General features: G+C 43.0%; 3 protein-coding genes across 4 annotated transcripts in view; 1 reads left to right on the top strand and 2 right to left on the bottom strand.

Annotated features, from left to right (window-relative positions):
* Positions 1-4100, top strand: part of ABL1 (ABL proto-oncogene 1, non-receptor tyrosine kinase) — a 72045-nt gene extending 67945 nt beyond the window's left edge. For both annotated transcript variants that reach the window (XM_053472816.1, XM_053472815.1), the window contains exons 10-11: positions 1479-1637; positions 1824-4100. In XM_053472816.1, coding sequence (XP_053328791.1) covers positions 1479-1637; positions 1824-3457 — 1793 coding nt within the window. In that variant the 3' untranslated portion in view covers positions 3458-4100. The remainder of the gene's footprint in view (positions 1-1478; positions 1638-1823) is intronic.
* Positions 4101-11754: 7654 nt separating this feature from the next.
* Positions 11755-14342, bottom strand: QRFP (pyroglutamylated RFamide peptide). The gene is made up of 2 exons (XM_053472842.1): positions 14317-14342; positions 11755-12317 (listed from the first exon to the last, which is right to left on the bottom strand). The coding sequence occupies exon 2, from the start codon at positions 12315-12317 to the stop codon at positions 11901-11903; it is 417 nt and encodes a 138-aa protein (XP_053328817.1). The 5' UTR covers positions 14317-14342; the 3' UTR covers positions 11755-11900.
* Positions 14343-21783: 7441 nt separating this feature from the next.
* FIBCD1 (fibrinogen C domain containing 1) lies at positions 21784-52954 on the bottom strand. Its single transcript, XM_053472826.1, has 8 exons — positions 52838-52954; positions 50537-50611; positions 30381-30848; positions 30097-30256; positions 29881-30017; positions 25852-25948; positions 23791-23970; positions 21784-23571 (listed from the first exon to the last, which is right to left on the bottom strand). The coding sequence occupies exons 2-8, from the start codon at positions 50606-50608 to the stop codon at positions 23312-23314; spliced, it is 1374 nt and encodes a 457-aa protein (XP_053328801.1). The 5' UTR covers positions 50609-50611; positions 52838-52954; the 3' UTR covers positions 21784-23311.
* Between the last annotated feature and the right edge of the window lie 19135 nt (positions 52955-72089).

Here is a 72089-nt window from a genome sequence, read left to right as displayed (position 1 = left end):
GCTCATTTAATGGTTTAGAAAAATCAGAGCAATGAAGAAGACAGTGAAGTTTACAATTTATTTCGGATAAATAATGCATTCCGTGCGTACGGATCTCCGGGGAAAATCGACGATTAATGACGCTGCGTTGAAGACTACAACCGAGGAAAAGGAGCTATTATTTAGAGAGATTTATTGGGAGGCAAATAATGTAACAAAGCAGTGGGGGGGGGGAGCATCCGTCTACTAGGCCACAGAGGTAGAGGCTTTATAAGCCGAAAGAGAGCAGAATTGATAGCGCCGGGTAGGACGGCAACGGAGCCTACAAAGTACGACGTCCACGTCTGCAGACCGTATCTCCAGAAGGACGTTTATGGAGTGGAGACAATTAGATGAGAGGCTGGTAACGCATGCTGTCATCTTAATAAGAACAGGAATAAAAATGAGGGATGCTTCAGAGAAGGCAGAGCTCGGACGAGAAACATATTTCCGCGGAGTTCTTCTCTGCGCCTCGAGGGGGAGAGGAAACCTGTTGATAATGAGATGATTCATTGCGTCACGGAAGCGATAGCGGATAAATGTTACCAGGAAAGTTTACGAGATAAGAGAAATTAAAGAACTTACGCTGAACCAAAATAAAAAGTGCTTGTGATGTTTGCCTCGTGCTTAACAAGCAAGGTAAGCGTTTGGCTAGCGGAAGAGGTAGAAATAAATATGGAGGATTTATACGGTAGCCATGTTTGGCCGTTTCGCCCCCCCCCTCCCCAGGGGTACATCACTCAGCAACAGGGACCGAGCGTCCCGGTAACCTTGAGAAAATGCTAAAAAGCGCTCATCTAGCCCCATTTGTCAAAAAGAGCCAGGTGTGCGTGCAAGCGACTGCCCCGTTTTGCTCTAATTGAGGAGACAGCCATGCATACGAAAGATACGTTGATGATATCTCTGCAGAGTGGGGCTAGCTTACGGAAAATAAGAAGAAGGCTTGTTCCGTAGACTTGACGTTCACAATAGTTCAAAGACTTCTAAGGAAATACGATTATAGAAGACTTTGATCACCGATCACTTTACTCAAGTCTGTCCAATGAATTAGCCATGCCTAGTTTTTGATAAGCGTTGGACCCTGCTGGAGTCCACGGGCATCTCATTCTGACATCATCACTCTTCAGACAAGTTTAATATAATAGATTCTCGTAAATTGTACGTCCGTTCCACAGTCTTTTTTCCACCTTTTTTTGCATTATTTTGTGTTGTGTTTGTGAGAATACTTGACTGCTGGAAACAAAAACACATTTAAACAAATACATAGTCACACGACGAGTAGATATGAAGGGAGTTCTGGAACTTGTCTTGTATCCGTAGAGTTCTTACTAGTTCCCTCGTTGGGTTTCCAGCTGGAGCGGCTTTAATGTGGTATTTAAATTAATTGACTCGATTTGAGACCCCCCGCCGCTCTGTGGCTATATTAATTTGTAATGTGAACGTTTGCCTCTCCAATACAGAGGTAGAAAAAGAGCTTGGAAAGAGAGGTCTCCCAGTGATTGTGAGCAGCCCGCTTCAAGCCCCGGAACTGCCAACAAAGACAAGGGCGTCGAGGAGAGCGACGGAGAGCAAGGAAGAAAACGCTGATGCAACGCACTGCAGAGGGGCCGCGGAGTCTGGTACGTATTGTGATTGCTTGTGGCTTGTTGAATCGTTCCTGGTTTGCCATTAGTGTTCTAGATCTGGTAACCTTCTCCGACGTTCCATATCATGGTTGTCCATCTTCCTTAAATGTCCTAGTGATGAAGGCAGGTGGCCTTTTCCGACGTTTCTGAACATTTCCCCTCCCCAACTGTCTTTCGCAGAAATCCTGGAACCCGAGCCAGCCGTGTCCCCGCTGATAGCCCGCAAGGAGAGGGTCACAGGCGAGAGCGTCCTTCCAGAGGAGGAGCGCCTGCTGCCCAACCACAAGAAGGCCAACCTTTTCAGCACACTGATCAAGAGGAAGAAGAAGACGGCTCCCACCCCACCCAAACGCAGCAGCTCCTTCCGTGAAATTGAAAGAAGGGGCATGGATGGTGAGGGTCGAGAAGCCAGCAACGGAGGAGATATACTTGAATCGTTTAAATTCCCAAGCAACGGAGCGGCGATCACCAACGGATCGATGCAAGGAAGTGCTGGTTTCTTGTCTCCTCACTGGAAGAAATCTAGCACGGTGGCAGGGAAGCAGGCACCACCCGGCGAAGAGGAAGGAACAAGCAACACAAGCAAACGTTTTCTGAGGTCCTGTTCTGCTTCGTGCATGCCTCATGGGTCGAAGGACACGGAGTGGAGATCTGTAACGCTACCCAGGGAAATGCCGTCTTCACGGTGTACTCTGGACACGTCTAAGGCAGAAAAGCCAGCGCTGCCTCGGAAACGATGCAACGAAAGCAAAACAGACTTTACCTCTTTGTCTTCCCGGGGGGCTGTCACACCTCCACCTCGCCTACCCAAAAAGAACGAGGAGTCAACTGACGATGTGTTTAAGGAGACAGATCCCAGCCCTGGGTCCAGTCCACCCAGCGTAACACCCAAACTTCCACGTAGAAAACCAGCTGGCCCTGCCTCTGCGCCTGCTCTGCAAAAGGAGGACACGGCGACTGTAAAACTGGGGTCTGTTACATCAGACCCCGGACTTTCTACCAAGCAGACCTCATGTGCCGGTAAGGCAGAAGCAGACCTTCGTCTCAGGAGACTCAAACCGTCATCGGAAACGACCACAAAAGACAAAATGAAAATACTGAAGGTCAAACCAACTCCACCTCTACCGCTTACCTCTAGCGGCTCAACGGCATCTACCACCACGTTGACTGCGGGAAAATCAAAGCTGCCCACCCAAAGCCATAACCATGACACCAGCCCGAGTGAGCCGAAGCCCAAAACATCAAGTCAGGGCGATGATCAACTGCGAACAAGCCCGACTGCGGGAGACAGCGCGAAGAAGACCATCCTTCTATCCAGCGCCAAGCCCCAGCCGATAGGGAAGACGTCTGGAGTGCTGTCATCCGTCGGAGGGGGTGGAGATCAGCCGCAACAAACGACTTCATCTTCCAGTACGGCCTTCGTTCCTCTTATCTCCACAAGGGTTTCTTTACGCAAGACTCGCCAGCCGCCCGAGAAGCTGCTCAGCGGTACAGTCACAAAAGAGACTGTACTAGACAGTACAGAATGCCTCCGGGCGGCCATCAGCCGCAACTCCGAGCAGATGGCCAGCCACAGTACTGTGCTGGAGGCGGCAAAGAATCTCCATGCTTTCTGCACCAGCTACGTAGACTCCATTCAACAAATGAGGAACAAATTTGCTTTCCGAGAGGCTATCAGCAAGCTAGAGAATAGTCTGAGGGACCTACAAATCTGCCCCACGGCCGCCTCCACAGTTGGAGGGCCGGCCACTGCTCAGGACTTTAGCAAGCTTCTGTCCTCGGTCAAGGAGATCAGTGACGTGGTCCAGAGGTAGCATCTAACGTCCAAGGTTTTGAATTCATGTATGGGGCTCAGAATGGAGGACAGAGGGGCGTAAGTCGGAAATAGGGGTGTCCACACTTCCCGACTCCTTGAGACAGGGGTAGACAAAGCCATTGTGGGTGCTTTTTAAAGCTGTTTAATGCTCAACGTAGTTATTAAGCATCCCGAGCTTGGATCGGTGGGGCCTGAGCACATCTAGTGCCGAGATACAAGGAATCTAAGCCACTAGGTAACGTAACGGCCAAACACGCACATCTCTATTTAAGATCACTCTTCCCTTTATACATTTTCATAGAGACTGCAGTTCTTCTCTCCGACACAGACTTTAACGGTCTACAGGTCTTCAAACCATTCATTGTAGAGTGCTGTATAATTCCGTGTGTTCACGGCGTCTTCTGAGGATGCTGAACCCGCGCAGACGGTTCCGCATCTAAACAGTATTATAAGTGCAGCCTAATGCCTTTAAAACAACACCGCTTCTATGCCAGTGGCCACCTTCCCAGTAGCCTTAGATTGAGTCTTGAAGACACCTGGCCAGGAGGAAAGGTGTTCGGCCCTCATGCAGGAATCTGCCTCTCTTGTGCACATCTATATATATATTTTAATTAAAAAAAATGACTTCTCACCCCCCCACAAAAAAAACCAATAGTCTGCATGCTAGGACGCCTGTCCATCTCTGGGAAGTAGATATACCGTACAGAAAATTGATTTTTTTTATTATATTCCTACCCCAAAACATTCCAGTAAACATTCTATAAAGAATCTAAATAACTCCCGGCATTCCATTCCGCACTTTCCTTGAAATATGGCTGTCGATCGTGGCAGGTTGTTTCCCCCCCCCTTATTTCTACCCCTGTCCCCGACAACTGCCTCCTAATGTTGCGACTCTCAGTCCATGCGTGAAAGCACAGTATGTAAGCGAAAGGACTGTATTCACTTCTTTTCACTACTTTTAAGTGCAATTAACTTTTTTTTCTTTTTTTCTATATTTTTTAAAACCAAAAACTGAAATGGCACCGAGATAAATACTTGTAGTTTTTGGGGGTGGAGGAACATGCGCCTTGGACGCAAAGGGGGGAGCATAGAACCTAAATAAAGCCTTATTGAGCCCCCCAAAGCACTGTGCCCTTGCAGTCGGGTAACAAGGCACCCCCCCTCACCAAGTACCCCTTATTTTATCTATGATTCTTACCCCCCCTAGCCTTCAAAAAATTCCTAGAACGAATTTGTATGATACTGTATTTTGATAATCCTACCTGTGTTCGGTTCTACCCACGTTTATGGCTTTTACAGCAATTTCCAATTTCTCTGTATAGATTTTCCGACTTGATTTTTTTAAATGTTCTTTCACAAGGATATATAAAATGTTTTTGTATGTAAAAAAAAAAAAAAAATTGTAAACACACAGCTGCCTTCAACACCTTCCTCAGAAGAAGGATTTTCTCTGGCAACAAAGAGGTTAAAATGCCGCCATCTTACCGGTCGGAAGCACGGCCTGGACTCGGAGGTCGGAGGCTTTTCCAGCTCTGACTACCTCCTCTGCTATATCGTGTGCCTTTTTAGATGATAGCCGAGGGGGAGCATCATGGGAATTGTAGTCCTTAGCAAGAAGGACAGAATTTGCCCATATCCTAGGATTTAGATTTTTAGGATTTTTATTAATTATATTGTCGTCATAACCCAGTTATAAATGATCAAACATTTAGATCATCAGAAAAAAATTGCTGTTTTGTTTTGTTTTTTTTTACCCTTTTTAACACATTTTAGATCAGTTTTGAAACATGCCGTATTTGTCTTATCGGTACTACAAGGACAGGTGCTAGAAATAAACCAGGTATAAGACCAGCAGCTGAATCAAATTATGGATTTACACCAAAAAGCCAGCGGTTTGTTTTTTTTTTTTTTCTTGTATTTTTTTAATTTTTTTAAATTATTTTCATGTTATTTTATTGAATTCATTTTTTTTTTTTTTAATATATTTTTTTAGAAATTGTGAATAACTTTTTTTCCCTGCCAGAAATGCGTAAGATGCCTTTACGAAATGTATTTTTGGTGAAATTAATTGGTGACGTATAACAAGCAGGGGCTTCACATCTGGAAATCCCACTTGTTGCGTTCGTCTCAATTGCAACTTTTAAGTGGCTCGCTCTTTTAACCTCTTAATTGCCAGAGTCTAATCCCTACATAGCTGTAGCCGGCGATCACGCTCGACGTACTGTTTGGTCGGCGCGATTAGCCCGGCGCGGCGCGGAACGAATATGTGAAATATTGACCTGTCCCCCGAGCATGGAATGGGACAAGAAGGTACGGACTATATGCACCGCCGGTGTGTACAACCCACAGCTAACACGTGTCGCTAGCGTGTCCAAGTTGATTCACTTTCTGTACATAATCTTTCCTTTATATTGCTGTTAAGCCATTGGGGCAATTTTACAACTTTTTGTCAAAATACAAACAATTTAAGTACCCCTGTCTCCTGTGTGTTTGACTCGGCTGATACTTGGAGGGTGAGAGGTTATAGTAGCGGTAAACGCTACATAGATCTGGGGAATGGGGAAATCTTCACCTATGGAACAAGCGGGTAAGAGCTTAAAAGAGGGCTGTAAAGATCTGGAATCCACTACGCACAGGGAATCGGTTTTATGGGAGGTCTGTGTTAATTTAACTGTTCATAGAGGAATTCTCCCCCTTTTTGGTGGAAATTTGTATGTTTTCCTCTTCTCTGGATGACTGTAATTGGGGGCTATATTGGAAATGTTTCACTCAATGGATTTACGCCTCATGTACCCCGTTATGATGTCATCGATAAACAAAGGCAAAGATTTTCAAGTACGTACATTAACGATAGTAAGACATCCCCTGGATTTTCTCTCGTTGAAGTGTTCACATTTCGAAGGAAGCCTATTTCCCAACCTTTTATTACCATTAATTATATATTCCCCGGCACTCTGTGTAGCACAAAAACGACGATCATTCAGGGGGCAACCAGATCAAATACCGGGGCGCAGGATCTCCAGGAACACAGTGTAAAACAAAGCATCGCCTAGAAAGAAGAAAAGCCTGATGTTTCTCAGCGTTAAGAATTTTCAATTAAAATGTTGCAGCTGTTCTCCAGACGTTCGGGATGAATTACTGTCGGTTACAATGCGGCTTAATGAAGTCACGCCTCGGCAGGCAAATGTACAATGGAAGTACGCGGGACCTGCTGTTTGTGTGTGGTAATAGGCATCGGTTGCCCCTGATGAAATGCTCTGTCCTTGCTTAGCCCGTGATCTAACCGCTCCGTACGTATCGATCCGCCGATATATCCCGAGCTTCCGTGTCTCTTCTTATGGATCTAATTCAAGGTCTGGTAACCAATCACAAGCAGCGACAAATCCATTTTGACATGACGGCCACGCTAGCGATGGGTAGATCTGCGAGACGTTCATGCTGTTTGAAGCACACCTGTCACTGCCATTTAAACACGCTTGGTCGGGTGGCAATATTGTTCCCGCAAGTCAGGCGTCTCAAAGCGATTGCCTAGCAGACTACATGCCGAGAAGGTCTTAAAGCGACCGCGGCATATACAGCGATCTCCGTGTATCGATAGCGTTTAATATATACTTTGTTGCCACCTTCCAAACTATTTGACAAACTAATATTTTCGGATTGACGTTTCCCGGGTGTGCATTTTGAGTCGTTTAACTAATATTGCGATGAAAAGGTCCGATCTGGGTTGAGTGGAAGTCTTGCCAGGAATTATGTCCGTGACGTTGGTTTTGAAGAGATTTCCCTTAAAAATAGGACGATACCTCAATTCTTAGACCTCTTCTCCTAAATGATGGTGACCATCCATGGAATGAATATAGGCAAATGAGCCATTTGCATGACATCATGGATCGACATCATTGAGAACTATTGAGTGAAGCTCAGCTCAGAAGCTCGCTGATGGCAGGACACCAGCCGCCCTTTCACCTGCTCTGGACTCTTTGGCTCGTGATTATTTTTGTGTGGTTTTTCCCCATTGGGTTCACCGACGTAAGATCTTGTGGTCGGGCGTCTTAGCCGCTAATTCCGTACTTAAGATGATTGAGGAACCGTATTCTCAACTTTGCTTGAGCAACCTCTTAAATTCAGTGAATTAGTTATCTAAACGTTATCTTGTCTCGGAATTCACTACAATCCTTAATAGACCAAGCGGTGTTTACCCCGCCGATAACAAAATCAAAGGGTTTGGTCAGGAACTTCTTGTTCTTCATGGATAAAGCAGAAGAGGACCACGTTGTCTTCTCTAATTGAGTCCCCGTACCATTTTGTTTGTAGGCACCACCGAACCTTTGATGAGCTTAAATGCATTTGATAGATCTGACGATACCGTCTGCAATTATACATAATGGTTTTACCGCCGGGAAAACAAATGTGTATTTGCTGCCGGATAATCAAACGCATAACACCCACTCGTCCCCGGCAGACCGCATTGCTCTGCTTGCCTTATTGATCCGCGTGGCCGCTGACTTTGGAAGGTAGGTGTGAGGGTACTCGGAATGAGCCACTTACGAAGCGTGCATTCTGCTACGGCTTAATCAGCTCGCAAAATCTATACTTCACCAAGATGTTCAGATGAGGCCGGCAATCTTTGGCATTGCCGGGGGTGGAGGGGAATTGGGGAGAGACAGAAGATAGACGTTTGGTATAATTACATTAACCCTTACATTCTTGAACGCCCTCCCGGGGTCAGTACTTGTCGTTTGGAATCATTGACTCACATCTTTAAAACGTCTTTAGCACATCATCGCTTCTCTCAAGGGTATTGGCAGAGAGATTGAGCGATAAAATGACTTCAAGCTGTTACCAGGTGAAAGGATTTTGCTCAAATGGTTAATGGCGGACCTTTCCGAATCCCAACGCGTTGTCATTTGTTTTATCCAGAGCTTTTCTGCTCAGTTAAAACCGTAACGCAACAATCAATTTGGACCATTCCATAAAATCACTTTATTCAGATACTGGCCAAAAAACGATAGAACTATCTTAACACGTGTCCCGGGTTTTATCGCTGAGTTTTGTATTTGCAAAAAGTTTTTTTTGTGCCGCTCAAATATGTCAAATGATACCTATAAGACATTCAATTACATTTTGTGTATCAAAAAAAAGAATTGAAATCAGTTCATTCAAACACTAACACCATACAGTAACACACATGCTAACATCTTATACTAACAAACACACCATACAGTAACACACACACACTAACATCTTATACTAACAAACACACCATACAGTAACACACACACACTAACATCTTATACTAACAAACACACCATACAGTAACACACGCTAACATCTTATACTAACAAACACTAACACCATACAGTAACACACGCTAACATCTTATACTAACAAACACACCATACAGTAACACACGCTAACATCTTATACTAACAAACACTAACACCATACAGTAACACACGCTAACATCTTATACTAACAAACACACCATACAGTAACACACGCTAACATCTTATACTAACAAACACTAACACCATACAGTAACACACACTAACATCTTATACTAACAAACACACCATACAGTAACACACGCTAACATCTTATACTAACAAACACTAACACCATACAGTAACACACGCTAACATCTTATACTAACAAACACACCATACAGTAACACACGCTAACATCTTATACTAACAAACACACCATACAGTTACACACACACACGCTAACATCTTATACTAACAAACACTAACACCATACAGTAACACACGCTAACATCTTATACTAACAAACACTAACACCATACAGTAACACACGCTAACATCTTATACTAACAAACACACCATACAGTAACACACACACACGCTAACATCTTATACTAACAAACACACCATACAGTAACACACACTAACATCTTATACTAACAAACACACCATACAGTAACACACGCTAACATCTTATACTAACAAACACTAACACCATACAGTAACACACGCTAACATCTTATACTAACAAACACTAACACCATACAGTAACACACGCTAACATCTTATACTAACAAACACTAACACCATACAGTAACACACGCTAACATCTTACACTAACAAACACTAACACCATACAGTAACACACGCTAACATCTTATACTAACAAACACTAACACCATACAGTAACACACGCTAACATCTTATACTAACAAACACTAACACCATACAGTAACACACACACACGCTAACATCTTATACTAACAAACACTAACACCATACAGTAACACACACGCTAACATCTTATACTAACAAACACACCATACAGTAACACACACTAACACCATACAGTAACACACGCTAACACCATACAGTAACACACGCTAACACCATACAGTAACACACACACATTCTATGTAAGAATTAAATGAGGCTACAAGGAGCACCTTTTTCTTATATCGCATTCTTATGGATAAATATAACCTGGCAGATCAGTTAATAAATATAAATGGGTTTTTTTCCCCAGCAAGTCTCAGATGTAACCCCCGGCTGGGGTAAGTTTCCTTTCACATAGTACCCCTACAGATGATTTCCCTCACGGGGCATCACACGTGATTTTAGAGGCAGCGATGAGTTTTCCACATTAAAGAAAAGAATTTAAGGTGCGACAGGATTAATATTGATGGAGCGCGGTCTGTAAATACTGGAGCTTCTGTCCTTCTGCGATGATCTAGCAGGAAATGAAAAGCCCTCCAGATCAGCGCGATATGAAAGCGATGCGGCTTCCTGCAAGGCCTCGGATTTCAATCTGTTTTCATATGCTTTACAAGCTATAAATGATGAGCTTTAGGATTCCGTGCCGCAATGTCTTATTAACGGGTGCCGGTCATACCCACGGTGATGAGCCCGGCCGACTCCATCCGTGATACAATAATATTACGAGCCAGCCCAAGGCGGCAATCGCTTCCCGACACACGGCGGCCATTTTTCTTATCCTTACATATATATATACGGTATATCTATTCTGCTTTTTAATATTCCGGCAGATTGCGGCCTCGCTTAATATTTTAAAGATCTATTTGTTGAATGCACATCAATTAATACCAACGGCCTCTTGCACGAAGAAATTCAGATGATTGCGTCAAAAGTTTTTATTGGATATAAAAGAAATGTTTTATACTTTCCCCCCCCTTCCTTATAACACAGAGACAAAAGAACGTTGGACGAGAAGGAAACTCGCGGCACACGGAAATGTAACACGCGGGACGGAAAGCGGCTGCGAAACGCGCTTTACTAAAATTCACGATATTCACAGGAAAAAAAGAGGCAGAGGCGAGCGGCGCTTATCAGTTCACTCGTGAATGCGGCTATCAGCCTCTCGTAATTAACACTCAATGGGTTTTTGTTCCTCCTGGTTGCGGCCTACCGGGGGTCTGTAGGAATAAGACGTGTGATAATAATTGGTATGCTATTAATGCGTGGGAAATGGTTGTTACGTGTAAGCCGTACTAAAGCATTCGAAGGGTTATGCGAGACGCTGACAGCTTTTTACTTTTTATACAAATGATAGAATAATAATAATAATAATATTAATAATAATAATAAAAGGCAAGGGCGAGGCTTAGGGACAACGGCATTAAACGTAATTTAACCTCTTAAGGACCATGGGTTGTCTTTAAACCCATTAAAAACAATGAATTGTGAGCCCATACTTTGTCATGAAGGGGTTAACAATAGATACTGTATTTGTACTATAAATTCTTTTTAGGTTATATAGCAGGGTCCCACTGGCGATCGTGGGGTGGCCAGCGGCCGGGAGATGGATTTGAGCAGCCGCACTTTTATGCTCACATAGCGCGCGGCCCGGCATAGACACCGGCAACTGCCCCAGTATACCCAGTCCGGACCTGCTATATATATAGCATCCAAAAAAACTATTCTGCAGATATTTAGAATTCTTTTAAGATATATTTCCGGGAAGTTTTAGATGTGTTACATCGCAGCACTAAGAATTGGGTTAAAAGAAACCAAAATAAGAAACTAAAATATTATAATGTGTTGTTTATGACTTCCCAATTTAGTGCCGTTTTCTGTTCTTTTAAATGAAGATAAGCATCGGCCTCTTGGGAAAAGATCAGGGTAGGAAGTTTTGCATAATGATTATAATATGGTTTAAACATTTTTATTTTTTTTAATACATTTTACCAGTTTACATAATAATGCGATCTTGCTTTTGAGTTGAGGAGCATTTTATTGGAGTTCATTCGGGTTTTATATTTGGCATAAACATTAACCGCGTGTTGTCTGTGCGTGAAACGGAGCATCCTTTTTTGCGGCATAAGAGTTATCCAGATGCTCTGCTGATGAGTTAATAATGGTGATTAATAAAACAGGAGACAGAAGATTAATATCACATACTGGATTTCCATGTGGGTTAAGAGTGATCCACCTTGATCTTTTTTATCGTCTTCCAAATCTGAAGTTGAAGCCGCCTTTCTTCCTGTTGTAGCCGTTAAGCTCCTCTGCCAGCGATCCTAGCGGAGAATCCCCTCGCTTTTCCTCTCCTTGAGACTCGAAATCCTCCACTTCGTTCCCATCCTCCCTTCTCCCGAACCTAAACCGGAAACCTGCCCTTTCCTTCCCGAATCCCTGGAGCTCCTTGGCCACGCTGAACAACGAAGCCGGGTCTATGGACTTCTTATCTCTTAAGCCTCCGCCGGGTAGGAGAGATCCTAGACCTTTCTCCTCCGCGTCGGGGAATATGTCCCAGAAGTGAATTTTCTCCCATGGATCTCTCTGTTCTCTACTCTCCTGGAGGCCAAAGCTGTAGCCCAGGGCAATGAGAACCAGGAGGGAAAGTCCGTAGGTTCTGTTCATCTGTAGGTCAAAAAGAGAGGAGAGAAGTCATATTATCATGGATGGTGAGCAGATATGTGTTCACATGGACTTACCCAGGCCATCTACAACATGGCCACTGAGTGGCATCATGACTTGGCACTCCACCACCCAAGGACCCGCGGCACTGGGTACGGTGTCCTATGGGGGCTATACTGGCTAGTCAGGCTTCCATAGTGTACCTTAGCTGGTTGAGGAGATCAGAGATCTCCCTTGTCAATGGCCCATTGGAGCTTGGTCACCCAATGAGATGATCTGCCTCCGGCTTATGGGGCAAAGGGGCTGCCACCCCCTTGGGAGTGCTACTCATTGGCTTTGTTCATGGACCCTACTGCTTGTTTATAGCGTTTTTGCCATTAAAGAGATTGGAAAGTCTACTAAAGTCATACCATCGAAATCTCCATGGCAATAACACTTATTCACAGACAGGATTCACGTGAAAAAATAAGATGAAACGTTCAGGCCGCTGCACCAGATCCAGCGACATTTAATGCATTATTAATGAACATGGCGCTGGCGGAATCGGGCTGATTTTGTTATTTTTTTTATTGTTTTCTTTATCGGAAATGTAATAAAGCGAAGAAAAAAAAAAGGGCCAGTCCCTCTTTCGACCCCAAATCCCTCTGTCCCTCTCTATTGTAATATCATGTCAATGACTTAACGTTCTTAGGAATAGCACGGTTATTCCTCCCCATTAGGTTATCATTAACTTGTTGTTAGGGAGACCCTGTGCCGCAGATTCTATGTTTCTATGTCTGCTTAGTGGCGCTCGCTTTGCCCCTGGGGTAACCATTTCCCAGTCACTCATTGATAAATCCCCGTCTTCCCCGTAAGCGCGCAGCCGTATACGATGTTGCCCGTCGGCCGTGCCGGTTGCCGGATGACCCCCCTGGGCATCCCGTAATCGTTAAGTCGTTAACTCCTCACCTCGGTAACGGAGTTAAGTTTGCAGTAAACCTTTGGCCGCCATCAATATCCCGACCCGGAGCCGCTGGGTTCACTTCATTAGTCTATTGATTTTAGATATAAGGACGAGGAAGTCATACATCTCCGGCGGGGGGGAGGCGGCCGTAGTAACGAGACGTTTACATCAAGGAATTCATTCATTCCTCCGCTGCCGGGGGGTCCGGCGCTAACCCCCCCCCCCTGCCGAGTGATGCTGCCGCTCATTACGTCTTTCAAATCAATTATCTTACATATTAAATGTATTAAATACATTTATTTTCTTATACAATTATATTTTAGATGCCATGTTTAAATTCACTCCTTGTATCAGCCTCTACCGCTTCTGCTGGGAGCCCGTTCCACTTATCTAACATTATTCTGTACCGATAATATACTAAGGATCATTTATTCTATCGGCTTCTGGAATCTGATTTTTTTTCATAAAGTTCCGTCCGCCCATCGTTTTTTGGGATAGTTATTGTTCTTTGGGTCTGGTCGCCTCTGTATAACGAGACTCTTCGGAGTCGTTAGCCATCAAAGCAGCAGCAACCGCCGGACAATTGCTTTAATCGCTCGTAACGTCTTCTGACCTCTCTCTCTCACTACAAGCAGGTAAAGACGACGTTCTCGGCGGAGTCTCTCTGATATCTCAGCCTTCTCTGCAAAAAACGATGGCTTTATCAGCCGAAGAAAGCCCCCCCATCCAGGACGTATAGATTTATAGATATAAAGATGGAGCCTACAGGGGGTCTCCAACCAAACGCGGCCGCCGGTGCCCAAAGCTCTCCATGTGGAACGGAATGAAGTCGTTTAAAGAAATTAAACAAAATTCTAAGTATTAAATACCTCGTTATTTGTAGCATTCTGAAACCCAGAACCTGCCGGCAGATCGGCCCCCGTCGGCCCCCGTCTAGTCTGCCCGTTTCTCCTGCTGTAAAGACTCAAACCTTAATCAGTCGTCGGTCCCGTCTTAGATTCAGGAGCCGTCTGTCTACCCCACGGATCCCATCAGGAGTAGCCACGGGTCTGGACTCACCTTAACGTTCAGGAGATCTGTTGCGGTCCCGCCGGGTCTCTGTGGATCTGCCCGCACCCCGGCCCTCGCCTTACCTTTTAAATAAGTGCCCCCGGCTAATTGAGACGTCATTCCCTGCGGCCGTAATGGCCTGGACTGGGGCGCCGCATTCCACCGTCTTGGATTCCATTGATACCGTGGATGGTTACGAGCCCCGCCGTCGGTGTCCCGGCGTCCGGCTGATTGGCGGCACGTCTAAATTGCTGCAATTTAATCTGTGAATGGGGGGGTTTGTAAGGATAACGGGCTGTTTATTAGCTCCTTCAACACAATAAGCCATGCAAGCGTCCACAGTAACACATTTCTACCCCATTTCGCGCTTTAAACCTTTAATTAGCTTTAAAAAAAACAATCGTTCCCATTTAAGTTTCGATGTCAGATATTACATTTTGGATAGTATGGATGTATCACTCCCACAATGTTAAGCCAGCCGTAGTTAAACTTTGATGAACTGTAGTGACCCCATCGAGTATAACGCTGCGGTATATGTTGGTGCTATTCAATTAGCCGAAGCAGGATTTGCGGGCATCGCGGGCATTTTTTTTTCTTTCTTGTGGGTAAATAGGAATCTGCACCGCCGGAGGTAGTTGATAAAAGCTTTAACACATTCCCTGCTGGTGCAGTTAATTGACCCGCGAGCAGTCGATGAACTCGCTTAAACCCGAAAGGCCTCGGATGATTAAACGAGAAGGTGGGCCGGCCGAGCGGTTTGAAGAGCGAGCGGTGAAGTGGCTCCCGGAGAAGGAATACTCGGCGTGGGGTTACATAGAAACGCAGAACGCCAAAGAATGTTTTTTTTTTTCTATTTGTTTTTTAGAGAAAAATCCCCGTCCCATTCATCCTCCTGAACTCGCTATTAGAACAAATTGGAGAAAGAAATCGGTGGAAAAAGAAAAAAAAAAAAAGTATTGGAAAGGAGAAACGACAAAGAGAAACAGAGAATAAAATATATAAGAGGGAGAAAATCCGTAAAATATTGCCAGATGGAGGGGTAAATAAAATAATGGGGTGATATAGTGGTCTCCTCTTTAGGACCCTATGGAGCAGAGATCTATTGTCCTCTGGTCAAGGCTATGGCGGCACCGTCAGCCAGTCCCTCTGTGGTCTCCACAGACCCCCGGAGACCACAGGGGGCCAATTAAGCAGCAGCACACTGGGAGGCCTTGTTGCCCCAGAGGGTGGTCTACCCCCCCCCCCCTGATTTTGTGGCATGGGAACCTTCCGCCCCTTTGGACCTGTTAGGAGCCGCTATGCCGCCTTAAAGATGCTGTCCCACCTACTTCTCGGAATTTAACAGAGTGGTCTTCGTAGGTGGTGCCCAGTTGGCGAGTGGTTGGAATGTGACTATTACCTCTCGTGGATACCCTAGGTAGGTTTGTAGGCCATCTTATGGGATCTCCATATAGAAACATAAAGAGAAGCCATCCAGTCTGCCCGTCTTTCCTGAGGTATCTCCAACCCCAACCAAGCTCCCGGTCAAGAATTGTATAGAAAAAAAACAGTTTTAGGGTGAAAAAGACCCAAAAAACAGCTCATTTTTAAGCATTCGCTTTTCCCAGCCGCCCCACAAACTTGACTAATGGACCGCATACAAATGGCATTTATAGAGTCTTTACCCCAAAAATCCTTTTAAAAACAAAAAAACAGAATTCTTTAGTCATTCTTCTCAAGTGCAGCCTACCAAGTCCTCGCCATCTGCCTTCTGTTTTACACGTTTTAAAACTCAGAAGCTGAGAAAATCATAAAAAACAAAAATAAAATCCACTTTTTCTTCAGTGCTTTGTTGACTTCATTTTTGGATTTGACTTCCTATAAAGTTACTTTTCGTAAGCTGGTCAAATATTATTGGTACAAAGTTTGGATTTTTTTCCCCATAAGACAATAAGGATGAATCTGGTTATCTCTCCCTAAAAATATATTTATTTTTCATTAAAGGGCTTTTCTGCTATAAATTTACACAGTATACGTTTAATTTTAGTGTAAATATTATAGTATAGACGGCCTCACCTATGACATGGCATCGCTTTGAGTATCACATTTTATCTCTAGATTATGCTGTCTCGTCGAATAGTTAATCAATACTTGAACGTTTAACGAGTGGTACGAATATCTCTTGATCAATACATATGCTTGTGATTTCAGTGATGCAATGTATAGAGCAAAACGCCTTTACAGTCTCCAGTGGCGCTTGCCTTCTCTAGATCACAGAACGCCGGTTGTGTGGAATTTAGGCCTAAATGTTGGGTTTTCTCCTCACTTGGTAACTCCCATGAACTCCTCAGGACACAGTATTGAAAGGCAACAAGATGCCTCCACTACTAGAACCCAGCTAGGTTCTATGTTCTGAGGGGTTTGCAGGGTTCTCATGAAGTCAGAAGAAGCTGGTTCTAGAGACTACCCAACAGAAACAATGTCCTACTATCAGACTTCTACTCTTTGTTCGCCGCCTCTTTCTTGCTGAGGATTCTGAAGTAAGTTGTGGATGCGTGGAACGGTTTTCCAGAAAATGTAGAGGATGAGTTCAAGAACATCCAGGACAGATGGAGAAGTCCTTTATCTGGAGGAGACGTGAGATGAGTCCGATCTTACAATATCTGACATTCTAGAATGACGTTCCAGCCAAGTGACACAGAAACATGACATAATGTGCCACCCACCCTGACGCCGTGAGAACTCCCACCGTTATCCAAAGCCTTTTTGTCGGCTGTGGGTTTAAGTCATTCTTAAGAGGATCGTGAGAGTTGGCACTCCGATGGTCTCCAGATGGGCGCTGGGTGCGCCTCTGCTGGTCTCAATGTGCAATGCTTTCCTTCACCCGTCCCACTCGACGCCCTCATTGAAAGACTTTCCAGCGAGGGCAGGGATGGCGCCGTAAACTGTTTCTTAAAGAAGAAAAGACAGAAAACAAAAACAAGAACTGAATCGGAGCCAGCGGTGCTCACCCACCTGCCTCGCTATCTGTGCAAACCGCCCCTGACGGATTATCGGCTGAGAAAGACGCTCCAAGAATCCTCCGCCATGAGCCGGGGTGTGAAGGATAACAAACAGAGCCATTTTGGCAACAAGCCTAAAGCGTGGGAGTGTGTACATTATATACCGTCTCTCTGTGTACATTATACGCCGTCTCTCTGTGTACATTATACGCCGTCTCTCTGTGTACATTATATACCGTCTCTCTGTGTACATTATATACCGTCTCTCTGTGTATATTATATACCGTCTCTCTGTGTACGTTATATACAGTCTCTCTGTGTACATTATATACCGTCTCTCTGTGTACATTATATACAGTCTCTCTGTGTACATTATATACCGTCTCTCTGTGTACATTATATACCGTCTCTCTGTGTACATTATATACAGTCTCTCTGTGTATATTATATACCGTCTCTCTGTGTACATTATATACCGTCTCTCTGTGTACATTATATACCGTCTCTCTGTGTACATTATATACCGTCTCTCTGTGTACATTATATACCGTCTCTCTGTGTACATTATATACCGTCTCTCTGTGTACATTATATACCGTCTCTCTGTGTACATTATATACCGTCTCTCTGTGTACATTATATACCGTCTCTCTGTGTACATTATATACCGTCTCTCTGTGTACATTATATACCGTCTCTCTGTGTACATTATATGCCGTCTCTCTGTGTACATTATATACCGTCTCTCTGTGTACGTTATATACCGTCTCTCTGTGTACATTATATACCGTCTCTCTGTGTACATTATATACAGTCTCTCTGTGTACATTATATACCGTCTCTCTGTGTACGTTATATACCGTCTCTCTGTGTACATTATATACCGTCTCTCTGTGTACATTATATACCGTCTCTCTGTGTACATTATATACCGTCTCTCTGTGTACGTTATATACCGTCTCTCTGTGTACATTATATACCGTCTCTCTGTGTACATTATATACCGTCTCTCTGTGTACATTATATACCGTCTCTCTGTGTACATTATATACCGTCTCTCTGTGTACATTATATACCGTCTCTCTGTGTATATTATATACCGTCTCTCTGTGTACGTTATATACCGTCTCTCTGTGTACATTATATACCGTCTCTCTGTGTACATTATATACCGTCTCTCTGTGTACATTATATACCGTCTCTCTGTGTATATTATATACCGTCTCTCTGTGTACATTATATACCGTCTCTCTGTGTACATTATATACCGTCTCTCTGTGTACATTATATACCGTCTCTCTGTGTACATTATATACCGTCTCTCTGTGTACATTATATACCGTCTCTCTGTGTACATTATATACCGTCTCTCTGTGTACATTATATACCGTCTCTCTGTGTACATTATATACCGTCTCTCTGTGTATATTATATACCGTCTCTCTGTGTACATTATATACCGTCTCTCTGTGTATATTATATACCGTCTCTCTGTGTACATTATATACCGTCTCTCTGTGTATATTATATACCGTCTCTCTGTGTATATTATATACCGTCTCTCTGTGTACATTATATACCGTCTCTCTGTGTACATTATATACCGTCTCTCTGTGTACGTTATATACCGTCTCTCTGTGTACGTTATATACCGTCTCTCTGTGTACATTATATACAGTCTCTCTGTGTACATTATATACCGTCTCTCTGTGTATATTATATACCGTCTCTCTGTGTACATTATATACCGTCTCTCTGTGTATATTATATACCGTCTCTCTGTGTACATTATATACCGTCTCTCTGTGTATATTATATACCGTCTCTCTGTGTATATTATATACCGTCTCTCTGTGTACATTATATACCGTCTCTCTGTGTACATTATATACCGTCTCTCTGTGTACGTTATATACCGTCTCTCTGTGTACGTTATATACCGTCTCTCTGTGTACATTATATACAGTCTCTCTGTGTACATTATATACCGTCTCTCTGTGTATATTATATACCGTCTCTCTGTGTACGTTATATACCGTCTCTCTGTGTATATTATATACCGTCTCTCTGTGTACGTTATATACCGTCTCTCTGTGTACATTATATACCGTCTCTCTGTGTACGTTATATACCGTCTCTCTGTGTACATTATATACCGTCTCTCTGTGTACATTATATACCGTCTCTCTGTGTACGTTATATACCGTCTCTCTGTGTACGTTATATACCGTCTCTCTGTGTACGTTATATACCGTCTCTCTGTGTACGTTATATACCGTCTCTCTGTCTCAATGGCGAGAGCAGCCTCCATAGCGTACGTCAGAGGGTGGGGAAAAGGCATATGATGTCATATCCCTGCAGTCAGCATTGAGTACCGCGGCGCGGTGACGATGGAGCTGCCCTTGGTGAGGTCAGAGTTTCTCGGTTTGGACGCTGAATGAGAGACAATGTATCACGATAGAGGCTTTAAAGACTGGATTGTAAAATGTTTTGGTTCGGATTCTTGGGGCACCAAATAGAAAAGAAATACTGGTTGATGTATATGTGCTTTCTCCGTGAGTCAGGGACAGTTGGCAGGTATGGGAATAGATGGTGTATATGGAACCTCGCATGCAACGGCTGATGTTACGTTTTGCCCAAAGCTCAGACCTCATTTGATTTGTTTTAACCCTTAAAATGAAGTAAATGAAGATTATGGCTCCACCAGGTCCGTGGCCCGGCATCACATCCCACCAACCACCCTTTACATGTAATCCCGCTGGTGTGTACAGCCCTATAACGCCAGCCACGGCAGGGCCCCCGCTGCTTTTTTCGGACCCCCAAGACCGTAGTCTATGCTGGCTTCAGCTCGATCCCCAATTACAGTCACAGTGCAGCATTGATGTACTCTTTCTTCTTATATAAGCGCTCTACGATGTATATTATATATAGATTATTTGTTTCCTTCTATTAAATGTTCTTCTTGCTTTGACACCCCCTCCATCTGTGTCTCCCCTCCCCGAAAAGCTCTCTACCTCTCTCTTTCAGTCTCCGTCACTCTGTGTTTTCCTTCCATCTGTCTCCATCCTCCCATCTGTCCTTTCCCACCTCCCCTCCTTGTTATCTATCCCTCTGTATCTGATACCCCCCTCTAGATCTCGTCCCCGTGCCCCCCGTCTTCCGCGTTGTCCCCTCTGCTCCTCCACCTGCTCCTTCTCACAGCTGCCACCGGCTCAGGTGATCACGTCGACTTATTCCTCAGCCCGGGAAAAAACAGAAGACTTCACGCTCATTTAACCAAGACATTAAAAGCAAATCATTTCGCTTGTCATAGGAGGGAGAGAAGGGAGGCGAAGGAGACTTCTTCTCCAATGGCGGGGTTTTAATGAGATACCCATTCACTTGTTTATCTCAGAAGCTTCTCTCTGGGTTTAACCAACCAAGCTTTATCACGGTCCATTAAGTTCCAGGTTAGATTCGTCTGGGCTTCTTTAATTTACCAAGCGCTTGTTTACAACGTCTGCTGTTGGAGCGCAGGTAACGCCGACGGAATGCTGGAAACCCATTAACGGTTTTACTAACAGGCGGCACGAGCCGCGCTCATTACAGGGAGTCTGGCTGTGCCGGGGCTAAAGGTTCAGAAGCCCCCCCGTGGCTTTATTTATATCCCAGGAAGATAAAGATGCCTCCCGCAGGACTCTGAGCGTACGCATGCACGAGCTGAATATAACAACCCTTTCGTGGGGGGAGAATCGTTGTTATTCCATTTAAGCTTGTGTCCCATCAAAAAGAAAATTGGGCTGTATTAAAGCCATAGGTTCCCTTAGGCGCACCTAGAGACCGTTCTACGGCCTATGAGAATTCATGCGATGGATGAACGCTGGGTGAGAGAAGCGAGTGCAGAAGTGCCGACACGGCTAAAACTAGATACGGGGCGCGCTCAAACTTCTGGGGATGACTGATAAGTTCTAACGCGAAGGTGCCTTATGGAATATTAGGCCATGGGTGTAATTGTTCATAGCCCTGCAATGTGAACAGGTCCTACATACATGGACCAAACTGTTTGTGAATAGCTACGTTGCTTTGCTTTCTATTGCAAGTTATAAGTCGATATATAGTAATATCAAGAAGCTCCACTAAAGGCCACTCCGTGCAAATAAAAGTAACTTCTGTCACCGTGAACAGAAGACAACCTTTAAATACATCAGAAGTATGGAAAAACGTACGTAAATGTCGCAGAGAAACATGTATTTTGGGTCCTTTTAAGAGTGAAATAAAACTTCGCAATCACTGGGTCGCCAACAAATGCAAAGTCGGGTTCTTGGCACCAGCTTGGCACAGTTACCATCTGGATGAGTACGCTCTTTGGTACTTGTGCATTAGATAGGGTCCTACACAACATGTCCATGATGAGGTGGCCTTGTCTCATACATAACATGTCCGTCAAACATCGCCCATTCCACCTTCCAACATTAGGTTTTTACAGGACGCGTACGTCTGTACAGAACGTTTAAGATATGTTACCATGTTTAGTTTATTCCCAAAGTAAGCTCTACATGAAAGAGGAGATCAGCAGAGGACCTGTTACAAAGTGTCTATTCATGTATCAACATTTGTCTTCCATGCATCATGTGTGCAGGCAAATTCAACGCTTCCGTAAGCAGCACCGGACGAATCTATGAAGTTCGTTTTATTTTTTTAGAGATTTGAGATGGAATGTAAGACAAAAGATTATATAACCATTGGGAATGTAAGAATGGCACGGAATATTGGGAGCCAGGAGCTTCGGGAGCCATAGCTACCTGCTTTCTGAGATTCGTCCAGCCCTGTCTACAAGCATGTCACAGATTGCCCCGTTAGTTTTTGGCTCAACGCTTTGTATGCACACCCCACTCAATGCCCTGTTTCTTCCCTTGTAAAACATACAGGCCATCCAAGGTGCTAAAAAATCTTAAATAGGACAGAGTTTTGACACCAGAAAACCTCAAAATTCTTAAGGTTATATAAAAAAAAAGTATACATAGAAGCCAGCAACAGATACATATTATGAGTTTCATGTCTCTGGTACAACACGGTCCCGATATTCATTTTGTCCTAGAAGCTCGGTTTAGCTTGGATCCAACCATCTCGATGCTCCTCTATTCCTTCATTTTGTCAACTCCAAAGGTTTTGGAAAGTTCCGCATTCGTCCAGCACGTTCCAATCTGCAAACCGGGACCTTGAATTCAGGTTGTAGACCAGGCACAAAATTACGATAGTGTTTTTTTTTTTTTTTTTTTTTTGACATTGTTTACAGAATTTACACAGTGTGTGCAATGCCACCTTCTACTCCAGAAACGAATACACGAACCAAGTCCGGGAGTTTAGGTGAAAGAAGATAAAAGCTCGAGAAAGCAAGTACTGTGAGGTGAACACCGATGCGACTGTTAGGAGATACTTAGTCCAAGTAGAATGTTAAAGGTCACCCACCAGGCAAAGTGTCTCGCCTTTGGTTCAAACATCAAATCAGAAGACACACCAGCAACACGTGGCAAGGTACTTTGTTGCTGGGTCTATAAGAAATAAATGTGACTACTGACGCCATAGAAAACACCGCCGACCTAATACATTAAAAGTCAAAACTATATCCAGTGTGGTCTTGTGTGTATCAATGGCCCTCAAGACTTGGATCAACATATAGTTGGCTGTAGAGGGTTCTCCAGCTCTTTTCCATCTGAATTCATGCTGTAGCAGACAAGAAGCTCAGAGAAGCTTCCAGTTTGATCGCTGTCTTCTCCTGAATGGCCACTACAGACATTCTGTATTGTCCTGTTTGTAAGTTTTGTTCTATCCCCTTTATATCCTTTGGTGAGACGTCCAAGACAGAAGCTTTAAACACAACAATAAGATTTCACAAAAGACTCTGTGCCATCTGGGGTAGGATAAATTAAACAGCTAGACCCACCCAGCCACGGATTATGGACCCTGGTGGCCTCAATGAAGTCTTGTAAGTCACAAATTCCCCTTGGTTCTCTCACCAATAAAGAGAGAGAGACGTAACAGTTTTACTTGTCCTCCCGCAAGGGTCGGATCTTCATCTCAGTGGATTTCAGGGAGTACTGCCAGCCTGTCCAAGAGGACCATTCAATGCCATCAGCATAGGAGGCATGGTGGCCACGCAGGTATTGCCCATTCAGGTTGGACGTGTGGCAGTTGCGGTACCACCAGGCGCCGTGGTAAAAGCTGGCACAGTTGTTCTCGGAGTGGTCATTGTCCATGTCCTTGGTGGTGAACTTCATGCCACTGTGCTTGCCAAGAGAATCGCCTAGCAAAAGAAGAAGAGTATGAAACATTACAAGACTGCAGACAATAAAATCTTATACATAATATAATATACTTTGGGCTCACAGCGGGTTAGTCAATGAGTTACCAAACACCCTTCACTAAGAACAGAAGTTAAAGACAGTTTAGATGGAGGATGTAGCCTTGGAGATGTATGTAGAATCTGGACAAATCCTAACAGACCAGGAACATCGGAACTAACCTGCAGTTCCGGTGTAGTCGGAGGCAGTAAGAGGATACCCATCTTCTTCTGGGTTGACTGAGAACAAACCCACCCCGAACGTGTTGTATTGAGCGTAGGCCGTGGCGTTATCAAAGTCTTCCAGGTCGATACGGAGCTGGTAATGGGTTTGCATGGTCAGGAAATGAATCCGCTGAAGGCCTGGAAGAGAAAAGAGGGAATTTTTGAGATGGCTCAACGCTGTGGTGAGGGTTCCATCAGTGTAGCTCTGCTCACGTCCATTTGTGACGCCCTACACAACTTGTTCATGCTGAGCCGATTCCCACCAGTGTTTGTCCAAAGTCTGTTTTGCGTATGAGCGACGGCGGACGTCACTTTCTGCGGAGGACTCAAAGGTTTTGGAACCTTTTTCTTTTTTCCCAATTTCAATAAGGACATCAGCGGAATGCAAACGAAGCCGTTCTTCGTGATCAGACTCTGCCCTCCGCTCTGCCGATTTCAATTAAGATTCCATCAGAGGGTCCAGGGCGATCGGCACACCGCTTAGTGAATGTGAGGATCAGCTGCCAACAACCTCAATCCCTCATCTTTAGGCTGCCAGAGAAATATCCCACACTACAGAAAACGAAGACATCAATGGTGCCCATGGAGTGATAACCAATTCGATTAAAAAAATACGGCGAAATTAGAAATTTGACTGCTAGAAAAAAATATTTTCTTACTTACTACATAATTTCAACTTCCCCCACACCTTAGTAAAAAAGGCCGTATCATGTCAAAAGTCCAGTTTTTTATATTTTAATTTACTTCCTATGTAGATTAAACTAGTATTTTATTTGTAACGTCTCTAAAGTAACAGTAGCTCAGCTCATGACTCGTGTATATGTTGTATCTTTCAAATTCTAAATGAATCCTAATATTAAATACATTTCTAAAGGTATTAAACTCGCAGACTGTAAATTCAGCTAAAAAAAAAAAAAAAAAAAAAAAAAAAGGTTTTTATGTAGAATGTCCGCAAATGACATTTCTGGGAGGTAAATAGAGCTATAGCTTACTGGGACACTTTTCTATATAACAATTTTATTAAGCCATAACAACCCTTATAAATCTACATGCAGCATAAAAAAATCATTGATTATACCCTATTTTTTAAATTAAATCCTGGGCCATTTTTTAAAAAATGTAATGACTCCATCACTTTATAGGCAAAGGCGCACAACGTTTAAACTATATTTGTTTAAAAAGAAATATATTCATAATACTAGAATAAGTTGGTGGGTATTTTCAGAACTTCATTAACTATGGTACATTTAACCCATTAAAGACTAACGTTTTTTATATATATATAAATATATATATATAAATATATATATATTTATATATATAAATATATATTTATTTATATATATATAAATATATATATTTATATATATATAAATAAATATATATATATATAAATATATATATTTAGATATATATATATATATATTTATATATAGATTACATTTAAGGACTTTTGCATATTTAACTAGAATAAGTTGGTGGGTATTTTCATAACTTAAGTAACTATGGTACATTTAACCATTAAAAACAGATTTTTATATATATATATATATAAATATATATCTATATATATATAAAATATATATTTATATATATATATATATAATATATATTTATATATATAATATATATATAATATATTATATATATATATATAGGTATATAAAATATATAAATATATATATATATATATTACATGTAAGGAATAAAACACTTTTGCATATTTAACTCTATAATTATATATTGTTCTTTTGTAAGGCAAGTAGGTTTTTAAAAAAAAACAAAAAAAAACATATTGATAAACCTCTAAAAACCTTAAAAGGGTTGTTAGGAGACAGAATACTCAATCAGGGGATTGTCTCCTAAAAATGGGGACATTTGGCCGCCCTACTTGAGATTCTAGTTTCTAGACTTCCATCATAACCATGGGTATGGCCGCGTTGGCCTTGAAGAAGACAGCCCAAGTTGGTTTTGTTGCGCCCATAAGTAACGTCTTTGGAATAGTCTTTGGTCACTCACCCAACCAATGCTCTCCTGTCAGCTTCCCGAAGCCGTCCCTGTACTGTTCCCAACCACGGAAGAAGTTCACCGAGCCATCTTCTCTCCTCTGAAACACCTGAAACGGGGAAAACACTTCCTACGTTGTCCAAACACAGACGGATAAAGGAATTATCTCTGGAACGCGATCCTCTGCAGACTGCAGGATTAAGAAGCTATAACGTTAACAGCTTAGTATAGCCTCAGAACACTAACGCTTCCCCTATGGAGAGTAAATTAATTTCGAATTTTAATGCCTTGTAATTGGCCGCGATATAACTCGCGCATGCTACTGTCACAATAGGAAGCGTTAACGCAGTATCTCATCTACATCTGCACTTCGTTTGTTGAATTACTGTCAAGCTGTTAACCCTCGTCGGTGCACATTGCAGATGATGCCCGGGACTAGCACACCGCACACTTATCGGGCTATAATCTTTTTTTTTTTGCAACTTGGTACATCATCTGTGACAACATAATAACTAGATCGCAAGTATTTCGGAACAAGTGTCATGTTGTTTTTTTGGCTGAAATCTACTTAAACACATATGCGCCTGTTCTATATCACAATTTTTGCTACATATGTTGCAGAAACACTTTCACGGGGGGCATCTACCCCCATAAACCTCCGTACAAGCACCACGTTAGAGTGTGTGTTAGTGTGAGAGCGAGTATGTGCGTGTTAGAGTGTGTGTTAGTGTGAGAGCGAGTATGTGTGTGCGTGTTAGAGTGTGTGTTAGTGTGAGAGTGAGTATGTGCGTGTTAGAGTGTGTGTTAGTGTGAGAGCGAGTATGTGTGTGCGTGTTGGCCTGTGTGTTAGTGTGAGAGCGAGTATGTGCGTGTTAGAGTGTGTGTTAGTGTGAGAGCGAGTATGTGTGTGCGTGTTGGCGTGTGTGTTAGTGTGAGAGCGAGTATGCGTGTGCTTGTTAGCGTGTGTTAGTGTGAATGCGAGTATGTGTGTGTTAGTGTGAGAGCGAGTATGTGTGTGCATGTTAGCGTGTGTGAGAGCGAGTTGTGTGTGTGTGTTAGAGTGTGTGTTAGTGTGAGAGCGAGTATGTATGTGTGTGTTAGCCTGTGTGTTAGCCTGTGTGTTAGTGTGAGAGCGAGTATGTGTGTGGGTGTTGGTGTGTGTGTTAGTGTGAGAGCGAGTATGCGTGTGTGTGTTAGCGTGTGATCGTTACAGGGCAGCAGTAGGCACTCGGTTTGGATTGCCCGAGTGGCTTATTTCACCCCAGTTGGGTGGAAAGTGTTCTGGGGTGGAATCACTGGTGTCCTAGCGGGCAGCACTAGGCATTTGGAATACGCCAGAACTGTTATTTCTGTGATTCTCCCCATGCCGTGGTCAATGAACCATTACCAGGAGCCTCTTAAAATAATGAATGAAGAAGAGGGGGGAGGGAGCGAGTTTTTTTTGTCTGTCTAATAAACATCATCGCGAAACGCGAAGGATTCCGACCCTTCCACGCCGCGTCGCGCAGGCAGAGTTATCCTTAAAAGACGCGATGGGAATTATGTACCAAAGATTTCCCGAAGCCGAGCCGACCCCGCATTCATCAAAGAAAATAATCTGGCCGCGTGTCAGCTTCAGCCGCTCGTCTGATTTATCAAGCGCTGCTCTGCCTCGGCTGGGCGCAGGGGGACGTTTCATGCGAACTCTGCGACGTGCGGCAGGTGAAGGGGTTAAAAGGTTTAAGCGTGTTTTACACGGATGTTTATATCCCCGAAGACGGAGGCCGGCGCGGGGAGATTCAATCATACAGGTGCCCGCCGCGCAGGGAAAGCCGGGATTAATCTGCCCCGACCTTGCGCGGCACAAGTAGGGCGCGTCGGCGGGTGGCGCAGCAGAGAGACAAATCCAGAGGTGACGCCGGGCAGGGGAACGACGGAGAGACGGGTGGGAGGGAGAGAGAGAGACCGAGAGAGGGAGAGGAGAAGATTAGACGCAAGTTAAGGTGGGGAGCCTGTAACGGATCAAGGGAGTAATTCGGTGGCCAAATATCCTCACTAGGTCTCCTTGAGCTGGGAATTAATTATAAGGGCCAAGGATGGACAGCTGCATTTGTTAGCCTGGCTACTAAAAAACCCCCCATCAAAATCTAGAAGGATTAGACAGGGGAACGCGGCAGTGGGTAGTTAAGACAAGGGCAGAGGTATAGGAGGAGGACGTGACACGCCTTTGAGAATTGAATAACGTTACTCTTGATGAAACGTGAAAGCAAATTAGTGGAAAAGGAGGGCCACGAGGTCACACTTGTCTTTTTTATGCCCATCATTAAATATGAATCCCCCCCTTCGGCTAGATGAACCCAACGCGGAGTCCAAGAAATGAAATATTTACGCCGTTTCCTTACACTCAGTTGGCGAGTTCCTCAAACGGAAAACGTTTCTAAACGGCCTCCAGGTGCGGGAGGGATATTATTAACCCCCTGGTGACCGCAGACAGGTATTATAAGGGAAGAAGACGTATTATTCCCGGAGATTCCCTTTCGCTGGCGTCATTCCCGAGCACCCAATTACCTGCCTTATTTGCATATTAAAATAATTATAATATCAAGTTAACAAATGATTTGTTCAGCAGGTTGAAGAAATACGCATACTCTTCACTAATTTATATGATAAATCGCATTAATCCGTGCGCATTTTTCCAAAGACCTCGTTTTTTTGTGTTGTTGAGAAAGCAGCGGTCGGTTTAGAAGTTGCAGGCTGCTTTCTCCTAGCGATCTGCGCATCTACAGTGATTCATCTCATCTTCACCAAGAGCAGCCAGCGGGATCCTTGGTTGATCCTCTCTGCTTTTAGGTGTCCCGGCTCAGCTGATTGGCCGAAACATGTTCTGATGTCATCTAGTCCAATAGTTGTCATAGAAATAAAAATTCAAATGAAATGATAATAATTGAACGGTGCTGTAAGGTATTCTGTCGGAGAGACTCCGAGCCCCCAAATCCTTATACAACTCGATATCTTTTGTTACGGTGACCCAATAAGAGATACCATTCCATCCTCTTGAAAGACAAAAAAAATCAAAATTCAAATGAAATGATAATAATTTAATGGGTAAATTATCCAAAAATGTTAAATGCGATGGTTTTCTAATATTCCGGATTTCTTTTGCCTGAAAACCTGTGTGTTTATTAATAAATGTTTAGAACCACAAACATTGCCATAGTTACGGTGCCTTTCTGGCAAAGGTTCTGTTATTTTGTGCTGAAGCCGGGCTCTCCGGGGTTCCTGTTCTGGACCGGCTGTCTCCGGCTCTGTGACCGGATCCCATCACGGAGCCGGGGAGGACTGACAGCGTTACAAAGTGACATTATTTCCCTGTGTAAGTGCATGGAAGAACCTTTCGCAGAGACGGGTGGGAGCGGATACTAGGGGGGTGAGATAGATGGAGGACCATGTGCTTGGGAGCAGATTTCGTTTCTGGCGCGCAATGCTAACAATATTTTTGGATAATCAAAGCTCAGCCGTGGCGTTGCCAATTGCGTGGAACTGAGCGCCGTTCTGCCCTCCAGGTTTTGGTGCTGGGGGGTAAAAATGTTCAGCAAAGGAGATTGAGATTCAAATTAATGAGAATGATTTGCAGGGATGGAAAAAAAAAGAGCCGCAGGGTTCACCTTTTGGCCCTTTGCCCCCCCAGTAACTCACATACACAATGGTCCACATATTCATAACTAGTACACACATACACATTCACACTTACACACACCCACTAACACACACTTACACACTAATACACATACACACGCTAACACACACTAACACACATTTACACACTCATGGTAATACACATTCACGCTCATACATTTACACACAGACATTCATGCTTACCTACTCACACATACACATTCATTCTAACACACACATACACATTCATGCTCACACACACATACAAAATCATGCCCGGCATCAAACACATGGCAGTGCAGTGGATATGCCCGGCTGCACAGTACCTGAGCGTAAAAGCATATCATGGGCACTGTCATAAACTGAAATTGAGGTTCATTCACTTACTGTCCACCCGCCACCATCTGTTGTCATATCACAGAAGACTTGAAAGCCAGATGGATAGTGTATGGGAAACACAGAGTATACTCCATCCTCTTGTTGTCCACTCATGTAAATATCGTAGCAGTCCCGTGGTCTGGAACCTTGAGGAACATAAGACAAGTTCTTGATTGGCCAGCCTGAAGATTGTGGAACGTTAGCAATAGAAAGACAGTTTCTCACCATTGGCACAGCCACGAGGTCGGGAACTTCTGGCTGGTGCCCGTTGGAGGTCTGCCTTGAGACGGGGTCGGGATGATCCCACCTCTCTCTGTACCGTCTCCAGGACATCGCTGACTGAGCTGACCAGCTGTGCCACGTGGCTCTGACTTTCTGAGAGGAGCTAGGGGAACCAAGATGGGTTAAAAATGAGAATGCACAGAACTTTGTATAAATCTTGAAATTTCACATTGAGTTTTAGTCAACCCAGAAGTCTAATTTTGGATTCCTGGCTGAAAGTATAATACCTGTATGAGTCTCCCTTGCTCACTTTGCAGAGCTCCCAACTCTGCTCCAAGTCCACTCTGCCCTTTCTTAAGGGTTTCCCAATCTGCTCGCTGTCGGGCCACTTGTGATGCCATCTGTGCAACTTGATCTGCTAACCCTGACAGCAGAGCCCTCTCCTTCCCTCCGGCCACCTTCTGCGCTGACTCGTGATCCGCCAAGGCAGAAAGCAGAGAAGACTGGAGGCCTTCCAGCCTGGGGAAGGGATCTGGGCAATTGGGGTCAATGAATATACTGATGTGAGAGCTATCAGCCCTCTCGATGGTCACCAAAGCATTGGGGTCTTCCATGTTGGTGGTAATGACCGGAGGTGGTTCCGTAGATGGAGCGTGGTAGTGATTCATGAACAGAACGGCTCCAGTGACGGTGACGGCCAACAAGACGGCTACGGACAGCAACACAGTGCAGAGGATGTAACCGCAACTTGTTCTCTGCAAAGGAACAGACATCATATCATCATTTTGCATAATTACTACAGAGCGAGTATAATATATATATATTTTAACAAAACCTGCAATTGACTCAAGGTCTTTTCCATAGCAACTCGTGTTGTTAAAAAAAAAAAAAAAAAAAAAATGAAACTATACACATCACATCTGGACTTTTGCCCCAGATACCTCCAGGCTTTTAATATAATGCATCGGTGGAAGGGTACGAACAGGCTTGGGACCCAAATTCACTACTAAGCCCCTTGTGATCTGCTGGGAGAAGCTCGTTTATGAGTTCCAAAGAACGTTGGCCGAGTTGTATCTACTCTGTTAAGCACCAGCTCACCTGAACAGCCTTAACGTTTGGCTACCTACCTTATCGGTTAAACGGAAGGTCCTACACGTCAGAGCTATTAGCGCCATGGAGTTAAACTCCACTTTCGAGGGTTGCCGATCCACTGGAGATTCAGGGTAATTATATTATAAGTCATTATAAGTGATAAACATAACCTAATTGTTTTGTTCCCTGTTAATTAAGTTAAACCCAAAGACGGAGCCCTAATGTCTTGGTTAGGGGAAGGCTATCAGGATGAAGCAGCTGAGGAACATCATTGCCTGTCCCTGCACGTAATGCTTGCGGTGAAACAGCCCAGTAAGAAGCGTGTTTGTCTGCCGCCGCACATTAGTCCTTAGCAGGGAAACACTGAAAGTAAAAATTATCCCAGCCTTTTAAAGCCCAGCAGCCCACAGGGCATGCAATTACATGCTGTGTACGGCTGTAGAACACAAGACCATGCCACATCTGCCAATGCCGGTCTCCAACGCAGCGCTGGGTTTCATGAACATTAAATACTTGCTGTTGCAGAACATCGATGCTGTAGGTCTGAGTGACGCTGATTCTGTATATTTACAAAAATACACCACTGGCTTCGCATATCTAGGAACCCTCTGGATGTCTTCAGGCCAGGAGCTTATCGTTAGGACAAGTTCTATGTTTTCCAAAGCATTGTCTAAGTCTAGAAGCGGAGGGTAACTCCACCATCTACCAACCCAATTCCACGGTCTGTGTTCCCACCAAGGTAACAATGACTCTGTAAGGTTCTGATCTATTGTCCACTTCTTGGCTCCATAAGAACGTTGGACATCTCATGGCAAGGACCAAAACTAGGAACTTTTCAGAATAACTGTGTATTTGCTCTCAATTCTCTCCAAAGCCTTTCGGTCCTGTCTCGTGTCTTTTGTAAGCATTAGAGAATAAAATCCCGTGTTAATGATCCCTACTACATTCGAGAATACTAAGAACTGGCATCCCTGACACATTGTTACATTGACTGGACTAGATGACAAAATACAGCTCTGCCCAAAGAGACGCGATCGCGACTAAGGTAGCATCTTCTTATGTCCAAAGTAATTAGCGCCAGGCAAAAAAAGACAAACCAGAGTTAGAGTTTCGACAACGTGCGAAAAACACGACCCAAGAGACTGCAGTTTCTCACTTATTTCCCTTTGAAATTTAAACGTCAAACTAGATGATTCCGTTCAGCACAACAACAATGTCTCGAGATAACGCAATCCTTGGATTTCATCGGAGGCTCGCTAGGGACCAGACCCAACGACAGATTCCACCCCTGGGTGATCTTTACGTTACACCAACTAGCAAAGAATTTATTACAAAATCTTCCTGAAATTCACATTTACTGAGGCGGACAAAAAAGATGGTATTTAACACAAAAAATCATATTTTCCCCTCTGCCTTTTGACTTTTTTTTTAAATACCTGGAAGTATCTTTGTTACCAGATAGCAAGTCGGAGTCTGACGTTATAGGGAATATGTGGTTGTCATCCAAAGAGAGAGGGGGTGTCTCTCCGACACAGCAGGGCTGTCGCGGATAGAGAGGTAGGCTGTCTCTTAGTCAGAGCAGAGCTGACACAGAAGAGGAAGGGGGTATCTTTACTTCTTTACTCGGAGTGATACTTTGTTACTGCTCAGCTGTCAGAAAATTAAGTACTGTCTCTTTAAACCAAGCTGTCGAGGAAGACCAGGTTACTCATGGAGATGGGTGGATGTCTTTCTCGCTGAGGGGCCGTCACGCAGCGTAGCGTATGCGTTCCCGTAAGACATGTCTCATTATTAAATCTCTTTTCGGCGCCAACTGCTGTGCACTCACTTTAGCTGTCACACTGTGATAGCTTCGTGTGTCGTTCCTTCGCAGGGGGTCTCTAGTAGAAGGCAAAGTGCCTTCCCATCAGATTCCTTTCACTCCTGATGTTACATGACATGAACACATCATTAGACAGCTCTTCATATTCATATCAACCATCCTCCTTCAGGCCCCTGGGAATCAGCGTAGCTAAATGGACAGGGAGCATGTATGTGTGTGGGTTAGTGCATGCTCAGGGCATGTCCGTGTTTTGATTGGGTATGTTAATTGAGGGGGTGGGAGACCCTAGGTGATATAAGGTGCCCTCTGGGTGACCCCGGTCACTGTCCTTTTTTACAAGACACGGCCAACAGTTTTACCTGCTTCCCACCCTCCCTCCCTATTTTTGTGCACTAACTTTCTTTCTTTTGTCACAGCTGGCGGTTTGTGTGTCCTTGCCGGTCTGGTTTTGGTAAGTGATGGAGTTTGGATGCTGGTGTAATGGAAGGCTCAATCCTCCCCTAACCTCTGGTGTTTTATTGGACGTGCCCACCGAGCTTGTTGGACGGCTGGTGGTTAGCATTGGTGGTGGGACAGCGAAAGGTAGCTGTCAATTTGGTTTGGACGAGGGGGGAGGTGAGTACCTGTGGTCTGGATTGTGCAGTGTGAGAGGCCGGCAAGGACGAGGTTAATTCGGTTCCTGTGTTGGTTATGATTTGAATATGTTATGGTAATGTGTTATGTATATTTTGTATATTTGTATTTATTGGTTATTGTTTATCATTCTTATTGGTTTATGGTGTTTTGGGCCAACACAGTGTTTTATGGTTTTATAATAAAATTGTGCTGTGGCCTGCTTTATCCAATTTCGGTCTCCGTGTCGTTATTTGGTGGGTTAAACTGGTATGGGGTTACAATGCACAATACACACTACCTACATACATGGCGTTCCGCAAGGTAAGCGAGAGAATTCTGCAGCGTACACGTACCTCTTTTCCCACCCTGTCCGTCTCTTACTCTCTTACTCTACCCGCTTTATGAGTCGCAGAACCAACATGGACCTTGACCGAACAGGTGCACCTTACCTGTTCCTTCTCCTTGCGTCTGTCTCGCTTCCCGACCAGGACTACTGATTTCTATGCAAAAGTACAGGGGTTCCAATACAAGCTCCGAGCCAACCTTGATACTTTGGGAGCTGTTTAGGAACACAATCTGTTACTATGTGTTTGCGCACAACAGTCATTCTGCATCAGCTGTTTGGTCAGCCCCAAAATGCCGTTAAGTGAGTTTAGGAAATGAGCGATTAAGCCGATTACCGCGCCCCGGACCTTTATTGCCGAACTGTAACAAGCTGTTATTTCTGAACTGCAAGAAGAACCAGAAGGGGAAAACTTTGTGTGTGCCTAATCTAGAATTCCATGGGAGATTTGCCAACCAGTGGCGTATTCGAGCCTACGATGGCAGGACGAGGTTGGCGATATCCCCTCTACTGCATGACACCCTAGTGGGCTATAAGGCTCCCTGCCACGGCACTAGCCAATGGGCTGGTTAAGAGGGAGGTCACTGATCTCCCCAACCAGCCTATTAATCCATAGATTCTTTCCGCACCTTCAAAAGTGGAGTGCCAGGATACATATGACGTCATATACCGATACCCACTAAAAAGGGCAGCGCCGCCTAGGGGTCGGCAGGCAATTGCTGCCCAATATGAAGTTCAGTTTTAGAATTGAAAACATGAATATTTGGCAAACAGAAGAAAAAAAAAAGCAGAAAAAGTATATAAATAATAAGTAAAATAATTTATTTTTAATTAATTACCAGAGATCAATTCAACTTTTCAGTGATGTCACAAGCCAGTTCATTGAACCTGTGATGTCAGACCGCCAGTATGTATATAAAGCTGTATTGAATTTCCATTGAAAAGTGTTTTAGCCTTACTCTTTTTTAAAGGCCCACAGACACGTTAGACTTTTGCCTCGTTGGAAATGGGAACGGATTCTTGGCCAAGCAGGGTTGTACCCGGTTACAATGTTACATATTTAGCAAGGTAGCAAATTCCGCATTCCCGAGCTTTACAGCCCTTACTGTGAAGAACGTTCTTCTTGGTTTAAGATGGAATCACAGCTCCTCTAACAGGTATAAGTGGCTTCTCCTTATCTGCCCTGTCTGTAGGGCAAAGAACGGCAAGGAACTCATTAAACAACGTTTGCGACTTGGATCCTTTTAGGTAAAGGTTTGTAGGCCTAACATCTGAAGGACATTGTAGCCTTTCCATGAGCTCTGCCCCTGACCTTGTCGTGAGCAGAATTAATGGCACCCTCGTTATAACACAGCTAGTCTGGAACCGGAGCGGCACAGAACGGCGAGCGCCGGGGAGCACCGCAATGACCCGGTCGTATTTTTTAATATCTGTTTGAAAACCATCCCTGGGAAGAAGGCAGCATGATAAAGTGGGAAAGAAATGGAGACTGACTAATAAGTGCAAATCTAGCACAACGTGTGCCAACACTGCATAAACGTATATAACATTTTCGGAGGCAGCTTGATTTCTTTTTTTAGGAGCCGGGGAACAGCGCATACTTCCCGATCTGTATAAAATATCTAAGAAAGGTTACGCGCCAGCAGTTACACTTTAGGAGCCGTCGCTACCTTCAGCCAGGGGTAAATCCGGTCATTTATCGAATCACAGGATAATCGTTGATTATGTAAAACAAAACTCAACTTTCTCGTAACGTCTATGAGGCTTGTAATCATTTGGGCAGTGAGAAAACCTCGTGGTTATCGACTTGTAGAACTGCTGCTTCCATAATAATAGTGGGCAAAATGTATCGTGACAAAACTGGCTCAGTTTTTTGGGCAATATGGCTAAATCTGTTCTAAATGTATCATCACTTTGCACCCTGGGTCTGATTTGCATCAGATAAATATGGTCTATTGGACTATGCTAACGAAACTGAAGTTAGACCACATCTAATCCAGTCACTTTCCGATGAAATCCAGCATTATGTTTCTAATTAGGTATGTAGTAATGTGGGCTCAGCAGGATACCCCCAGGAGTCACCGTGTGTCTGTAAGGAGCTCTAATGCCCAAATATTCCTTTCCTCTCTTTCCTCCACGTTACCCTCCTTTCCCTTTTTCCTCTTTTCTTTTCCTTTCCTCTTTTTCCATTACTCTCCCTCCCTTTCCTCTTCATTCTGTTACTTTTTCCTCTACTCTTCTTTCTGTTCCTTTATTTCCCTTTCTCTTTCTCCTCTGCTCACTCTTCCTTTCCTCTTCTTTCTTTTTCTCTACTCTCCTCTCCATTTCTCTTATTACTTTTCCTCTTGTTCTTCTACTCTTCTTCCTTTCCCATCCTTTCCCTCCTTTTGTTTCTTTCTGCTTCTCTCATTGCCTTTCTTTGTCTTTCCTCCACCTGACTGGCGGTCCTGACTGGCTGCCTACTGGGGCCACTGGTTCATTGTGCGTGGTTAATAGGCTGATATACATTACTCTTCCGTTTAACCGGACTAGAACTTTGGCAACCTATTTATTAGTCGGCTAATGCTCCAGCTTTCAAGACTATGGAGGGCCCCTCATCACGTATGAAGATACAGGAGATCGAGTGTTTTCTGCCTTGTGGTCGCACAAATATTAAAACTCAGCAGCTATTTAAAACCTCCAGCACGCTCCACGTTTTTTTTCTCCCCGTACCTCGACGCTGCTTTAATGCATTTACTGTAAAGCGCAGCAATTTAATTACTATAATGAAAAGATTGGGATTTAGTGTACTCAAATAATTTATTTTTACCACCAGGACGTAATCCTATCTAGTTCCAATAAAATAAGACTAGGCAGCTCAGTTGTTCCTTGCAAACTAAAGATGAGATAAACAACCCAGTTCCCATGACTCCAAGTCAGCCCCGCAGTGTATGTGGACTACAATTTCCACAATCCCTGGCATCTGAGTAGTTGGATGCAACCTATGTCCATTTCCTAGCCGCTATGGACATTTACCTTCTTACTTACTTCCCCAAGTACATGACTCCTATAATTATATAATGAACCAGACACAGATGGTGTTATAGCATGACTCTTATCATTATATAGCGATCCAGACACAGATGGTAGCACACAATGACTCCTATTATTATATAGCGAGTCATACAAAGGTGTTAGTACATAATGATTCTTGTCATTATATAGTAAGCCAGACACAGATGGTGGTACAGTGTAACTCCCATCACGTATGCTCTCTCACACTCACATCATTGACTCTTACTCTCATTCTCTCACGCTCTCTCACTCTTACTTCATCTCACACGCTCTTATTATTTCTCTCAATGTCTCCTCAACCTCTGCGCCGACCACTTCCACGTCCCTGTATCCTTTCTTCTCTCTTCTTTCTTCATCAATTTCTTCCTGGTATCAGCTCTGTTGACCAGGTCCTCAGGAGTCATTCTGCATAAGGTCGGAGGCTCCACACAACATTTGGACTGCCTCGATTGTGGGAAAGGAGACAGGGGTGTGGAAGTGATCAACAGAGAAGGCAGAGAGACCCTTTCTGGGACACTACGTTGTCCTGGAATGAAGGTACCTGGGACACTGCCTCAAAACATGGGACAGTCCTGGGCAATGCATGGCCTATCCCTAAAGGGGCTGTTTATTTAAATTAAACTATCGCAAGCTTAAGGGTTAATTCACCTTGCTAGTATATTATACAAATAAACCTGGATCTGTCATTTTAATCCATCCTCTCATAGGCAACACATTTCTAGATGTTTTCTTCATTTTCTAGGGTAACCACCTTCAACAAACTTCAGCATTCCCTGAACAATTTTGAATAAGTCAAAATATTACACGATTAAAGAAATATTTCCGACAAGAGTTTGGGTATTCAGAACATTGTTTCTAATACTATACTTTGTTCCAAGAGTGTTAAATCCCACTAAATAAATCGAGCAGCACCTATAAAGTAACATTCAAAGAAGATGTCACCAAAATTCCAGGCTCACGGAGGACTTGAAGAACGCATAAGCCTTTTTACGAAAAGGTTTGCCGATTCTCCGAGATAGAAAGGGTTACATGACTTAAACGATATCACTCTACATGTTAATAATCGTCTATTAGCTGGGGGGAAAAAATCTTATCTGAAAAGAAGCCGAGCATGAGGTGCCTACAACGCATCCAGCAACCAGACAGCAGGATTATTAATGTCCTGCTCTGGAAAACCGCTGATATATTGTTGCTGTTTTTTGTGAGTGACAGCAAGAGGCATAATATAGCAAATTATCATGGACCGATACACAAGGAAATGATCCTATTTTACAGGGAATGCAGCCGTACATACAGGGAGAAGGATTGACCTTGTGCAAATGACGCTCATCTTCAGAATCCTGATCACTTAAGACCGTTGACTTACACGACGCGACGCTACGGACAGAGTCGGTCTTGCTTGATACAAAGTGTCGCTTTCAATGTTTTGTCGAATTTTGACTATTTTTTCCATATCTGCTCATTCATAAAATAATCAGCTCGAGAAGCAAGTTAATCCGTCATCTGGTTGGTTGGGCAGCTGCATAAATAATTCGCAAATGTTTTAGACCGATGTTGGAGAAGACCTCTCCTCCACAATCAAACCACAAAGAAGAGACATAAAAGACAAAAAAAACCCAGAAAGATACATATAGAGCAAATCCGTACAATATCTATGACCAGAGAGAGAAAGCTCATCAAAATATATCCATGTATTCCTTGATTCTGTATATCATAAAATATATGAGAAGTAATGGCACATATACATGAAATGTGAAAATAAGGCCCTCAAATAATAAATAAATTTTCCCTTATTCTAACTGAATTAAATTTATAAAAAAAATAAAACCTAATGCCAACGAAAAATAGTTAAAAGTCCTCTGCGTAGACATTTTAATACTTTTAATATTTTATGTTGGCGTTCAAGACTTCTGTTTAATTTGCTTTATTGATTTATTTATTTTAGAAATTATATATATATATTTTAGTCCTTGGCAGGTATTAAATATATATATATATATATATAAATTGATTGATTAATGGTTACATTTTAGAATGGTTTAGATTTTATATTTAAGTTATTATTGGAAAAAAAACATTCTAATAACATGTCCACTTTATGTGCATCGGACTCAAGATTACCGTTTTTGGGTGTTTTAAGAAACAATGGCATAAATATAAAATATTGTTGTTGACCTCTCAGATTAAGGCATTGTTTGGATGAAGTGATTTGACCATGTTAGCTAAATCGATCCCGAAATAAATGATAATTTCACCATTTCACGTTGAGCTGCATCTTGATCTTAGCTGGTCCTGCAAACACTCTCGCCTCTCCTTGATGAAATATTTATAGCGAGACAATATTATTCAGTGCAACCTTATTCAAAATAATAGACGGAATGCAGAATTGGCAGAAAGAAGAGATATTGTCTTCTAAAAAAGTCATCCGCACCCCCCACTAAAATAGATCTTTGGAGCCGCGATGCAGATTCTGGCACCCAATACTTAAAGGGACACTCCAGCCATCAAGTGCCTTGATACATATCATTTCATTTTATCTCCTTGGAAATGGATCATCAGCATCCCGCCATATGCATTTAACTCTTTCCCACCCAGCTCCTTGGCTCGGAGGAGGTTCGCTCGGCTAAGCACATCACCCGCTTGCCGGTGGGCACGCAAGCCAGCTGCCTCAATGAGATTTCCAGGGGTCTAACAAAATGCCCATGCATGTGCAGAAAGCCAGACAGCGGTGTTGCGTTGGAGCTGCAGCTTCTCTTAAAGCTTAGTGCAACTGCTCGTCATCGTCCGGCTTTTCTCCTAAGAATGGTCCTAGGTAGTCTTGAAAGTTTGCAATCTATTCTTCAGTTTATCTCTCCTACATCTGGAAGAGAGTTGAGTCTTTAGCGTCCCTGTAATGCAGCAAAATGTATAGCGGAACTTGTATGACGGCGGAATGTTTAGTTATTTTATCCGCTGCTCATTTGACTTTTAAACAAATAACCCACATCTGTGTCATGATGACTGCAGAAGACGCAGAGACTTTCTCCGGAACACGGCTCTGGATGGGTCAAGTGGCTCTTAACTGCGTTTATAGTGGAGGATTCTAAATGGAATCCCTTTAAGAGTTCTAGCTGGCGTCTTGCGTTGAGTGGGTTAAGCCTACACCTCGCTGCTCCCTGCCATCGCCACGCTGCCACTCCTTGCGGCTATTAAACTGCACATGCTGAGCAAAGCTGTTATTAAGGCAGACTGGACGATCAGAGAAGCAACAGGAAAAGCATCAAGTGCCCAAGTGAAGAAATAATGAAAGCCGAGGTTTGACAAGGAGGCTGTCAGCGTAAGCGGGAAGGATGGAGGTGAGACAGCAGACGGTGCGCTCTGCACAGATAATGTGTCCTTAGGGCTTCAAGATGACGCTCACCTTCAGTTTGCTCAAGGCCCAAAGCGTCTGCTTTCCCCGCCTGTCCCTCCTTAGCCTTGGTCTTCTAACCCAACAACCCCAGCCTCTAAAATCTGAATCTACCACTGAAGACACACCGCTGGGGGTGAATTTAGGGGGTACCTAGGGTAGGTCCGACTCAGTAAAGCCCCCCTATCTAAAAGAGAGAGTATTCCTTGTACATCATCCTCTGTGGTAAACATTGAGATATGACATCATGTCCCTCACAGGAGAATGGAGAATATGCTGGCTAAACACAGACCTCCATTTTGGAAATGGGCCTATTAGAAGAGAGACCTCTGATCTACCAACTGGCCCACCAGGCTACCGTTCACTATGAAGTACGATTGCCCAACAGGGTGGCTGCAATTATGGCAGCCCCTATGAATTACGGAGGTCACTTTGTTGGGCAATAGTCCACCATGGATGCCTTGTTTTATCCAGTAAATCAAAATAGAAAAAGGCTCCAGGCACTCATGGGTTCCATCAGGCAGATTTATTGGAAGAGATGAACAACAACGTTTCGACCTCACGATGAGGTCTTTATCAAGTTGGTAAAGACCTCATCGTGAGGTCGAAACGTTGTTGTTCATCTCTTCCAATAAATCTGCCTGATGGAACCCATGAGTGCCTGGAGCCTTTTTCTATTTTGATTTACTGGGGAGCTGGCCCTTCCTGGCACAGCTAAGCACCTGAGTTCCTGTGGGGAGTGAGTGCAGATTCCTGATTCTGGTGACTTGTTTTATCCAGTAGCACCATGGAGAGTCTCCTTTGCCCATGCAGATCCCTGCACTGCCTCCACTACCTCTCAGAGGAACTGGTATCAGAGTGGTGTCAGACAAATGAATAAGTTATCTTGCAGCCCTTAGTCACCCTATTTGTAATAAAATAATGCCATTTGAATATAATCTTGATAATGCACAAAATCGACGTATTCTAAGCATTCTGGGATCCTTATTAAGCTTTCAGACAATCCAGATATCGTGCTCTGGAGCAGCCCACTGAATTATTCGCTCCGAGCCTCCCAAACCCTCGAGCCGCCTCTGTTCTTATAAATAGATTATATCGCTGGATTAGCAACCTCTCCTCTGGAGCATCTGAAAAACATCAAATTAACGGCTTTGGACTCCTCTTCTAATAAACGTGACGACGAGCGTACAATGGGGGAGACGTACGGCAAGAGAGCGCCGAAACCGAGGAAAATTCATAAAGATGCTGAGAAAACCCGAGAACCGATACCCACAGTAACTTTATTCTCCCCCCTGAAAGTTTAGTTACATAAAAACAACAAATAAACTTATAAGAAGCTTCTTTGGCAACAAAGTATCGATGCTTTAAGTCACATGACAATTAAGTGTTCCCAAGAAAAATAATGAAGCAATTAGATTAGGGAATAACTTCTGAGGGAATGATGTTTCTTATGGGGGGCTTAGTTAAAAAGTGTTGAGTACATCGACTAACTACCTGCCATTTGCCATAAGGGTCCTACAAGTTACCCCTCCCCCCCTGGAGTTTTAACTCAGCCATAAGTGAAAAGACCTCATAGAAGGACAGGAAGACCACCAGAGATAGCAGAACTTCCATGTTTCTCAATCTGTGTGTGCGAAACCAAATGCCGGCTGAGGATCACCAACAGCGAGAAGGCAAGCGCTGTCCTCCAGATGGTGAACTACAAATCTCAGAATGCTCAGACAGCCAACTAGCACATCAATGCCAGTTGAATTAGTCGTAGGTTTGTCATATAATAAAATGCTCTGGTGCGTGGAAACACCGGGATGAGGTAATATTGACCATATCTGTCTGCCATTGGTCTACGAGTAACGTTGTGGCAAAAGAGGGGCATTCCACCCCCCAGCCCTCATCAACCCAACGCCTTCCATGGCACAGCAATGGACGTATGTCCCCATAATCACCCCATGTCTTCTACGCCGAGACCCCCCGTCTACAAAAATGATGCTGATGGATTCGAAAAGCGCTCGCATTAAAACACACTTATAAACGTGGCAAGTTTGTAACTTGAAGGCAGCGCATGCACACAAAAAAAAACGCTTCCGTGCTGAATTTCTACACCATGGGAGCCAAGTGTTAGACGGCCTCTGTAAAAACTCAGATTAAGTACCTTAGGACACGGGAACTTCATATATATGCAAATCCGATAACACACTAATCTGACTTAATTAATTTTTCAGAGAGAACGAGGAGGCCCCCGTACTCCAAACTCTCGCCTCGCCAAGCAAAAAAGGCACAGATCCCCGGGAGCTGTCGTCAAGGGAACAGCGGCAAACGCCACATGTGCATTCCGGGGGGTTGCGACCCCCATCAAAGTCAACAGTGATAGCTTTTAATACGGATGCTCGGCTGTTACTGAAATATAACCCCTATAATCCTTAGCAGACTATTATTCGAATTCTTTAATAGGCCCAAATCCTTGCGTCCCTCATCTCTCCACCCCCCCACCCCCCCCCGATGTCCTTCTTTCTCTAGGACCTCAGAATGTTCGAACGGCGTCTTATCACCGTGGCAACCAGAACAAGAATTTCCCAAACCAGACGCAGCATTCCACCCGTTGCTATGGCGACAACACCCATTTTAAAACTTTGCACCAGCATCGCTTTTTTATTATTATCATTTATTGTTTTTTATAGCGCCATCAAATTCCGTAGCGCTGTACAATGGGTAGACGGGACAAAACGTCAATAAATAACTCAACAGACAAGGGGGCATTTTATTAAAATATAGGTGAAACGCTGATATTTTTTTTTACACGCCACCGACATATTAATATACTATTCAAGAATCCATTATCCCGGGCGCAGACAATAAGAGTATATTAAACGACAGGAGTAATAATATTCCGCGAAAAAAAATCAGATTTATTGCTTTCCTTCCAATCGAATAAATATATTTCATTCAATTAATGCGGGAGAAATAAAATAACTCTGTTTCTAATACCAAAAAGCACAGAATCTTGTTAGACGTCTCATTGGCTTTCTCTGTGTGTCGGGGAAGGGGGGGGGGATAAAGGGAATATTTTATATTTACATATTGGGTACGGTTTTAATATATTTAACCCTTCGGGACGTCTGGTCCGGGGTGTAAAGTTAGGATTGCGGTACGGGGGCTGCTTTGTTTGCATTTTTTCGGCTGCATTATCAATGAGGATTTCATCGAGGGAAATCTTGCGAGGACGCAGACGTTCCAAAGTCATCGAGTCCTAAACGCCGCAAGGTAAGTCATGCATTTCTTGTTATTTAATATTATGTTATATATATAAAAAAAGGCTCAATACCCTCCCTTAGTCCCAAAACACGTCTTTTCTTTGTGAAAAAAATATTATTTATTGTTCTTTTTTTTTATTAAGCGGTAACATATTCTGTAGTGCTGTAGAGTCCTAGAACAAAATTGGCCGGGCTGCCCCTGAAAATTTAACGCACAGAGCCCCCCTTGCGGGATGGATTGTCCTGCGGCATCAGTGGCAGTCCCGTGGCATCAGTGGGTGGTCCTATGGAATCACTGGATGATCCTATGGCATCAGTGGGTGGTCCCATGGGGTCAGTGGGTGGTCCTGCTGACGTTATGGGCGGTCCCCATTACATCGTGGGGAACTTGCCATTTTTTGGTGGGGAAGTGGGTGGGGAGTGGGTTGTGCCGCAACGCCCCTCACACACCCGATGTTTCACCGCAGTGACCCGGAAAAGAGGCGATTTCCCTCCAGACCCAGAGCGTTCCCGGGTTTTACAACATGGCGTTGAAATAAAACACACAGAGAACGTGGGCCTCATCCTCGGCAGTAACCAAACGCCAACCGAAGGGTTGGTCCCTTTCCATAGTGCTAGCGCCAATGAACCACAGGTCTAGGTTGCCCCCACCACAGACGGGCTCACCTGACCCCCCAAACTCCATCTCTCTAAAGGCAGGAGCCCAACACTAACACCTGCTCGTAACCAACGGTGGTCCTTGAATGAAAAGTAAGTACCCCCAGGCCAACAACCCCTTTCATACCCTTCCAATTATACCCAGCGCATGTTTTAATTACGTAGACCAGGCCTGTGGATGAAAGAATTTTTCGGCTATAGCCGTTTGGCTAGTCCTACGCCTATATTTTCGGGTCGCCCGAGTCTTAGAGTTCTCTAGAAACATTTCATTGCATCCATGCACACTATGGGGCTGATTAATAAATCTACTGCAAGGGCACGATCACCAAAATGCCTATATTTTCATCACATTATTATACATTTTCCATTAAAAATCAGCCGTTTCCAGCTACAATGGTCATTTACAACATTAACCCCGCCTGCGCTGGATTTCTGATCTATCCCTTACGAAAAAATTACTGCAGTTTTTCTGAAGTAATACTGCAGTTTTTTGGACATGAAAAAACTGCAATACTGCACTTTTACTGCAGTATTACTGCACATTTACTGCAGTTTTACTGCATTTGTACTTCACTGTACTGCAGTTTTACTGCAGTTATTTTTGTACGGAAGTACAAATGCAATAAAGCTGCAGTACATTGAAGTACAACTGTAGGTTTGCAATATAAAACAAAAAAGCGCAGTAAATGTGCAGTAAAACTGCAGTAAAAGTGCAGTATTGCAGTTTTTTCATGTCCAAAAAACTGCAGTATTACTTCAGAAAAACTGCAGTAATTTTTTGTAAGGGATCTCATGTCGTTTTAATGGCCAAAATGGATTTTTATTCCATTTTTGCACCCGAACATGCACCCGAAACTATGTCCCCCCCCCCAAAATGTCATTGCCCTTTAATGCGCAAAAACCACATAAACCCTTTTTGAAATAAATTCTAAGAGGTTTAGTAAAGAGGCTTTTTGACGGTTCATGCGCCTCCAACCAGAGCATCCAAATTGCATGTTATTCGCACAAATAATATGATTTATATATCTTTTTTTAAAAGAACCGATATTAAATGGTTATCTCTGCTAAAACTCCGGTTTCTTAACTCAAAGCCAGCTTTTATTAACAGTCAAGACCTGGAATCCAGATTTGATTGACCATAAAAAGCTTCACAGAGACAAAGTGACTCGCAAAACAACTGAATATGCAGTAAGCCTTCTGTATATAAGAGCGGTACCCCAGGATGCAAAGAATTTGGGGTACACACATGTCAATTAAGCTGCGGCATCCGCCTCTACCACCTCTGCTGGGAGACTGTTTTATATATTAACCACCATCTCAGGAGAGAAAAAATTCCATACGTTACCTTTACGCCTCTGATGAGTTTTAGATTCTGGAATGTTCTCATTGATAGTTATATTTTTAACACTTGGCATCTGAATTGCTTTCAATGCTCCCATTGTTGTTGTTTTTTTTTTTTAACTAATATCCAACATTTTAAAGAATTAAAAGCGAAATATCCAATAAATAAATGAAATTTTATTGCCATCGCAAACCAATTTTGGTGTAAATGTGGCGAAGTTACCTTGACAACCAATGGAATGTTCGACTGATTACTCCGTTCACCACTTTACACCAAGGTTTTAACATAATGTGTTCCTGGTTACCAGGGAAATAAATCATAATTATAATAATAATATATTAATAACAACAACAACAATAAAAGTACTACTACTACTAATAATAATATCACAAAAAGAGCAAATCACAATTTTGAAAGAAATGTTGTAATAAAAAAAATGAAAAGGAATGAAATACGTTCCTTGTATCGACAAAGTGTTAATTCATGCACTTCTGTTTTGACTGAGATGTCATCCTGTTAACTCTTTCACTCCTAGCAACCACTGTCGGTTCCTAATTGCCAAAGAGAATTAAGGTGTCTGTCTCCGTGAAAGGTTTAAACACACAATGGAGGTTACTGCGTTATTATTCCGATGTTCGGTGCTCTTAAAAGTGACAGGCTAATCAAGCTGCCTACCTCCGAAACGCACGGCTTCTGCTGAAAACTCCCGCTGACTCCCAAAGAGACAGCTCGCAATGTGCTTCACTCAGGTAATGGACTCCCCCTGCCTGCTTCTGCAACACATCTGCTAAGTGTCCCTCTTTAGTCTGCCATACCTACCAACAGTCCTGGATTTTTAGGTACTGCTCCACTGTTCCGATTTTTACGGGGCAGTAGGGAACACGGGCAAGATGGGAGACCCAGGAAAGGGGAAAAAACAATTAAGGTCAGACTAGCGTCGAGGTTCAATGAAACCAGGTGATCTCTTGCCCCCCCACACCCAATTTGCCCCAATTCGAACGACAGGCCGTCGTCCCAATTCGAACGACAACCTAACTCGATGTGTCCCTTTTTCCTCCCCTGATGCCCCTCTTTTCTAGCATCTAAGAATGTTTGCTGAGTATGAGGGTATCACAAGGTATCTACAGACCCCAATAATGTGTATAGAATCAGCAGGAAATGGGTTAATACATTAAACTGTGTAAGTAAAACCCATTCTTCTTCTTCTAAATGCCCCACTCAGTTACACAAAGCACAAAAGCACATTAAAAGTCTTGGTGAAGCTCCACCCCAACCACACCCCTAACCACGCCCCCTAAACTAAAAGTGCCCCTCTCTGGCCATTTGAGCTGTTAGGGTGACTGCTGCCGAGCGATCTGCCAGCACACAGCTCCTCCGGCGGTTTTTAGAACTACCTTGAATCCTACGGTAGGTTTTGTCTATTATTTCTCGATGGGCCGAATAGGGCCGATCTGCCGGCAGGTTCTCTGTTTCTATTCCTCTTTATGTCAAATAACACATTAAAAAAGACCATTTAATATAAAGCTTTTATCAAATAATGTGGGCCGACATGCTTAAACAAGTTACAATGTATTGCCTAGGCTGGCCAACAGCCGCTGCTGGATGGCTACTCCCATCACGCTAAGCTTGAGCAGCACGCTTACCGAAGGAGTTTTACTTTTTTATTCATTGCAAGGGGATTAGAGGCAGATTTATGGAGGAAATATATAACAATACTGAGTATGACTGGTTTAGATGGTGATTATATGTTTATTAGACCTGCCAACACTCATCACGCCCCCCGTCACAGATTAAGGTGAGCCGTGTAAACTTGGCAGGTTATTTATACATCCGATATTTGCCAAAAGACAACCTCGGCCAACACTCTTAGTGCAAGTGGCATCTGCGCCTGTTTATCACAGACACCCGAAGGTCAGAAGCCCGTTGTCATCAAATGTCCAATTCTCGCCCCGTTCTGTGAACGGCGTGTGGTTACCCCGCAAAGCTAACCATCTAATCCGCACAACAGCCTATAAAACACACAGGATTAGAAATACAGCCTGCGTCTTTCCCATTACTCAGATTTATTGATTTTTTTTTTTCCTCCAGAAATGAGAAGGGAATGGCAGAAAATACAGAAAAAAAAAAGCTAAAATAATTCAATACTGAAATAAAGAGGAATTATTATAGCGGTCGAGGGGTAAAATCTAAATTAGCATTTACTTTCCAGACTCCCTAAACAAGTGCACTGGGGAGTACTCAAGACGTGGCATTATCTTACTTAATAACGGTACAGCTTGAGCATTAAGCGCCTAATAAATAGTATATTAAAAAGGTGTAATTAAGTAACTAATGACGGCAACAATAATTCCTCCAATTCTTTGTATATTAAAAACCCTGGTTTTTTTTTACAACTCCTGATGCATCTTTGGACAATGTGGCCAATTGAGAACAAATCCCATTAGCCGCAGTTAATCGCCTTGGAGTTAGAGATGATAGGAATCGTAGTTGCCAAGTGCTGAATAGGTACAGATTAGACACTTCAATTCTCACCAGTCCACGAGGCAGAGGGACTCTTTATAACGGCTCGAGGGGTACCTAGGGGGTCAGGCTTTACCAAGACTCTTTATGTAGCTTTGTTGCCTGTTGGTATATATTTCTATGAATAACTTAAATATTTGGACAATACACAATTTAATTATTTTTTTATTATTATTATTTTTTTTAACAAAATAATTTAATTTAGGAATATTTATGCTGCATTGGAATATAGTAGATATAGTTTGACGCGCAGTCTCCGGGCTAAAGTCCTGCTTCCCTGAGTCTCCGGGTCAGTTTCTTCCTTCTTAAGTCAGTGGTGCTGTATTTGGCCACACCCACTTTCCTGGGGCTAGTCCCACCCCTATGCACGGTTATCCCCACCCCATGCATGGCCAGCCCCACCCACAACAAACCCTTTAAGAGGAAGAGGTCTGCCAAGGCAACGCATGAATGTAGTTCTCCAATGGTATACCTCCGGCGTAATAAATCTCATTTCAATTAAATCTCTTTTTTCCTTTTATCTTAAAAAAAAATTAGTATCTAAAGGTGGCCTGAATGCCTTATTCTTTTGCCTTTTAGGTATAAAAGCTGATTGGCGGACTTTATCGAGCCAGGGCTAGGACATCCCAGTAGCGAAAGCCATGTATTATACTCGAAGATCAAAAGTGATTCCAGACATAGTCGCTTCTAATTGCTGTAATCACCGAGCTATGTGATCATTTATAACTTTAAAAGTAGCAAGGGACAAAAGAACAGTTTTTTTGAATTAAATAATACCTTCAATCAATTTAACAGCCAAGCAATCCAATCCATTTTAAAAGAGGATTTAAACTAATTTGGTGTAAAAAGACTTTTAAACTTCTCGCTTGCTGTTCTCGTTAAGATCATGGATATTGACGATGGTTTTCCCACCGGAGTTAAGCAGACGGCTCAAATGATTCCCTAGCTGTGCGGTTGGCGCAAAGCACGAGTGATAATACTGCGTTCCTTCCCGAAATCCCAAATCGCGCAACTGAAGATTTTGTTTTTGGACAGATAATAAAAGGAGGAAAACAGATCGCAAGAGTGCAAGATCCGCTCCTCCCCAACCGGTCCAGATGAACGGGGCTACGCGTTTCGCTTTATTTCACCCTGTTTTCTAATAACGACACTCATCCTTCACCTTCAAAATTAACATATTTGGTTAACAAAAAAAACCTAGGGTCTTAAAAAACCTTCCTCTTATTGAAAGTCTCTGCAATTGAGAGATGTAGGGGATGGTGAGTGTGCATCATGAGGGTCTCCCTCTACCCAGTCACCTCTTTTTTGCTTTCCATTGGAGGTTTACCCATAACACCACGGGAGAGCGTTAGAAGCCACACACGCTAACTACACGTGTATACGTCATACACACTGCTTAAAAGGATACAGGACTATCTGTAAACATAGTGGGGTCTGCGGCCCTCATGGAGCTTCTCTCTCTCCAGGCAACCTTATCCTGAGTGTTAGGAAGCAGCTGCCGCGGTCTGCATGCCACCTGATGCTGGGTGTCGGGATGTGACGCCATATCACCAACAGCGGGTGGTGCGCAGACCTCTACGAGAAAGCATTTATGGAGCCCTCCAGAGCTGGACCTCCAGAGACCTCAGACCTCCAGAGCTGGACCATGGTGGTTGTTTAGAGGGACCAAGGGACGACTGCTGAGTTCTCCTTACCCTCTTAATATGGTTTTCTTTTCTGCCCCCTGTAAAACTCCTAGCAATTTCAAAACATTTTTTGAGAACCTGAGCTGGTTTTGTAAATTTGTTTAAACGTTAATCGAGAAAATATTATCCAATGACCTTAGCTGGCATCTCTAGGCTACAGCTGATAGTTCTTCGTCATTAACCTACAACATCCTAGAGACGGAGACTCAACGCAATCCTTGAGAAAATGAAGCGTGCCAAATTCTGGGGATTTCTTAAACAAACAGATAATCAGGCAATTAATGCCGTGAACCACGTGGCAGCGTGACAAGCTTTACTCATGAGCCTAACGTGGCTTTATCTGGCATTTGGGAACCCATGTATAGTTTGTCACCTTTCTTTCTGGAAAACAAATGGCATCTGGTTATATCACTGAAGACTTGAGCGGTTGTGACCTTTTACGCGACATGTCGGTGGAGCTGTCCAGTTCTCATTACCATGTCATGTTGGCAATGCGCGTTCTATTAAGAAGAATCCAGCAAGAGTTGAGGGACATCATCCCTTCGTCTCTCCCCGAAACCCATCTTGCTTCAAATCTTACACCACATGCAACTGAGCGAGTGACCGAAGTCCACTAAGTCAGTTTAGGTGGTAACTCGTAAGAAAATTTGCCCTGGGGCTATCGTTCATCTCCTTACCTGGGACTTCTCCTGCACCGTCTCTTCCATCTGGGGGGTTCCTCCAATGTTCTTCCAGCGATCACTGCCCATGTTCTGCTGACACAGAAGACATCTTTACCATGCTGCCTCGCTGTCTATACCATTCAATAATCCAGGAGTATCAATCACTGCGTCTACCGTACACTGGTTTTATATCACTCTGAGCGTGAACCCTATACATGAAATATTCCATGGCCACTAAATACTAAAGTGTAATCCTAATATATTAATGTATATACAGACACACACACATTTATATATATATACTGTATAAATACATATAACACATAGTATATGGAATAGTTGCTGAAGTTCCAATGTATAAATAACATTCTCTTCAGATAAACGACTCGTCATTGTCAGCTACTATATTCATGCACAATAACGTCTTGTCATACAGTGACTCCGGACGGTTATTATGTATACTGTCAGCACACACACGTAAAATCCCCTCCTTTGATGAAATACCGTATCCCAAAGAGTGGAATGCACCGTGTATAATATTTTATTGTTCGTAATCCTGCCGCGTCCTGCCTATAGGGTGAAGGGTGCCCGGCGTATAACGCCCCACACACCCCTGCACCTTGTATCCATCCCTTGGCAGCTCGCCTAGTTTGAGGATGATTGTACAACGTACTTCTTCCCATAATTGTTATGTGTTGCTACATTGTGACAACAAATTGCATTTTCTCTCTAACTATAAAAATATATATAATATTATTATTATAATTTTAGCTTTCTTACATACATATATATCTAGTATATATAGTATTTATAGTACATATATATAATGTATATATAGGTATATATATGTGTGTGTGTGTGTGTGTGTATATACATATATATATACATTATATATATATATATATATACATATATACATTATATATATATATATAATGTATATATATATATACATTATATATATATATATATCATATCACACTCAATTAAGTCTGGAAAAAAGTCTGTTTATTCTTTCCACTATAAATATTGATAAATAATTGACATATTATGATAAATAATATATAATATAAATAAAAAATAATGTTCAGAAGCCAGGTCAATTCAAAGCACCACAGCACACCATATAACCCAGTAATGAGAACGTGGCAGTCAATATACCGTTTTAGAGAATATCGTATATTTCCAGTAATCATAAAGCCCATATATTGAATATAGTGTTCCAGCCAAGTCCATATATCATTATAATAGCCTCTTACAGATACTTGCAAGGTGCCTGGCATACATCAAACCCAGCAAACAAGAGCTTCATATGGCAAGGTGCACATATTAACATATGCAGGATGAGACAGATATATAGATAGATGATAGATATAGAGAGATGAATGATTGGCTGAATTAGACAGGCATATGCTATACACACACATGATACATAGGGAATAGTTATAGACAGGAGACAGATACCAGGCTATATCTAGAGCAGATGACAGGTAATCAATCCATGGATCATTAACAAGCTATAGACAAGTAATGCACAGCCAGTAAGTAAGCCATATCCAGACAGACAGCAGCTGGGCACTGACAGACAGACAGCCTTCACCCCCAGCTCTCTGCTGAGTTCCCTGCCAGGACTCACCTGACTCTATCATGCTCCCATGCAGAGCTGCTGTGGTTCCAACTCTAGAATTTGCAGTAAGAATCCAGAATCCTGAGGCTGTACCTGGGCAGAGACTGGCTGTGCTGTATCAGATGCTGTACCCCCTCTCTACACCTTCACCCTCACTGCCCACCTTCTCTCCATCCTTCCCATTCCCAGCCTGTCTCCTCTCCCCTCCTGTCCTATATCTCTATACCCCTTTCTCCTTCCTTCCTTCCTTGACCCCCTTTCCTCTCCTTTCTGCTTATCCACACACCTCTACCCTCCTGCATCAACTTCTTCTTTTTTTTTTCTACCTTCCTCCTGTATAATCTGTCTAAAGCAGCCTCAGCTGTTAATTCACAAATCTTTAATCTGCTTTTCTCTAATGAGCAGCAATGAGAGCTCATGCACAGTTCTGCAGCCCCCACAGATCTGCTCCTGTAAAAAAAAAAAGGCAAAAAAAAACCAAAACACCAAAAAAATACCTCCAATATAGACTGTTCCTCTACACCCCCCCCCTATACATAACTCTGCTGCATCTGCACAGAGCAGGCAGTGAACAGCTCTGCATTTACCCCATACAGACACCAAGAGAGGAGTGACAGGGACACAGCCAGGGGAAGATGATGAAGAAGAAGAAGAGACAGGGGGCAATAGAGGCAATCAAGACCTCTTACCTTCCCAAAGAGACTGCTAGGATAGACACACACAGAGAGATGTCTCCATCACCCCAGCTCTGCCTGTCCCAGTCACTGTTCTTCTGCCTTTCTGAAAAGATGGATTTTGAAAGAGAGAAGGCAGCAGGGAACGGGTAGGGGGCAGTACTGGGATGTGATCAAGTAACTGTTACAGCAAAAGGTCTCATAGAATTGTCAGCTACAGACATATTAGTCTAAAATGTCATATATTTCCAAAGTCCCCCCCCCAAAAAAATAATTTTTTGCTTATACGTCCCCCCCACCCCACCAATCAAGCCTCCTTCATCCCTGGATTGCCAATCACTCATGGTCCTAATGAAAGGTTGAGTTATTAAAGAGAAATTATACCTCCAAAATAAACAAATGGGACTAAATTGCCAGATAATTGAGAAGCCTATTACCGAAATGCATTACTCATCCCTCCGAACCCCTAAGTGCTACCTGCCATCTTTATAATCATCTTTTAATGATTAGCAAACATGTCCTTGATAAATATCCGCAAATCCGTCCTTTGACTCCAATTTTTTTTTTTTTTTGTATCTAATTATAGGATTTTTCTACTCTGTTTTCTATTGATTAATAGCTCTTCCGATGCAAATACGTCGATGTGGAGCAAATAGCGCGCGCGTTCATCTTGTTTCCATGGCGATTGCTCCACGTTTATAAATCTGCTGCATGATTCTAAATATGCTGGGTACGTAGAAAGGCTGTTTTTGGAGTAATCAGCAGGAAGAGTTTATCGGTTGCTATGGTGACTGCACAACTTTTCTCATTTTGCGGCAGAATTGCTTTTTATCCAGCTCTTGAATATGCTCACCGGAACCACATATTACTGTTTGCATAGCACACGCATGTACATGTACACACACACGCATGCGCATCTTTGACAGTATTTATTGATTAAGATTCTAAAAAAAAAGCACAAAAAGTTGGATACCAACCATAAAAAATTTAGGAGCCACAGCTGCAGAATCTATCCAGGTGCTTGGAGATAATATTCTCTCTGTAAATTATTTTATTTGGTAAGAGGACACATGGTATGATCCACTTTTTTTACATTTGTATCCTTTTTTAGGAACAATTTATAGATTACATTTTTTATTTTATTTTTATTTTTTTTATTTTTTTGTTTTATTTTTATTCTCATTATCCGAGGTGGTCCCATATTTGTCGCAGGTGCTTGAGAGTTAAGCCTCACACCTTATCTCTTATCCCAGCCCTGACATGGCTAATCCTGGTCGCTTTCCATTAACCCATTTGGTCGTCAAAGTGGGTTCTGGGCAGCGGGGGATTTCAGGATCTCCCCATTAGCTCGTTCGGATCGTTCAGTTTTCTTACCCATTCCAAATTCCACTAATCATCATACCCGGGAATTCTGGCTTTCAGCCTCTGTCCTCCTGGTTTCTCCTTCTGATCATCCTTCACTCCATACCTTACGTAGAAGACTTGTGGACCACATATTGACAATGACTCTGGGTCTCATCTTCCAAGATAAGAGGAAGCGAGATAAAATGAAGATGTTTTTTTATAGAAGGATTACTCCTTCTTCTGGACAGACTCTGCGGTCCATTTAATTCATATTGAAACAATAATATTATTAAAAGGTTCTCATCCAAGTGAAGATACGTCCAAAACCAAGGTTCATCACTGAGATTTCCAGTATACCCAACAGGGTATTTAATAAACTTCAAGGACTATCCATTTTATCAAAAACACCTAGTATTCTCCATTACTGGCAAGAAAGTAAACCTAAATTATTAAAAAATCAAAAATTAAAGGAAACGCATGGGCATGGGGGAGGGGGCCTAGTTAGATCCCTCGGAAACTTCACTCAAGCCAACATTAAAGTGCATATGAGGTCAGGGGCGTCCATTTATAAGACTCATCTGCCCAAAACATTTTCACCCCCTATTTTTCTGGCTTTAACAAGAAATGCTCTGTAAGGTTTCAGAAACATTGAGTTTTGACCCAGAATGTCCCACAATGGGCCATTAATTCCGCACATTTAGCTGAGGAACCGTAGTCTGTATCTCTACCTCTAATTCTAATGCCAGGATAGGTATGTTTTTTAATGTACATCAAAGGGGAAACCTTTAAACTCCTGTAGAAATTACGCACCGGCCAAGTGAGTATTCCAGTTCTTCTGCGCAACTTTCTATTATCAGATAACAGATAATTTAAAAAAAAAAGTCTTACATGCTTTCTTGGCAGCAAGAACACTTAATAGTTTCATTACCAGATGGCGTCGATTTCTTCTGGAGTGGTAAGAGTTAAGGAGCGGGCTGCGTTTTAAAGAACATGTAAGCAGAACTCCTTATCACATCAGATAGAATGATAAATTATTTTATGGTAGCCTCCCCGCGAGATCGGCGAAGGCTGATAGGAGCCTTTTCCCGCGCCGCGGTTCTGCCCCGTGCTGCATTTAATGTGCGTGAATGTAAATTACAGAGGGAAACGCTGAATCATGAGACATTGGTCTATTGGTGCATCGTTTAGAGGCAAACCATTCATAGCGTCTCGTGTGAGCGATCCGGGCAGCAATCTCCTCCCGAATGTAACTTGCATGGCTTCATTTTGAAACAGTTACTGGAGGATGAAGCAGAAGTGTAATCGGTGATTTTTACACGTAGGTCCATTACATTCATTCTCATCTAATCGATTGTGAGATCGCATGAGAACGGCCCTTTTCTTATCATGGGTTAATATCATTTTCAAATTTGTGCGTTGGAAGCTCCGAAACCCACCATTCTTGCCAGGAGCTTTGTACGAAATCGCCATAAGGTTAGATGGCAGGATTACGGGCAGGGTCCTCAAGAAAGGACCTCGATAGCCTGGCTTTTACTGGAAACGTTGTGACGTGTGATTTATCGGGACCCAAATTTTCAATGAGACGCACGTTTTGTTTGGATTTGGCGGAGGAGATCACACGTGTGACCTTCAAATAAGTTTGTGACCACCAGTTTCACCAAAAACGGGCAGATGGGCTTCCACCGGAGGCTCAGGTCAGAACTTTAAAGGTAGCTCTCTTTTGCCAACCATCGCTAGATAACGATATTTCTGGGGAAAAAAGACATAGAAATGACACCATTGTCTAGAGGCAGGTGGACCTAGCTGGGATGGACCTGGAGACCATACTTGGCTCGTCGAATTGCATATGAGCCAAGCCGAGCTTGCCTGAAACCTTACCTGTGAGCCACACCATATTCCACGCAGCGGACCTCCCTTCGATGGAGGCTCGTACACATTTTGACTTAGTTGGAAACAGACGGTAAATGGCTCCTATGTGAGTGATCCGGATACATCGCTTCAGTAATAACGTTCCTAGTGCTGCACTGGGCTGATTCTGCAACAAACATCTAATGGAGTACAGTAAGCGTTGTACCTGCAGACCTAATTACTAGTTTTTTGGGTTTTCATTAACATCTACAAAAAGAAGTGGAATATTCTGCTGTATAATAACAAAGACTTAAGACAAAAACCCATTTAAACCTCCTTACAGAGCAGGACCCAGGCGGCAGCCAATAAAATAATTTTAATCTGCGCTTAAAAAACTTCTGGAAAAGAAAAAGTCATTGGTAAGGGTGTTTAAATTAAATGCCACGGATGGGGTAATTTTCTTGTCCTGTACTTAACAAGTCATTGCTTTATGTGTAATGTATATATAGGCCTTCTGGAGCACTTCTGCAAATGGGCGGAGCCTCCGTGCACACCCTCTCCCCCTGATTGGCGGAGCAGGGAAGAGGCTGTCCCCGTGGTGAGTGCCCCGTGGTGAGTCTCCCTGCTCTGCCAATCGGGGGTGAGGGTGTGCATGGAGGCTCCGCCTTTTTGCAGAAGCGCTCCAGAAGGCCTGTAGGGGGCAGCATCACACGAGTGAAAAAGCAACAACATCCTGCAAACGAAAATTCTGAGCTTTCCGCTCTTTTTCGATAGCTTCGTTCCGGTCCCTCCTCATTTCGGGACATTCGTACAATTAAACTAAATCGTCAAATTGAGGTAAAATTAAAATGAGTACAAATCCAACATACCTTTTATGCACAATTTTGCCAATTGATTTTCTGAAATAAAACCCTGAGAGAATACAGCTTTTTGGTTAAACTCTGCTATTTTTTTTCCTGAAATACGACCATATCCTATTCTCCAGGACATCCCTCCTTTCTTTAATATCGGATATGGTGATATTTGCATTATTTGATATAACCTGATCCACTAAAGCCGTGCATCTAATTGGTTTTACGACGACTTGTGACATTTAGTTGACTTTCAACATTTCCACATAACTGTTTCCCTTACCTATACCATGCAGTCACATTCTAAGCAGTAAAAATCCTTTCTAATTAAACTGACTAATCTATACGAGCGCCTCCCCTCCCCCGTAAAAGCTGAAATCTTATACCATTGAAAGGAAAAAAAATAAAATAAAACTTAGAATATTAAATTAATAGTAAAAAAATATACTTTAAGTAAATATACTGTAGCTCGGGGGGATCAAATCAAATTAATTAATTAGGATTTCAAATTAATGGGGATTAATTCATTTTAAAAAAAATGGATTTTATATTTGGACTTTATTTTTTGTGCATTTTAATTAATTTGCAATATTTTTTATTTTTTATTATTTTTTAAATATTATTTTTTGCATCATATACTTCATTTGATTCAAAAATAAGAACTGAACTTTTATTTTTGTGTATAAATAGATATTAGCAGTGCCAAGACGAGTTTTCTTGTGCTACTTAGCGAAACATAAAGGGAATATTTTCTTCCCGTTTATAGAAGTAGAAATATCTTCAGATTCACGTAGTCATTAATCGTTTAATTAGCTCGCGTTAGCTATTTTTATTGCCAGACATGGATTAGGCAGAGCTGACGGGGTAAAAAAGGGGGACATAAAATCATTTTCTGATGGCAAAGATATGTATACCTTTCCTTGACGGAGAAGAAGAGAGTTAGATAGCTGTTGGGTATGCGGACAAAATCAGGACTGTTGGCTGCTATGCCATGGTGTAAACAAAAGGCAAATGGGGCTAAAAATTGGGGTCGTTGACCGCGACTTGTATTTGGGGCTCTTCCACGCCCATATTGTGGTTTTTACCTAACATTGTGTTGTCAGAATACCGGATTCCAGCCTCTGACATTTCATATCAACAGCTCAATAACCATTAAGGTCTACTCTTCCGAACACCAGAGAAGGAAACCACATTTTGTTGAAACAGATCAATATTTTAATGGAAAATATGTTCTCCTCCATTACGATCCCACTCCTTACCCAACTTCAAGCTTCCTATGTACATTTTCAGGACTTCCCCGTTGAGATCTAGTCTTCCTCGTGTTACCTCCCTCGGCAGATCCATCCAGGTAACCACCACGCTCTGCGTAAAAAAACCAATCATGTCTGACATTTTTTTTCCCTTTCCCCTCGCTTCTAAACACGAAATCCAGTTCTGGCATCTTCCTCGCTCTCCGTGTGAGATTTCTATGAATCACTTATCAAAAGAATCATTTCCAATTTCTACCCGCGAGACGTACATCTTCCAGCCGGGTGGTGGCCATTCATCCGAGTTACTCAACTAGAAGACCTCTACAAAACCGGTTGAAAAACCCAGCGAGAAAATGATTGGTCTTGGACTAGGGAATATTTTTTTTTGTTCTCCTTTTAATAAATATAGTTTTGGGTTCCCACGGCTCCCATTTTCTTAACCACAACTCTCTATTGTGTTTCTTCTCAAACTTGGCCAACGTCGGACTGGATTTATCGGAGAACGTCGGGACATCTCCCTGTCTTCTCGGTGTTTGGTGATTTAAGACGTGATTTGTGGTCAGTGGCAGGGACTCACTAATCCTTCTTCCTTTGTATCTGGCAATTACGGCAATTGGAGGGCTACCTTCCATCGTCGCCGTTATTCTGACTATACAGTGACTCCGTTATCATCACAAACATTCTATAAACCACCGGGAGCTAGAAATGATTCCTCTTTAATACAACGCGGGGGGGGGAGCATATTTTGCCTTTTCATCTGGATATTGCTTATCGCTGTGCGTTGTGTTGCTCCGGCTGGATACCTGGCACCGCTTGAAAACGAGCAGAGCATTTTGGCTGCGGGGTTAAAATGAGACACAAGCAGTTGGATGCCGTCCAACCATCATTGCCTATAAGTTCCTCGACTGACGCGCGGTTTAGGAGGCAGCTTACCTTGACATGTACTCATAACACCGCGGCGCTAATGGAAGCGAATAAGGGCCACGATGGGCAGGGGGTGGGGGGGGAATGGAGGGACAGGGCAAATGACAGAACCGATTTCAGTCTGGTTTTGCTTTGTCAACAGCTGCTGACAGGCGAGATCAAGCAAGGACAGCTTTCACGGAGAATCGGGAGCGTTTAGCTGAAAGGCTCGGAGTTTGGGTTGGTGGTGGTGGGGGGGGGTCGATGGAAAAAGATCGGACAAACGATGGTTAAAAAAAGAGCGACGTTTCCAGAAGACAATGAAGCTGGAGCTACTCTCAGATACGATCCGTCTCCGGGGCTTATAGGCATATAACACGTCTGCGTTAAGCACCTCCACGTGTGATTCAGAGCCCTAGGGTTCGGCAGGGTGTTAGAATGGAACCGCGTGCGTCGGTGAGACGTTTTAGGTGCCGACGCCGGCCGGTGCCCTGTTGTATATCATCGAATAGTAATCACGAGCCGCTAACGCTTAAATAACTATAAATATGTGTAATGTAGGCGCTTGACCACAAAATGATACATTCTATGGAATACCTAACATTCTAACCCGATTGTTACCGAAGCAAAGCATATAGAACAGATGTTTAAAATCAAGTTTGTGTGGTTTTTAACACTTACATAACCCATGAATCCTCCTTTCAATAAGAAATTGAAATGGTGCTAAATAATATTTTTACAAAATAAAATTTGATTAAATGTAACATTTCTTGCATTAAATAATGAAAAAAATGACTGGAAATACATCTATTTCATTAGTTTTACTTCTGAGCGTTTAATAAAGTTTTTCTGTGTTTGTTGAACATTTTCCGTACGGTGGTTTTATACAGAAGGCGTCAAAAGAGGAGGGGCTTAAAGCCACACCCCTCTCTCACTGAGCCCCACCCATGTTATGCTTTATTACTTTAGATCAGGGAAAAAACCCAGACATTTTGGGGTACAAACGGACTTAGTCCTTGGGGTGCCTGGAACGCAACACCAGCCCTGGTGATCAGCGCACAACGTTTTTGCAACGAACACCAAATTCAGCGTAATTTAGCCCAGTCCTGTGTAATACATCACCAGACAATAATATACGGTAGTTACAAGCTTAGCAGAGCAGAAACATTGAATTTCAGGAAAGATTCCTCCCCGAGTCTCCTTAATCTGCTATGAATACTTATGAATTTTTATTTCATTATTTTTAAAAAGCCAAAACTATAATTAGCGTAAAATTGAGGAACCGGTCTATTGAACACTTAAGTGCACACTTGTAAAGGCATTAAAGGGTTAATTTTATGATTGTGTCATTGATAAAAATCAGTATAACGGTGCCCTGTTGGTTTTCTCTTGGAGGCTTTCAGAATACATATATATATATATATATATATATATATATATATACACTACCATTCAAAAGTTTGGGGTCACTCAAAAAGGACCATTGGAACACAGGAGTGATGGGAGTGATAAAGGGCCATTGGAACACAGGAGTGATGGGAGTGATAAAGGGCCATTGGGACACAGGAGTGATGGGAGTGATAAAGGGCCATCGGAACACAGGAGTGATGGGAGTGAAAAAGGACCATTGGAACACAGGAGTGATGGGAGTGATAAAGGGCCATTGGGACACAGGAGTGATGGGAGTGATAAAGGGCCATTGGAACACAGGAGTGATGGGAGGGATAAAGGGCCATCGGAACACAGGAGTGATGGGAGTGATAAAGGGCCATTGGGACACAGGAGTGATGGGAGTGATAAAGGGCCACTGGAACACAGGAGTGATGGGAGTGATAAAGGGCCATTGGAGCACAGGAGTGATGGGAGTGATAAAGGGCCATTGGAACACAGGAGTGATGGGAGTGATAAATATTGATGAGCCCCTATGAAGAGATTCCATTAAAAATCAGCCGTTTGCAGCTACAATAGTCATTTACAACATTAACCCCGTCTGTGCTGGATTTCTGATCCATTTCATTTTTCATGTCAAAATGTACTTTTCTTTCAAAAACAAGGAAGTTTTTAAGTGACCCCAATACTTTCCAAAGGTAGTGCATGTGTTTGCGTGAGTGTATGTGTGTGTGAGTGTATGTGTGCGTGTGTATATGTGTGTGTGTATATATATATATATATATATATATGGAATAAAGGCTGGAGCTTATTCATTGTAAGCAGTTCATGGTTAGGGGTTTGTGAAATGATACCAGCGCCCGAGTCTGAATGAAGACGGTGAATAGCTTTTGAAAGCTTGCATTTTAAGCATCAAACCAATAAATATATGTCATTTGTCAGCTAGCATTCTTATTTCATACTATAATTACACATCGCACCTTCAGCGCCGCGCCGTGGATTTTTCCACCCAGCAGAGACCACTTTGGGTAAAAAAAAAAAAAAAAAAAAATTCAAACGATACCAGATTTATAAAAAAAGTGACATCTTAAACGGCGTTTCACTCCGAGAGGATTACACGGCGTTCCAAAAACACGCGGCTTTTCTCTCCGCGGGCAGTGAATGGGTTAATAGCAAGGGGATAATTTGGCCGAAAGCGTAATGGGTTCCGCGGGGGGGAATTTTTAACATAGTTATACCTGAAAATACATTTCGGAATAAACTCAAATCATATATTTTTTTTTTTTTTTTGCGCCGGCATAAATTGTGGGTATAATACTTTTGTTTTCTTTCCAGGGATATAATTAATGGATCCCAACGGTTATATTTCAACAATAAAGCCGTGTACAGAAAAATCTATACCCACTTATTTATGCATATAGTCAGGGTAAATTTTTATGTTTTGCTTGTTTTTTCTTTTATTGTTTGAGATTATGAGTACCGGGAGTAATGTCAGACTCCAAAACGCCTACCAGGACCCCCCCCGCCCCCGAAACACATTGACGGAAGCCAAACCTGGCGGCACTACGTATTTATTATTAATATACATCTTTTATGTGTTTTGTTTGTTTTTTAATTACATTTTAGCAATGCAACGGAGAGTATTTTGGTCTGAAAGTTTACAAGAGCTTTGTTGAAATAACGATTTGGTCACGTAAGGTTTTGCATGATTCATCATTTTTCAGGGAATGCTTAATTGTCACGTGACGCAAAAGCAGTCGCTGATAGGTTGTTGCCATAGACACACACACAAAAAAAGGCTGCTCTAAAGCAGACCCGGACCTGGAGAAGCAGTTCATCCGGGCCAAACCTGGCAGCCGCCTGAGGCCCACAACCCTGAGACTCTTGAAATATATTAACCCTTTAGTAGCCCATTGTGAAGGTTCGATGCAGTGACTCGCCAAACGTGTTACCCAAATGGCTCTAATACCAGTCGTCATGGAAACCTTGACTTGTCATTATTCAAAGAAAAAACTTATCTCAAGCAGGGATATCAACCACCCTGTGCATAGATCTCGCCTCCTATAGCACGGTGCAGCACCCAGTCCGCTGCTCGCTGATAAGTAAGCGGCCCCCCGGGGGCATCCGCCGGGTCTGCAGGTGGCCAGTCAGGGGCTGGTGTTGGGTTTTATAGTAAAAAAAAGGTTTGCTTTTACCCAAGAAAACCCAAGAAAAAGAAGAACTTTCTACCCCGCGGACTCTCCTGCCAAAAAAATAAAAAAATATTCCCAAGCAGGGGTTCTGCGCTGATGTCACGGCGCATGGAAACATGCATGGGGGGCTTCAATGCATGGAAACCTGCAATTAACACACTCCCCGGCCACTTGGTGAGTGGGACTCGATGCGCTGTAAGGCCCCCGTGGTAGATTTGGGAGTTAACGTCTAAAGCATAACAGAACCGCGTGGATCTGTATGAATATTTATAACACAATCTTCCTCCCTGCTATTAACAGCAAAAAAAAAAAAAAAAAACACATATTTTTCGTTTTTCCATGGTAACGAAATCTGTTGACGGTTGCCCTGGCAGAGACGGTATGTGTCAACTGTGTCGAAAGAAAAAAAAAGTAAATAATAACACAGCTACATATAATATATATATTCTAAATGCCTGCTTTTGTTTTGTTTTGTTTTTTTAAATGTGTTTTTTTTTTAATAAAAAGTAATTAATTGCCGTCTTTGATACAACAAAGACAGCTCGTTAGGCCTCATGGTCCACAAGAATACAAGAAGGTGGTCCAGTTGCTACTGTGTCCCCAGGTTGGGTCCTCAGGTTGGTAGTTTACTGGTAACCATCACATGGGGTATCTAAAACCCTACAGAAACAATGTTACAAAGTGGGGGGGGCTGTGCCCCAAAAAAGAACCCAGCCACTAGTGGGCAAAGCCGGAGATCTGGTTGAGAGACCACAGCGAGAAGGTATATGTCATTCTGGAGTATTTGAAACAGGGTCAGCAACTCAACGCAGGAACCCAAGGATGGCCAAGAGACAATCTTCAACCGGGACAACTACTGGTCTCCGGGGTCAGCATGTCCAGGGTATATCTGGCAGGGTCGTAACTCATGGCCGTCATGGTATGAAGACTTAGCATGTCTATAGGCGTGAAGACCAACACAGAGCACATCTGGCAGCAATGTGGTTGTGACATCTGGAACATCTGGTTTCACTGTAGATGCTTTGGGTTGGAAATCCGATTGACAACGTTCTGGGAAGGGATTACAATGGTGGGTAGGAACACCTAAATCTCAACCCCTCTCACTTAAAGTCCACTCAACCAGCCCGGCACTCATCTCATGTGCCGATGCAATGGACGTGGAGTAACACCAGGTTTGAAACCCACCATTGGTCACATGTCCGAATTCCAAGAAGCATTATGGTCACTTGGGCTAATATTTCAAGTCTCAAAGAAACTTCTGAAGCCCCCATCCGTGAAGCTGTCTTAGATCCTCCATCCAGTACTCCAGCTCTCTGTTATGCCCCGGGTGACTATCGCGCGCCCTTTCTTTGTCTTGCGAGGCACCTTCTTTAAGACGGGAGAAAGGCAGACAGCTTCTATACCTTTATCAGTTAGTTAAGCTCTTGATGCCGACACAGAACAATAACTGGGGAGAATTTACTGAAAATGTGTCTACATTTTTTTTGTGACTTTAAAAAAAAAGACAGCTAAAAAAAGGGGAATTTTTATTTTATTTTATCGTGGCAAATTGTCTATTTCTCTTTTAGACTCCCCAAATTACCAATTCACAAGGGTACAGCCGTCAACACAAAAGTGCTCCATTCAGCACGAGACACAATGGATTTTCAGCGGGACTCTCGGAATAGCCGTTTCAAGCAAAATTCACTTCTCCGTTCTTTTTATTGATCTTTTTTGGTAACATGAATTTGATCTGGAAACGTTCCAGAGTTCAGCCGTGTTGTTTTGGACTCCGAGACCTGTTATCTTATATACAATTACAAAAAAAAAACTATCCTGTTTTTCAACAGCTAATAAAATGTTAAAGGGAAACTGTCACTCAGACAGCTCTAGGAGACGGTTGATTCCCTCGTTGACTTTAGCAAGACCCGATATGCAAATGAAGTTCTGCAATGGGGAGTAGCTCATTTGCATACGCAGCAATGCTAGCGATGTATAAGGGCTACCAAATATTAGGAATTATATTTTTAAAAGGAATAAGGTATGCTTACAAAATATACGGGACCCTATATCGAGAAGACCCCAAACCGCAAGAGAAAATGTTTATATTGTGCAAAGATTGGGGCCAAGCCAATTGGTTATTTATTATACATTATATAGGGACCCTTTCAGCCCATCACTCAGGTTTGCCCTTCGTAATGGACAGTGGTGTCGGGTGGGTTAATTTTTTTTAACTTTCCCACAAATTCTAGTGATTACAGCCCCTAACATGGACCTCAGAGTAGAATTCCATTCCTTTTAGGACTGTTAGTGTGTATGGTGTTAGTGTGTATGGTGTTAGTGTGTGTGTATAGGAGCATATGGTGTTAATGTGTGTGAGTCTATTGTGTCGGCATGTGGGGTTAGAGTGTGTGTGTTAGTGTATGGTGTAAGCATGAGTGTGTGCGCATGCTGTTAGAGTGTCAGGGGTGAAGATGGCTAGGATGGTGAAGAGAGGAGATAGAGTGTTTATATATGTGTTAGTGTTTGGTTTTAGAGTGAGTATCAGTGTATGGTGTTAGTGTGAGTAGGTGTCAGAGCGAGGTTGCTTGTTGTTAGTATGTGTGTTAGTTAAAAGGGGGTACCGAAGAAATACTGCACCCGGGCGCCACTAACCGTAGGCTCATCCCTGCATTAACGTAAAGGATAGCAACAAATCCCAAGAATATAGCTGGTGGCCAGTTCATTTTACCCAAATACCCAAGTGTTATAAACTATAGACTTTAACCCCTTAATGACAAAGCCCGTACATGTACGGACTCAAAATGCATTGTTTTCAATGGGCTTAGGGACCGCCCATTGTCCTTAAGGGGTTAATTAATGTCCTGGTTACCATTTATGTATCAAGGTCCTCTTCTGTGGCAACATTCTAGCCGTGGAACAATCACCGAAGCTGGTGGAATGTTAATGCTGATCACTCCACATTTAGGACTTTACTTTATCTGTATGTCCCAGCTTAGTTTACACGGGAGTACTGTGTTAACCCTTTGAGGCCACCAGTATTGTGTCAACGAAACAGTTAAAATAGAAATGTATTTTTTTTTGTTGTTGTGTCAACATCCTGGATCTTACAAGACCCGTGTAAGTCATTTTCGAACAAGGTACCATGTGTAGAGGGGGAGTTTCAGAAAAACAGATTGTAATGAGATGGAAAAGCTCCAGAGACGCTATTATTTTTCATTCCACGGTTGACAAACTTCTCCAGCTAAAGATCTGAAAGAGATTCTCGATATCAGAGAGAGGAGAAAAAGAAATATTAGTTGCCCCGCAAAATGCCTCTGATGATTGTAAGAAGCTCTTTTCATTGCTGCCATTTGTTAATTTCATGACAAATAAACACACGCTCGCACTCACACGCACGCTTTCACCTCACGTTTTCATAGGCTTTGTGGAACTCGTCGTTCCGTTCCGGGTGCCTGAGGCAACGGGAGGCAAAAGCTTTGGGTCACAGAGACCTGTCAAGAAAGTTATGTGAAAATGTGGAAACGGAGCATATTTCAGATTAAAAAAAAAAGGCAGAGAAACAAAGGACGGTTACGTAAAAATTCCCTTCGCAGCAAAAGCAACAGAAGCCAAGACAAAATCCTCGCTATATAAGAAGGAACGGTTACAAAGAATCAGCGCGATGGCTGGTGTTCCATTTTTTTTAGTGGGGTGCAGTTGCGTCTAGGTCACACGGCCGATGGTCAACCCCTGAGACTCTTGCTTGGTCCAGAAGTGGTCGGCACAGAAGGATATCCATGGATGGAGGGCAAAAGGATGGAGGAGGTGGCCCCAGAACTATAGGACACCCAACAACCAACCTATGCCTGGTCAGTGATCCAATTCCTAAAAAAAATTGTTGCAGCTCCCAACTCGTGACCCTCAAGATGTTGGGGGTCCAAAACCAGGCCGTTTGTGGGATGGTCGGACGGGAGGAGCGAGTTGGTGGGACAGGAGGCCGAAAAATCGTGAAAACCAGAAAAAATGTTTAAAACTCAATTCCGGAGTCTTTTTAACCCCTTAAGGACAATGGGCGGCCCCTAAACCCATTGAAAACAATGCGTTTTGAGCCGTACATGTACGGGCTTTGTCACTAAGGGGTTAAACACCGCAAAAGGGCAGAGGAAAGAATAGTCAGAAGTATTTCTTCATTTATAGCGCTTACCCAAAGCATTGGGGAGTCCTATGAAATCACATATCACTTAACATTAAAAGATAGACATGTAAAAGCGATCGCCCCAGAGGCCAATATAAATAAAATATATACATTAAGGTCATTATTAAGGTTATTCAAGGATGAGGGGGACTGTAAGTAACAAAAAAAAGAATATCAAGTAACTATTATCTTCCATCGCGTTCTATGACCATTTCACAGCCGCTACATTGTAATTGGTGCGGAATGGTTCATTAAATGCCATTAATTTCATTCCCTCACATTTAAAGTATAAAGAAAATAAAAAAAAAATGGATTTGAGCGCGCGGAGGTTTTAGTTACAAGGAGGGAAAACAGGAACTTTTATTTTCGATCCGATGTTAGCTGGATTGCTTTATCAATTTAGCTTTCTCTGCTTCCAGTGTAAGTACGAGTCGCGGGCGCTGGATGGCAAGCTGCTTATCACGAGAAAAAATAAACCGTTTTCAGCTTTCCGAGCACAGTGTGGGAATTTCTTCCAGGCGACGGAGAAAGAAAAAAGTTTTGCCGTGATTAGGGATTAGCGTCGTGGCCTTGGTCGGATTTAACCCCTTAAGGACAATGGGCGGTCCCTAAACACATTGAAGACAATGCATTGTGAGCCCGTTCATGTACGGGCTTTGTCACTAAGGGGTTAAAAGCAGAAGGGGAGATATTTGGGGAGTTGTCTCCCAGCTTAACCCTTACTGTAACCAAGGGGTCTTCCGATTGTTACTGAATATTTTCGTGATCCAATACAATGACGTTTAACAATTACTGGATGGCTTTGGGCACTGGAGGTAGAGTTGGTCGTCTAGATTGTAAGCTCTTTTGAGCAGGGTCCTCCTTCACCTTCCCTTCTGTAAGTCTAAATTGGTATGCACTACTTGTTGTGTCCTTTTACCCATTGTACACCGCTACGGAGTATGTTGGCACTATATAAATCCATTAGAACAGTTCTGTATAGCATTAAACCAGCAGAAAACATTCAAGAACAGACAGATGTGCAAATGAGCACGAGAACAAGCATTATCTGTCCAATGGGGGCTCCTTAACCCCTTAAGGACAATGGGCGGTCTCTTAACCCATTGAAAACAATGCATTTTGAGCCCGTACATGTAAGGGCTTTGTCATTAAGGGGTTAAATAATGAATGTCAAACCCAGGATGAACAGAAAGACAGTGCAGCTCATGTGTGCCAGTCCATGACCCGCGCAGGGTTAGATTAGAATACACAGTTTAAGCTTTTTGGATACTTTTTGGGAGAGGAAGATTCAGGGGCAGAGAGAGAGAGACTATTGTGGGGACTGTCCCGAAGAATTTCGACAGTTGTCAGCTATGTTGTGGCTCAGCTGTGAAATGACAGCGCAACATAACAACTGCAAACAACGACCAATTGTCTTGTCTAGTGTGTGCTTTGTATGTAAAAATACCCTACTTGTTGCTTTTTTTGTTCCAGTGACGAGGAGCTTTGCCGAGTTTCCGTACATAAAAGTGCATTAAAGGTGAAATGGTTGGAGTAATGGACTTCGCCATCGCGGCCTGTCTTGTTAAAAAGCCGCCGAGACTGTCACTCCGACGTGCCTCTCTGCGGGAGCCGGGCACGCTGAGAACTTTCTGCCTAATATTCTTTCAGCCATGCTCTCTTTAAATTCCAATTTCCATCACACCCCCGAGGAGCGAGGGATAGAGCAGCCAGCACGACTCCAACTTAAGAAGGATTATATGTTTTTTTTTTGGCCGCATTTATCGTTTTTAAACGCTTGCCTGTTGTTAACTCTTTCCTCGTGTGGGTTTGACGTGCGATGACACGTTCGATCCCTGCGTGATCACCAAAGCGTGTCATGAGAATCTTGTACCTTGCAAATTGTTACATAGTTTCCCCGTTTCAGAAGCATGTCAAAGAAAACATACTAACGGACTTGCTTGTTGTAGAAGCTGCAGCTGCTCTCCTCCTCCTCTGTGGTCTGGGAGTTCTTGCCACTGATTGGCTGTCTGGAACAGCCAATCAGTGCCAGGAAAACACTCCCATTGAACTCAAGAAAGCCCGGCGTGGATCCTGACTGGAGGTGAGGTCCAAAGCCTTGGTGATCCAACTGATTTTTAGGCTACTTGGGGTGAGTTCATTAATCTTTGCCAAAACTAAATCGAGGAATAATTTGGGCAAATGCTGCTCTCCTGTGCATTTCTGTCGGTACCAAACTCTTGGTGTCCAAATTGGGTTAAAAACCTATAATTGCCAAGGTTTTTTTTTTTACTCAATATTTTTGCTGGAATTATTATGTGCTGGATTATTTATAATCAGGTAAATCATGTAGGAAAAGAATAATGCATTTTATTTATGAAGCCGTTTTCGGTATCCTCGTTATTGTAGCTTTTAGGGCAGTAGAACCCTGCGATACCCTCATACCCAGCAAACATTCTGACCTCCTAGAAAAGAGGGGGCATCAGGAGATGGGCGCAGGGACTTGGGGTCCCAGACAGGGCATGTCCCTCCTGAACAAGGACACTTGGAAGGTATGGTGTGGCAAATGTATTCAGGCATTTAGTCATAACGGGACGTGGGGGGGTTCATACTGGGGTGGAAGAGTTGATGTAGGTTAAGAAATGGGATTTCTGAATCCTTAATGAGCCGAGACGTTGTTCAGTGGCCCCCTAGACCAGTAATGAGCATCCTAAGTGACGGGGCTGCTGACTCGGCATGCAAAAGCATAATCAACAACCCTGACTCGCATGATCTGTCTTAACCATGAGCTTCCGGCCAATTACCTCATTTAGGGAAGCCAATCAGACAGAGCTAATTAGTCTGCGGGACTCTGACCTATCTGCACGGACACCTGCGGTGGGCAAAAACACTTTCACAAGGGGCACTTAACCGAAAAGCCCAGGGCAACACACATCTAATGCCCCCGTATTACACATCCGCGTAGGACTCTGCCCTGACATACACTCCGTAATACACAAACGCCCCCCAACATTTCAAATGCCCAACGAGGGGCACTTTTTGGGGGCACTTTTGATTTAAGGGGTGCTGTTAGCGGCAAAGCTAGGATGGGGACTCCATCGAGACTTTTTACGTAGCCTTTTAACCTATCAAAAGCTATTTATGGGTACGAATAAGACATTTAGAAGAATAATGTATTTTATTTACACATTTTAACTTAAAAAGCCATTTTTCTACACACATTTTGGGTCTGTAGATCCCTGCGATACCCTCATACCCAGCAGACATTCTGAGCTCCTAAAAAAGAGGGGGATCAGGGGAGGAAAAAGGGACACGGGGATTTGAAGCCTATAGGTGGACTGGCCATACTAAATAGATGTAAATATAGGCTATCCAGTAATATAATTGACTATAAACGTGACGGACGCCTGTACACACTGCCGAGGCACGGCTATATGCAGCAGGACGGGGGCTAAATCAATATATGCTTCTGAATTCAGTTTCCAGCGCCAAAATGATCTAGGATCTTTCCCGTAATTCCGTTGGAGATTTAGCTGCAAAGGTGGGGAGGTAATAGCATTCTTAATTACGGCTCTTTAATGGGGTGTACGGCTAAATCGACTTAATTATCCCCACTGAAGATGTGAAAATGAGTTCCACAGCGATTTGGGGGAATTAGCGAGTGGATATCCCCCCCCCAAAAAAAAATCAGTATTCCAGCAAATTGCTGTTTAAATTAAAATAGATTGGGTTTTTTTTTTTTTTTTTTGGTGATGCTACTTTGATTTGCTCAAATTCACTGTAAAATTCAATTTAGCAAAGCACATTGAAACTGCTATCATCAGCCAATCCTCAATTCAAAATGTTCCGTATGACGACGGTCTTATTATTTATTAATAATATTAAAACTACAGTGATCCTATTTCCAGGGAATAAGAAAGAATTCAGAAATCTTATCAATTCAGCTTAAAAAAAAAAAAAGATGTGTTGAATGGAAATAAAAGATTTAGTGATACTGTATGCGTTTACTGCTTAGCCTTCTAAAAATATCAAAATTTTAAAAGCCACGTTGGAATTCTGGAGGGTTTAGTAATTTGATGAATTAGGATGAAATGTACAAATGTACGAATCGGCAGGGGGACACTATTCTTGCTTGCAGTCTTCACTTCCTGTTTTGTCACACTGAGCCTTCTGCTCAGGAAGTGAAAGGTGCTTTAGGAAATGTCTTCCCCCCAGATGACCAATAATAAAATGTTTTAGTGTTTTCCTTCCAAGGGAGCAATTTATTCACCCATTGGACAGGTAATAATAACCGCACACATTTTCCAGTTTCTCTCTTATTTTGTGGAACCCCCGAACTTTTGTAGCATGGTAGAGGGTACACTTGTAGATGGCTGGCAGAAGTGAGGGGGTTAATCCTCTCAGTGCGTTGTCTTTCTGCACAGTCTCCTGTTGCTAACAAAAAGTCTCGGCACGCTCAGAACATGCTAATTGTATGAATAATGAGAGGAGCTCTCGTGGAAAGATCTGAGACCTTTAAGCTTTGCCGTCGGTAAGAGCCAGAATGTAAAGAATCAGGACTGCGCTTCCCATAGAGGATGGTGGGGAGCGCATAGAGAAGAAAGAGGGGAGCGGATGGGGGGACCAGAGAAAAGAAACACATTTGCTTTGGTTTATTTTTATATCTGACAATTGTATTCACTGTCACGTCTCCATTTAAGCTCCCTCTTTCTTTTTGTTTTCTTCCTGATGAATTCCTTTCTTTTTTTCGGGTGTCGGGGCGTCCATTTAACATCAACATTTCCTAGGGTGTATAAGACATGAGAATGGAAGTTAATGGGTTAAGGCAGCACGTAACATTCTCACGTCTCATGTCTAAAGCAAGACGTACGAAGGTCTGAGAAAGAGGTGGCAAAGAAGTCTCTGCTGCAATTATGTAGTTGACACCAAGCTTTGCAATCCATCAGGTGTGTAAATATTTACCTTGGGTCGGATAATAAGTATGGGAACAACAGCGCTGGTAATAATGTTTTGGAACTGTGGGTAACGCTACTCTTTCCACCATATGTCATAAGATGGGTTGATGAGCTTGACCCACCATTATTAGAAAAGAGCGAGGCAGATGGGGCTACAGGCTCAGACTACTGGTCTACGGCCTCCAGGAACCTCCGTTTGCCATGACGTGTCTCAACTGATAACATACCCTTGCCTGCTGTTTCATCTCAATGTTTTACAGAGTTGGGACAGCAGGTGACCAGAATAAGCAATACAGATTTTCGACAAGGTCACACCAGGTCGACAACCTCCAATGGAAAGCGGGAGGACGTTGGTCTATGTACCTGTCCTCCAACTGGAGATTCACGTGAAGTCCTCAGT

This window comes from Spea bombifrons, chromosome 8, assembly GCF_027358695.1.
Source record: "Spea bombifrons isolate aSpeBom1 chromosome 8, aSpeBom1.2.pri, whole genome shotgun sequence".
Classification (NCBI taxonomy): Eukaryota; Metazoa; Chordata; class Amphibia; order Anura; family Pelobatidae; genus Spea; species Spea bombifrons.
This window is presented reverse-complemented; position numbering and strand designations above follow the sequence as displayed.

What these genes read in the sequence shown, in the direction of transcription:
- FIBCD1 (XM_053472826.1), bottom strand. Translation starts at nt 50,608, where the DNA reads ATGGGCAGTGATCGCTGGAAGAACATTGGAGGAACCCCCCAGATGGAA. An exon ending in GACAGGAGAGCATTGGTTGG is followed by an intron (nt 23,971 to 25,851) that starts GTGAGTGACCAA and finishes TTTCTCTTCCAG; the next exon opens with GCCTTCAGCGGATTCATTTC. An exon ending in CGACTACACCGGAACTGCAG is followed by an intron (nt 23,572 to 23,790) that starts GTTAGTTCCGAT and finishes TTCTTTTGCTAG; the next exon opens with GCGATTCTCTTGGCAAGCAC.
- QRFP (XM_053472842.1), bottom strand. Translation starts at nt 12,317, where the DNA reads ATGAACAGAACCTACGGACTTTCCCTCCTGGTTCTCATTGCCCTGGGC.